The following is a 71439-nucleotide window of genomic DNA, read 5'->3' as shown; positions in this document are numbered from 1 at the left end:
CGTAATGCTATTAAAATTTTCCCATTCGTAGGTAGGTAGGTACACAATTAAACGCCCAATCGGCACTGGTGGATCCAGGGGTGAATGAGTCGGGCTCGGGGCAAATCCCCCCCCCCCCCCGACCCCACAGTGCTCGAAATCGATGAAAATTTGAAGAATTTCCGCGACGCCCATTGCCATTTGTCGACCGTCACAAAACACAAAAGCCCTGGCCTCAGGGCCTGTGTCCGTGAGTCGTGAGAGTTCAATAATCATGTCGCAGCAAACCACGATGGTCGCAGAATCCTGAAATCACACGTTTTGGTCTTGGATTCCAGGCTCAGATTGGGGCTGGACTGAGTACACCATAACCAATAACCATGCAGATGCCGGAGCCGGCATCGCCAGCTAAGACGTCACAAGAGGGGGGTGCCGACAGGCGACAGCCGAACTCCATCACCGCCCGAGTACCTATCACGAGCGTCGAGCCTAGACCGGAAGGACATCCGTCACTCCCTTCCAAGACTCCCAAGACCTCTCAATTAATCCGCGCCCCACTGGGGTCTGCGTATAACACGCCCTACGGGGGGGGGGGGGCTCTTCATTAGAGCACTTCATGGGCCGGATAAATCCGTTATCCACGGATAAATCCGCGGACCGGATAGGATTGGATTCTAAATTTGTTAAAAAAGAACGGATATGGGCGGGCCGGATTTGGGAATTGAAGGTTGAACCCGGATCAAAACGGATCAAAATTTTAACATTCAACATTGAAGTTAAAAATTAACTTATGTGTTAAGCGGCAGCAGAGGTTTGATTAAAGTAATAGGCATCATTTTATGATACTCACTTGTCACAAGACTTGTCTTCAAGTGGATAATGTATGCAATGTATGCATGGTTTTTGGAACCATGATGGTCTATGAGATGTATGGCTGTCTGGTCCCTTAGATTGAATTTGTTAGTCCAGTTTTGGGTGAAACCAGTTATTGGTGAAACGGATTATTACGGATATTTTTTGGAAGTTTGGCTGCAATACGGGCCATGGGTGGGCCGGATTCTGATATTCAAAGAAAGGCGGATAATGGGCGGATCTGGATATGACTTGCCGGATATGGGCCGGGCCGGATCCTAAAAAGCCTATCCGTGAAGTGCTCTACTCTTCATAGCCTCCCCCCTCCTAACTCCGAAACTGCTGGGCCGATTGTCAAAATTCGAACGGCGTCTGATAGCCACGGAACAACTGTTCAGCGAAACCTAATTTCATTGAACTCGAGGTCACCGATGACGTCACAGGTCAGGTCAAAGTAAAAATTATTAGAATTTTGGCTTGTTCACATTTTGGGCTCTGGCCGCCGTCTTACAAGTCAGATCAGGCTCATTTTTGGTTTACACACTCGTGAACAGATGCTCTAGATACCCTGAGGGTACACCAAACTTGTACTCTGATTTTCAGGTCAGGGTCAGGTCATCACAGGTCACGGAAATATTAGGTATATCATGTGTCGGTCACGTGACACATGTTTAATGGTCCATTTAGGCCATAGATTTCTAATTTGATGTCGTCTGTGTCATTCGAAGTCATTTTGAGTCGAATTTAGCTTAGGTCAGGTCACTTTCAGGTCAAAAAAGGTCAAATTTTGAAGTTAAAATTTTTCAACAAAAAGGTGTCTGTTGGATGCAGTTTGAGCTCAGGAACACGATGGTGCCATTTATATTGGTGTACGATGTCAAATACGTACTGAAATTTGATTTGAAAAATCAATAATTGTGAATTTTTTGCAATAATGCGTATAACTTGGCCATTTTTGAAGATCTTTAGCTAAAACTTGCTAGAGTTTGTCATAAGCATGCGTTCTATCACATACCTCCTATATTCCGTTTTTTTTCCGAAAAGTCAAAAACTTTTTGAAAAAATATAAAAATATAAATTTTGAATTATATTATATATAAAAAATCGAAATTTTGAAAATCCGAGATAGCAGTTTGATAGCGCAGTCTATTCTGAGTCTTTTCATGCAAAGCAATTGGATCTAGCTTAAAAACTGAGCTCTTGGGAGCGATTGCCGTGGTTCAATGTTTTGCGTCGAAATCGGCCGAACATGACGTCACTCTGACGTCATTTCCGGCCGACCTATGGTAGCAACGAAGTTCATATTTTGACACAATGTGTCAAATTGATGCAGCCGAAGGTACTGAAAGTTTGGCGTCGATAAGTCAAGCGGTTTGGAAGTTATTGCAGAAAAACGGGAGGGGCTATGAATAGCCCCCCCCCCCCCCAGTGGGCCGCGGGATAAAAAATTACGAGTGCACGCCTCCCTGTCGGAGGACGGAGGCAAGGCCGTATGAGAGGACGGAGGAAGTGGTCAACGACTCGACGCTGAAGCACCCTTTATGTCCAAACTCACCTTTTACGTTATTCCGAACCGCGGGGCCTGGGCCCTGGAAGGTCGCAGGTCGCAGGTCACCAGAGAGAGCAGGAGCCGACCGAGCGCCAACGAGACCACTGCACCGATGCTGACGGTTTTCAAGAACAAGTTTCTTGCTACGAGGCTGAGGCGGGGTGAAAACAACTGCTACGAAGTTTGACGAAGTAAGAAGCAAATCTAAATGATTGTCTTGCCTAAGAATCGAACCCGCGTCGCTGGCAGCGTGACCGTAACAAGCGCCAAGACGAGCTTGCTTTTGAATCAGTTGCGCCACATTCACCACCAGTCAAGCTGGTGATGTGTACAATAGAGCTTTGACACATTACTTTTTTTGATGATGTCATAGATTTTGCCAAATAAAACGATTTGTCGGTTTCAGTTGGTGTCAAGCAGTTAGAAAATAGTAATGATTCCAAATTGATGATACACTGTGCTAGAAGTTCATCAAATTCGGCGTAGCATATTGCATTTGGAAAATTTTGGAAACTGCATAAATTGTCTACTGCTCCTTTCTCTTCTTAATTTTGTGACGTCATAGACATCCTCTTACTTTTTTAATGGTAATCTATTACTGCATCGTGGGCACAGCTCCATGCATATCTATGTTCTCTGATCTCTCTATACATACATTTCTGAGTTTCGTTCCACACAGAGAGGCCCTTCACGGTAATAATATAGCATATTTTACTGATATATTACCTTCCAATGTGCCCATCACCCATGAGTGATTACATTAGATTTCAAATTAGACAGATATCTCCAGTTATTTGAACATACAATAGAGTTCAGTTTGAGTTGGAATTTGGAACTTCTTTAAAGTTACCTAATCTTATTATTCTTGTGTTAGGTAAGATAATTGTTTTTGGATGGATGTTGCTGGGTAAGAAAATGGTGCAGAGGCCAGTTTTACCAACCAAAATAGCCGTCGGCAGGAATTGTTTGCTTAAAGACCGCTTCACATTTGTGGCGTATATTCGATGGGCATGTAAGTGGATAGGGCTTTACATTTACTGTTTACGCTTCTTATGTGAAGTGGTTTTTAGGCAAAAAAATCTGGCAGGCGCCTATTTTCTGTTGGTAAAACTGCCCTCAGTTAATGATTCACCCTGCGTTGCTGCGAATAACTTTTATTAAAACTTGAGAAAGGCTTTTGCCTGTGTGCTGTTGTTAGCAGCACGGTCTGTTTTTAGTTTCAGTTTGGTGCTGTGGCTATTCATTTGTATTGGCTTGTATTTCAATTTATTTGTATTGGTATTCAATACCCAAGGTAATTACTAATTTATATTGATTTGGAAGGTACCCTACCTAGTACCTACCTAATCTTTCTGCGAGAAACCTTTCAAGCTGTGCTGGATTTGGTGGATACTGGTTGGTATAAACAGGGTGCCTGGGGTGATTTGATCAAGGGTCTTGAAATTCACTTGCTTAGAGCACAAGACTATTACTTATTAGCGTGTGAAAGGCAAAGACATGGGAAGAACCTCTTAGTTGTCACATGAATAGATATGCCCTTCAGCACCCTGTTTTCACCATTCACCCTGGATTTCTCTAGTAGCGGAGTGAAATTTGTGATTAGTACGTATAAGAGCTTGGTCCTCTATTGCCATGTTATCAGACAAGCCTCTAATGCCATGTTATCAGACAAGTCAGACACTATTGACATGAGCTAAGTTCAGCTTTCAACACTCTGTCTTTTTGTGATGTTTTGAGATGTTTGCTCTCTTAGGCACTCTTATGTTATTTTGGCAATGTCGGGTTTGGAATAAATTAACGCAGTCTATTGAATTCAAGATAATGATGTGTTTATTGCAACTTGCATGCTAGCTTGTTTCTTCTTTTCATTCTATTGTATAAAATGATATGGCTTGGCTCCTTTCTAAAAGCCTGTCAGATAAATAAAGGTGCAGTCAAAGAGCTCAGGAAAGCATCTGCTTGTTTTGGTGTACAGCTATTTTTACAGAAACAATTGTCCTTTTTTGCATGCTAAGCTAAATAAGAATATAGTGATCTGGTATATGTATGGTTTGAGATAGGTTTTGGTTGTGATTGGCTACCGATTTGAAAGAGAATCCGAAGGCCTTCTGGAGGTATACTAACTCGAGACTTAAAACAAAGACAGGTATAGGGGATCTTCGAAATGGCTCAGGAGATCTGATGAGTGATGATAAGGAGAAGGCTGACATTCTAAATGCGCAGTTTGGCAGTGTTTTTACACAAGAACGGCTCGCAGACATTCCAACCCTTGCCAGCGCCAGCACTACTCCAGAGGTAACCGATATCCGAATCACACCGGAGGCCATTGAACAAAAGTTACAGGTCCTCAACCCGTCCAGTGCTCCTGGACCAGATAACATACACCCAAAGGTGTTACGGGAGGCACACCGCGCTCTGAGCCGACCTCTTTCGCTACTTTTCCGGAGATCTCTGGACTTGGGCATGGTTCCTCGGGACTGGACACTGGGGAGGATAGTACCTATATTTAAGAAAGGGAACAGACAGGACCCTGGCAACTATCGGCCGGTCAGCCTTACCTCTGTTGTCTGTAAAATACTGGAATCCCTCATCAGAGACACAATCTATCAGCACTTCTCAGAGAACCACCTGTGGGCAGACTGCCAGCATGGCTTCCGGCCAAAGCGCTCCTGCAGCACCCAGCTGGTCAAAGTGCTTGATGACTGGAGCAGGGCCCTAGAGAATCATAAGCCTGTCGATGTAATGTACCTGGACTTCCAGAAGGCTTTCGACTCCGTTCCTCACCAACGACTCCTCTATAAACTCAGGAGTCACGGGGTGAGCGGCAAGCTGATCACATGGATCGGGGCTTTCCTGAGAGCCAGGAGACAGCAGGTAGTGATAAATGGTCAGTCATCTGATTGGTCGGAGGTGGTCAGCGGGGTACCCCAAGGCTCGGTCCTGGGTCCACTACTGTTCTTGATTTTCATTAATGACATGCCTGAGGTTGTTGGTTCCTCGCTGACGATGTTCGCGGACGACACGAAGCTGTACTCCACGGTAGCCTCTACTCTCGCTGCGTCTAGCCTCCAGTCTGACCTCGAGGCTCTGGTCAACTGGGCGGACGCCTGGCAACTCCCCTTCAATGAGGCGAAGTGTAAGGTCATGCACCTCGGACGAAACAACCCAGCAAAGCAGTATGTGATGAGAGACTCTGAGATGAGCGTCGTGCGGGTGGAGAAGGATCTGGGCGTGCAAGTCGATGACGAGCTGAAGTTCAGACAACATGCTTCAGCAGCCGTAGCCAAGGCCAACCAGATTCTCGCTGTGATTCGTCGCTCATTCGTGCTGATAAACGAGTGCACGCTGCCGCTGCTTTACAAGTCCCTGGTGCGCCCGCACCTCGAGTACGGCAACCTCGTGTGGGGCCCTTTCAACAGGGCGGACCAGAAGCTGGTGGAGAGGGTACAGCGCAGAGCTACGCGCATGGTGGCCAACCTTCGCCACCTGCCCTACCAAGAGAGGCTCAGGGCTCTGAAACTTCCATCGCTGTACTACCGACGCAAACGGGGCGACATGATATTCACCTACCAGATGTTCCATGGAGGGGTTGATGTTGAAGTCACGGATCTCTTCTGCCCCGCCACGGGTGCCGTTACACGAGGTCACCCACACAAGCTCCGCAAGCCAGAGGCGGTCAGCAGACTGAGGAGAGCTGCATTCGCAGTCAGGGCCGTGAACGACTGGAACGGCCTACCTGCTCAAGTGGTCAGTGCCCCCACCGTGGACTCGTTCAAGGCGAGACTCGATGCCCACTGGGGCCATCACTGGTATCATATACCAGACACGGATTAACAAATGGCAAAAGGGACAGGAGCTCGGTTAGAACGGGACCTCCAGGCCGAGTTGGCCTTTATTATGCCCGAACACCGTAAGGTAAGGTAAGGTAAGGTAAGGTAATGCTGATTTTGTTGAGCTGTTGTGTTCAGAACTCAGAAGTGCTTATGAACCAGAAGCAAAAAAAAAATGATTGCACTCAATTGCACTCACAATTTCCCATCTTACAAACGTACCATATTATTTTTGCTGCTCTTTCTAAACTCAATAAAGCATACACAATGGATAGGTACTGGTTTTCCTGTAGATGTAATTGAAAAGCATCTTGCAATCATTTCAGGCAAATGAATTACAAACAGTCATATGAATGAGTGTATTCTCAAGAAGTAGCAAAGTAGTTAGTGTACATTGCTGGGTCGCTTTGACTCAACAGCAATATCCATTCTTCAAGCAAGTCAGATTTATATCCAGAGCGAGGAAGAAAAGAAAAGGATTTTTGGCAAATGTGAGTTATCTTAATCAGGGAACTATCAAAACTATAGAGCATGAATGCTTGCTTGAATTCATGCATTTGGATATCCCTAGTTAATTGTTCCTTTCTGTCTGTTACAGTGTAACATGTCCTGTCATTCAAAGTCTCCTCACTAATCGCATTGTGTATGACTTAATGCTTCTGCTTTCTTGTATTTTGGACTGAATGTATGCGAAAGTTTCTGCAATAAATTGTGCCCTAACCTCTGCCTCATTTTGATATTCAGCTACCATCGTTTCTCTTCTCCAAAGCTTCACTAACATTTGAATTAATTCAGCTCATTGAAGGGTTTGTTTTCAGAGAACTCTTATGTGATTTTCAGTTTGCATTTCAAAATATCGTACCTGATTGATACTCATATTATCCACATCTTATTTGTACCTTATACACTTAGTTTTCAATCAGAACTTTGTCTAAAGCATCCAGATATTTATAAATAGCATACACAAAAAATGATGCATTTTTTAGTTGTTATTAATGTGATGAATGACTTCTTCATAAGAAAAAAATGATCCAGTTGTTTGAAAACTTCTTAGGGCATCAGTACCTCATGATGTACTGATCCTTCTTGCAGAATAAAAATATAAATGAATGAGAGAGTTGGTGTGTGTCTGACAGACATGGGGCCTAATGGATATTTGATTACTGTGGTTGTACATTCATGCATGCCAGCATAGCATAGCTCAAGATGTGGTGAATGGCCGGTCTATGTATTTTTATGTTGCGTTCCAACTGTGTCCTGTAACTTCCTCTACTACAGTCTTGCAGTCTGGTGTTGTAGGTACTGTTTCTGCTGTAGACTTACAGTTTGCATTGCAATAACTCAGTTTCATTTTTCATAAGTTTGACTAGGAGGTTTCACTTCAGGTCAATAGTTAGCTTTTTAGTGGCATCCTTTGAGGTTTATGATGTAAAATTGTAAAGTGTATTTTAGGTGTGTTGTAAAAATTGGTGTGTATTCACAGATACACGGTCTGTATCTGTGAATTTGAGATGACTGATTTTCTGATAATTCTGTGTTTCACCGGATTTACTGGTGCCTTGGTGTGATTGACAACACTATGAGTTGCCCACTATGCATCCATAAAAGCTGTTGCTTATCACCTCTAAGATTGTCGCTGATACCATTGCTTCAAGAATCTGGCATTTGTTTGTCGTTTTGCCTGGCGTCTGACTGAGCAACTGAAAGTGCCGTGTGTCTCGGACAGATGGCGCGCCGAGAGCAGCCGCAGTGGGCGCCGCCAGAGGGCACTGCCACCCCTCAGCTGCACCTGTTCAACAGCCTGAGCCGGCGCAAGGAACTGTTTGTGCCGCAGGCTGGCCGCCGGGTGCTCTGGTACAGCTGCGGGCCCACCGTCTACGACGCCTCGCACATGGGACACGCCAGGTCAGTACTGGCGCGGGGCGCGCCAGGTCAGTCCGCCAGATGAAGAGGGCATGACAGGTCAGTCCACTAAATAAAGAGGGCACGCCAAGTCAGTCCAGGGCGCGCCAGGTCAGCTCACTGGACTGGGACGTGAGATCGGCTCACTGGTTAGCGGTTACTCGAGCCGTAAGGTTGGTCCACTGGACACTGGCCATGGTAAACATGTCTTAGGACATGGGCCACATGAAATCAGCTCACTGGACTGCACGGTACATAAACAGGCCAGTTGACGGTACGCTGAAAAACCGGAGCCTAGCTAGTCGTTACGAAATATTAATCGTAGGATTGGACACCTACGATTTAATATAGGTATGCGGGGATCGCAGTAAAATATTTTTGATTTGTGTCCGATTATGATAACCATTCAATGATTATACTGCTTGACTCTGTATTTCAAAATTCTAATTGGCACCCAAGTTATGACATTTTGACAAATTGCATACAACAGTGACCTTTTATAGGTAAGACGTTGCTTATACACCATATCTATTCGCGTGTCACATCATTGAATTTGTGTGTATCCCTCCACCCTAGGTCGTACATCTCGTTCGATATCCTGCGTCGCGTCATGACCGACTACTTCGGCTACGACGTCACCTACGTCATGAACGTGACGGATGTGGACGACAAGATCATCCGGCGCGCGCGCCACCAGCACCTGCTGGCCCAGTACGCCGAGCGCACCGGCGACCTCAAACAGATGGTGGACGACTGCTCCGAGGCGCTCAAGGTGGGGAGTGTTGGGGGAGGAATGGAGGTTCAATGCTTAGTCACTAGCTACTATCCAGTGGACATAATCATCTGTGTGGTGTTGAGTGGGCGGGGATCTTAGTGCTGCATAAAATGCTGAATTGTCCAACATGATTACGGAGCGAGCCAAGCGAGCGGAGTCTTGCGTAGAATAACGGATTTTTTTAGTATGAGCGGCCGGCCGTGGTCACGATTTTGCGACGCTTATATCTCAGCAACCACTTGACCGATTTACATGCGGTAATTTTTTAGGGTAGCTTCATTCCTTCTACCAAGTATTAGACTATTCCCGATCCATGTGGGTGACCCCTTATGCACGTGCCACGTGCAAAACGAAGAGGTGTCAGTTTTGTAATAGTTGCAATATCTCGGTGAATACTTGGCCGATTGCACTGAAAGTTGGCATTTAGGTAGGCACCTACTAGGCAATGCATATCTATGTGCTCGAGTTGGGGTGCTGCTGCACGTGCGCACGTGCAGGGGTCGTTTCCAGATCTTGAGAACGGCTGGACCGATGGCGCTCAAATTTGGTAGACGGTTGGGGACCAGTTAGTAGGGTGCCGTGCGTGCACAAATCAGTTGGGACCCATTCTGCACGTGCGCACGTGCAGGGTGCCGCTTCCAGATCTCGAGAACGGCTGGGCCGATTGTGCTCAAATTTGGCACATCGCTAGAGACCGGTTAGTAGGGTGCCATGCACAACTCAGTTGGAGGTACCCCCTCGCAATTTTGCACGTGCAAGGCTCACCCTCTCGCTCGCTCCGTGAGTTGCCCCAAAAGGCGTTATACTGGTTTATCTGTGATTCAGTTATTCAGCTCAAGTGTAGCTCTACCTTTGTTACTTTGGTGCATATATTTTCGTCGGGTTTTTTACCTGTACTTCGGACGAAGAACCTTATTCGGTTGTCTTGGTGCACGTGGAAGTTGCATAGGTACAACGAATAAAGTCCACTCTTTCCACAGTCCATATTGCTATAACTTGCATTTGAATGTTCTGACAGTTTCACACCACCCTTTCTCCCACGCTCAGATATACGCCGAGAAGGCTGCCGCTGAGCGAGACGCCGACAAGCGCGACATGCAGCGCCGCCTGGTGGACAGGCTCACGGCGGCCATCGACAAGGTGGAGGCTGCTGTCAAACAGGGCGGAGACCTGGCTGAGGCGAGACAGGTGAGACGGGGGTCAGTCGCTCGGAATTGTGGGGAAGGCTAGGTGTGGTGGAACACCCTGGAGCAGGATGATTACAACGTACATGACCCGGGCCCGGCTGTGGCAGGGAGTGATATTTTGGCTGTCAAATGATTGCTAAAAGGTGAACTGAAATGATTCATTGGGCTTGACAGCTCGTTACACAATTGTGACAGTTGAATGGTTGGTTGACATTTGTGTGGAGGTTATAATTGGTAGTCCAGTAGGTCAGTCATTGATGGAGCATGTGACGCGGGAGCTGAGTAAGGTACTATGATGAGATACAATATATTCTTCTCATGCCATACCAAGTAACTTGGAAGCTCTTGGTGTTTGTTTCTATGACAGTGGCTGTCCCCGTCTCCGCATCTGCGGCTGAGGCTATGACCTGCCGTTTCTATTATATCCCTTCTCCCCAGCTGCTACTCTCTGAAGCCAGGTGACCCTCTGTTTCTATACTACCTCTTCACGTTCCCCCAGCTGCTGCCCTCTGAGGCCAGTGACTCGCTGTTCCTATGGTAACCGCTGTCCCCGTTCCCCAGCTGCTGCTGTCTGAGACCGATGGTCCGCTGTTTCTATACTACCTCTTCCCATTCCCCCAGCTGCTGCTCTCTGAGGCCAGTGACTCGCTGTTCCTATGGTAACGGTTGCCCCCGTTTTCCCCAGCTGCTGCTCTCGGAGGCCAGTGACCCTCTGGCCGAGTGGCTGGACCGCCGGCTCGGTCACACCGTCACCGACAACTCCATCTTCGCCGATCTGCCGCGCCACTGGGAGGGAGAGTTCCACGCCGACATGGAGGCGCTCAACGTAAGACCGGCAGTAGTGTAACAACCGTGAATGTGGTAAAGGGGTTTCGCTGTTCTGCCCATCTTCTGTGTTAAAAGATGTGAACGTGTTTTGCTACTCTAACAAAAAGTCGGCTATACGAGGCTCAGATGACTACAGTGTCGAATGACGCCTTAAACGTTAAGTTGTCAGCGTAAAATATTATTTATGACTGTTGTATAATAACTGTGTGCGATAAATCATGACACCTACAAGTATTCATCTCAAGTTTAAATCCTGCGTCCTCCTCTGACCACCTCTCCCGTCACCCCCCCCCCCCCCCCATCGCGCCAGGTGCTGCCGGCCAACGTGGTTACCCGTGTCAGCGAGTACGTGCCCGAAATCGTCGACTACATCCAGAAAATCATCGACAACGGAATGGCGTACGAGTCGCAGGGCTCGGTGTACTTTGACGTGGGAAAGTTTGACGCGGCCGAGAACCACCACTACGCCAAACTGGTACCCGAGGCGTACGGAGACAGCGCTGCGCTGCAGGAGGGCGAGGGTACGTACTGGAGGAGCGTCCTAGAGGGCAGGTGACCTGAGCTGACCTCTGATCCCACAGGTGACTTGAGCGTCGTGATTTCTGACTCAAAAGTGACCTGAGCTAACCCGCAGATAATCTTACCTTACCTTTGACCTCAAAGGTGACCAGAGCTGACCCCTGACCCCGCAGGTGACCTGAGTTTTATCCCTGACCTCCCCTCCCCCTCCCCAGGTGACCTGAGCGTCTCGGAGGACCGTCTGAAGGAGAAGCGCTCGCCAAACGACTTTGCGCTGTGGAAGGCGTCCAAGGCGGGCGAACCGAGCTGGCCGTCGCCGTGGGGCGCCGGCCGGCCCGGCTGGCACATCGAGTGCTCCGTCATGGCGTCGGCTATAGTGGGCGCCAGCATGGACATCCACACGGGCGGATACGACCTCAAGTTCCCGCACCACGACAACGAGCTGGCGCAGGCTGAGGTACGGCGTGGGACCGAGAGGGGGCGTGAGTGGTGTACTGGGTTTGACTGGATAGAGAGAAGACTTCGGTGAGAGAACAAAATGTTCAGAATATATTCAGTTCAATAAAATACTCATTCTGTGCGATCGAGTTGTAGCCAGTCTTGCTAGGCGTCTACCAATGATGACTCATGGTTTCAGCGTACCGTAGAATTATTCTGTACTGACCATTTCTTTCAAATTATAAGCTTTCTTAGCTATTACATTTTTGCGCGGCAGTACCTGACGATACTGACCTTTCACAGGCGTACTTCAACAACGACAATTGGGTACGCTACTTCCTACACTCTGGCCACCTCACCATCGCCGGCTGCAAGATGTCCAAGTCGCTGAAGAATTTTGTCACCATCAAGGAGGCGCTGAAGCGACACTCGGCGCGCCAGCTGCGGCTCGTTTTTCTCATGCACGCCTGGAAGGACACGCTCGACTACAGCGAACAGACCATGGACGTCGCCAAAAACTTCGAGAAGGCCGTCAATGTGAGTTGGTCGGAGATAGTTTAGGTGGTTGGAAGTTGAATGTAATGGAGGTCAGGCGAAATGCGTACACCAACGGAAGCTTTAAACTTGTGTTTAATGTTCATGTTTGACGCATTTGTTTACATATGTCTACGACCTTCGCGCATTTGTTGGTTTTTACCTTCTTCTTTATTCAGTTTGGAATTGAGGGCTGCCTCTTATTATTATTATTTATGGTGTCTTTTCTTCGCAGGAGTTTTTCCTGTACGTGAAGTCGGTGCTGCGCACTGCGCCGACCGGGGTGGACTTTTTCCAGAAGTGGGGTGACCGGGAGTTGGCTCTGAACGCTACACTCAGCCAGATCCGCACCGACGTCCACGAGGCGCTGTGCGGTAGGTGGCGCTCGAGAAGCTGCTCACTGGTGTGGGGTTAGCAGATAAATTATTGGGAGATAAGAGCAGTGTCCTGAAATTGATTTTTCGGAGAGTGTGATTGAAGCCGCAAGGATGTCGCTATTTCAAAAGGACGTCGATATCGGTGCGGAGCCTAAGCCACTGAAGATCCCTTACCTAAATGTCTTAAAATTAGCGATTTTCACTGGCAATATTGACTAATAGCACCTCAAGGCACCTCAAATGATCATATATAGACACAAAGTACCTAATGCCAGTTTACCCCTAGTAAAATACAAAATTCAAGCATTCACCACAAACACCAAAACAACACTTTGAAGATGTCTAGTTCTTGTCCATGATCGTACACAACAGTCAACAACAAATATGCTTCAACAAAAATCAGCCCAAAAGCCAGCGGCTATCACTAAATGTAAACATTGACGTCATAAGAGAGATATTATATCGAGCAAGAGGACTGGCGTAAAAAAAACAGACGACCAAACAAAGAGGTGGAAAACAGTTCGGAAAATTAATTTCCATAGCTTCCTGTTATGAAATTCAATTAAGAAAACTCCAAGGTGGACGCTGAATTTTTCTTGGCTGGAAAAAATGTGAAATCATTGTGCACTTTTCAGTTTTGTACCGACGTCGATTAATTGGGAATAACAAGGTCAATCGACGTCCCCAACATTGCGTGTATTTTTAAGCCAAGGACGACATACTTGAATTAATATTGTTGAAATTCGGTAACTTTATTTTAATTCAAACAGATAAACACTTAACTTTTACCCCAACCACTATCAACGTATGCAAAATTAACTACTTTTGAAGGGCATGTCCCAGGAACAGCGCTACCCCGTTACTGTGACCGTCTGAAGGGAAAAATAATTAAATATGTTACAGTAATTGGATACAAAAGGTATGTTGCATGCTTATAGAGAAATGTCGAAGCAATATATTCGCATGATTAATTGTTATCTATACACTGCACAGTTACTAAAACTGAAAAGTGGAAAACGACGTCCTCAGATCCCTCTATTCCGACATCTTTTCTCCTTCATATGGCAGCGATTACCTTCACATGGTAAAGGAAAAAAACTATCCATATCTGACGCACAGAAAACGAAAAAACCGCGTTGTAGGTGGCCAGCGGTGTAGGAAAGGGAAGTTGAGTGTAAGAGTGGGTTTGTGAGGACTTATGATATATTTATTGTCATTCTGCATAGCCGTGTTTTTAGGCTACAGAGGTGATATTTCTTTTTGTTAGCTTGCTTTTGGTGTTCGATATACCTGTCGACTTTTATCTGTCAGGGACGTCGTTTGGCTTTCCGGGACGTCACAAAGAGAATCCGTTAAGGTGTGGGTTTCCACCCAAATTCACGAAAATCAGGACACTGGATAAGAGATGTAGGGAAATCATTTGTTGTACATAGGACGTATTGTTGACGAGGTGTTTGTTGATAAATTGTATAATGTCTCAGCAGCAGTATCCTCTATGTAGTGTCGATGTGTCTCAGTTCCTCCTCGTCACTCCATTCTCGCTCCGCTGTCTCCTTACACCCACCTTGACTCTTCCTACGACCTCCAACAGATAACATCGACACACGCTCCTGCCTGGAGGCCCTGCGTGACCTGGTGTCTGCCTGTAACACGTATGTGGACGAGTCGCGGACGGCCGGCGGCGTGGCCAACCGACAACTGCTCGCCGACGCCGCCCAGTACGTCACGCGCATGCTGAAGGTGTTCGGCGCCATCCCAGCCGGCGGACCGGCCATCGGGTTCCCGCTGGAGGGCGACACCACCACTGATGTGAGTGGGGGAGAGGGAGATAAGGGACTGCGATGAGATCGATGTTTTGTTTCGTTGATGTTTTCGTAAAGCTGTTCGTTTTGCATGATAGCAACGTCTTTCATATAATTGTACTATTGTGCCGTTAGTTCAATTAAACGGGTACATACAGACACATTCCATACCAAAGATATCACACCCGACAACTCCCGCGGCGCTCCGCCGGCCAGGTGAAGTTCCTGTTGATGCCGTACTTGATGACTGTTCCATGTTGATGGTGGCTGGTCTGCAGTAACTGAGCATAGCTTGATTAGTAACTGTAGCAGCTCATATCCGACCGCACCCCAATAATCTGGACGTGGAATCGCTGACCGTACCCCATTGCACCCACCTTCCGCATGGACCATACCCCGGCCCATACTGACCCGAACATGCTCCACTGCCCAGGTGGAGTCGCTGGTGATGCCTTACCTCACCGTGCTGGGCAAGTTCCGCGAGCGGGTGCGTCAGACTGCCCGAGAGCACCAGGTGCCCGCTGTGCTGCAGGAGTGTGACCGGGTGCGGGACGAGGATCTCACAGAACTGGGCGTCAGACTGGAGGACAGAGACGGTGAGAGGGGAGAGGGGGACTTATAGAGCCGGGCGTCAGGCTGGAGGATAGATATGATGAGACTAGGGGAGGGACAGAGGATCTCACCGAACTCGGCGTCAGGCTTGAGGACAGAGACGGTGAGAGAAAGGGGAGAGGAGGGAGAGGGGACCTTACAGAGCTCGGCGTCAGACTGGAGGACAGAGACGGTGAGAGGGGGAGGGGTAGGACCTCACCGAGCTGGGGATCAGGCTGGAGGAAAGGGATGGTGAGAAAGGGGTAAGGGGAGAGGGGGAGGGGTCTTATAGAGCTGGGGTCAGACTGGAGGACAGAGACGGTGAATGGGGGGAGAGGGAGAGGGGACCTCACAGAGCTGAGGGTCAGGCTGGAGGACAGAGATGGTGAGTGAAGGGAGAGGGGAAACGAGGGAGGGGGAGGGGAACTCACGGAGCTCGGGGTCAGGCTGGAGGACAGAGACGGTGAGAGCGGTGAGGGGAAGGAAAACTTACCGAGCTGGGGATCAGGCTGGGCTGGAGGATAGAGACGGTGAGAGGGAGAGGGAAGGAAGAGAAGGATGGTGATGTACAGGTGGAAGGAGATGTGGTGGTAATTGTGGTAGGATTGGTTCATGGTTGAATAACGGTCCACGTAAGAAGAGGAGTGCTGAAAGTAGAGGATCAAAAGAGCTTGACTGAATTCAGCAAGCTTCTGATTGCCACATGTGCCATATGTCTGTTTAATTACTGTGCTGCAATAATAGCTGGTTCTGAGACGAGACAGGAGGCCTCCAGTTTGCCCGCAGCGACTTGGTATGTCACTTGCGGTTTTCAAATTCCTGTAGCCTCCGCCACTTACGCCCCCCCCCCCCTCTCCAGGCGAGGTGGTGCTGAAGTTGGTAGGCCGCGAGGCGCTTCTCAAGGAGCGCGAGGAGAAGGCCCGTCAGGAGCAGCTGAAGCGGCTGGAGAAGGAGCGGCGCCGCCTGGAGCAGATGAGGGTCGAGGCAGAGCGGGAGGCGCAGCGCCGAGTGCCGCCCCACCAGATGTTCAGAAACGACACCGACAAGTACTCTCAGTGGGATGACAAGGTGAGAAGCGAGCGAACTGAAGGGATCTAATGGGCATGGCGTATTTGACGTGATCACTGTACTGCGCTGCATCTGCTCTGTGCATTCTCAGATTTTGTTAAACCGTGTTTTGTTGCTATGGGTCTGGAAATCAGTGTCTTGCGATTGGTGTTACCATCATCCAAGCAATGCGCCGTTACCTGTTGGCTTTTTATATGCGTGACGATGATGAGCTTGATGAGTAATGGCGACCTTTTCGTTACGTCTGCCATGCTGTTGGGGTTCGTCAGGTTTAGATGTCTCAACCTTGGTCTCTTTCCCACAGGGTATGCCGACTCACGACAAGGAGGGAAAGGAAGTCAGCAAAGGTCAGTTGAAGAAGCTCCTGAAGCTCTACCAGGCACAAGAAAAGAAATATAACGAGTTCCTGGCCTCCCAAAACGCAAAAGAATCGTAACCTATAAAATGTGTTGAAGTGTTAGGAAAGTTTGTTTTGGGAACAAAACGTTTTTATGAGGGTGCAGATTTAACTGATCTGAAACTGAAATCTAGGTTGACGATACATTTATTTGGAATTAATTTATAGGCCGTTGCACCGTTTTCCTATTGTGTTGGGTGCTGGTGAAACCCCTACATGTGGGGGCCCACGGTTGTGCGCGCTTCGGTCACATCGCTAGTTGTTACTACCGTTTGCTTTAATTTGAGCGTGACCTCAAATGTCGGGCTGAGCTTCCGTGGGGGTGGGTTGGCAGATCGCCTGTCCGTGCCGATTTGTGGCCGTTGTGACCGTGCATTTCGCATGGTGAAATACACGCCTGCGGAAGTCTACCTGAAGAGTTTGGGTAGTGGCGATGATTAAAGGCAGAGCCAGATGTTACATGGGATGGGCCTCAATGCTTGGAACTGTGGACGCTTATTGCATAGTTCAGGCATGGTTCGCGTCAGTCACCGATATTCCCTTGCCAGCGACGCGCTTTGGGATGCTGAAAAAGGTGGTGGCAGAAAATTATTGTAAGTTCGAGCATACACCACCAGGGGTGGGTTGCCGACTTGCCGTGTTTTCATGCATTGCCTGTGGAATTTAAGCCGGAGCTGGCGCAAAAGATCTGCATTTTGTTGATTGTCTGCCGTCGATCGCTATGGTCTCGTGTGCAGCCACCTGTGATTAAAGTCTCGGTAACAATTAATTTCGGAAATAATTAATTCCGAAAGTGGTCATTCAACTGTATGATTTCAAGACCTGAAAGCAAACATTCCGCTTGGACAATTTGTTATGTAAGTCATGGACTGCGAAATTGACGTAAACTATCTTTTTGAGAGCGTCATGAGACATGAACATTCGAAATTTCAGGTTCGCAAAGAGATAAAAAGCAAAAGCTGAGACTCGTGGTATCCGTGTCGATTGTCGAATGTTTCCGTAGAATGATAACTGCAACTTGATTGCATGCTTTCTGCATTCGAGTTTTGTGTCGTTGATGCTGGCAGATTTTCTTGCTTACTTACTGCGTAAGGAAATAGTAAGGTACAAAGTTGAGTTTCCGAGAACTGCGCCAGGCTTGATGTCATACCTATCACGGCTGAGTGCCTTTGTGATTTAACAATCGGAGATGGTTTAACCCGCGCCCTGATGGGGGGGGGGGCATTTTGGCCCCCTCCCTGTGGTTTTTCTTAATTAGCGAGAATACGGCAGTGCAAATTTTGGGTACCTTCCCGGGCATCAATTTGACACCTTAACACAAAATTTCAAGTCACAGGTCACCTTGGGTCAGGAGTTATTGAGGTCAAACTGAGGTCATGTTCGAGTAAAAATGAGCAAAAAACATGACATCTTGAAACGATCACCAAATCTACAGTTTACAAGAAATTTTAAAGTTATTTATGTGGTTGTGTAGAGAAAAGATGGCGCTACAAAACTATCTCGGATTTTCAGAATTTTGGGATTTTCATCCCTTAAAATGAAAAAAATGATATTTTAGGAAAACTCGAAAATTCCAAAAAAAAATCGAATTTCGAAAAACCGGAATACATGTGATAGTCCCTGCGCTCTTCGATATACATACCAAATTTTAGATCGATACCTCCTTGTTTGGCCAAGTTTTAGTGAAAAAACTTCAAAATTGATGACGTCAAATTTTTGAACCCAATTTTTAGCAATTGTAGACCACGTAGCGCAAAATAAAGACCACCATTGAACTCCCCGTGACGAGCTGCATCGAATCGATACTCATTTTATGCAAAAATGTCAACTTTGAAATTTGACCTAATTTGACCTGACCTTGACCTGACCTTCACCAAAACATAATCTCAACTGACCCCAAGGGCTGCCTCATGCCTGTCCCACATATTCGCATTTGGCATATAACATGGACCATAAAACATGCATCACATGATATTTTTATATTGTGACCCTCAGTGACCTGACCTCTGTGACCTGGCCTGGTATATGCGACCTCAAATAGCAAAATATGTGTTTGACGAACATTTCCCCATCGATGATTTTCAATGAAATGCATTTTACTCGATTTTACAACGCATTTCTTGAAATGCCTGTAAACGGTGAAGATTCCACCTTTGACCTGACCTGTGACGTCATCGGTTAGACCGAGGTCAATGGTCAATGAAATTTGGTCACAAGGTAGTTCCCCGTTGGGGTTATCCAACGCCGTTTGCCGCTTGTCGCTATGTTGCGTGGTTCTCGAGATCTTAGGAGGGGGGGGGGCAAAATGCCCCCCCCCCCCCCATCAGACCGCGCTGCTCGGCAGACCCCTTCAGTGCGCGGGTTAAACTTGGGCTGAGGCTCAGATTGGCTCGATTCACCGCGAATCAGCTGCCTTTCCAAACCGTTTCTATGATGCTATGTATGACATTATTTGAGGGATAGGACGATACAATAGAGCTATAAAATATTTGTCAGTCAAAAGCCAGATACCAGAGATTGCGAGATACCTAAATCGGCCGCCGGGCCCGACCGCTTGGTTCACCCTTGGTCAAAAGCTCACGTGACCCGGTTCAGGTCAAACTGAGGTGGGCATTGGGTTGGGTCGGGGCTGGCTGTCAGTCTGAGTGAGGTCAGTGTAAGGTCGGCTCGGTGGTGTGAAGCGAGTGGCCGCCGAGCGGAGGAAAAGGATTGGAATGGTTGTGCGGGGCGCAGTGTTTCATAGACCCGAGGCTTCTGGTAAGTACCCATAGTGGTTGGAGGCTGGAGCATTCGCGGTGATTATGCACATAATCAAAGACTTCGTTCAGTGGTAGTGGTTTTGAAGCAAACTTACGAAAAAGTGGTGTGTGTCGTATGCCCTTCCGATGCGTCCTGGACCAAGGAAAGAGCATTTTCAAACTTGTTCTAAAACGGGTAGCAGGTAGCATATGTGGTAGGTGTCCGAAGGTTCGCTCATCAGATCCCCTGACAAACCGCTTTTGGCCAGTGGCCATGTTTTCGAACGTAAGTGAATATTCCTTTTCGTGAGATAGGTCGCCTGACCCTTAGTTGTCGAGTCCTGGAAGGCCTACACTTATGGAATTATGAATGAAAATTATGAATGCTTCGTAGCAGCAATTTTAAAAACTTATCATTCGACTAATTTTAATGCCAGAACTATTTGGACAGATATTATCTCCACTCGAAACGCTGTGTTGGCTTCGTCCGTTGTAGTTCCTCTCGCTCTTCCGTCGTTCGTCGTCCGTTCTCCTTCCATCCGCCCCTCTGTCGTTCTCCCACCAAAACGAGTGTCGTCTTGTCTACAAGTTTATTCACTACTCTCACTACTACACGAAGAACACAATAATATGGCTTACTGGCGACGATGCCGCCCAGGAATGACTCTACAACGGGTACAGGCTCCAGCACTGCGCTCAGTCACCTCGTACATTCTCTGACATGCCTGGCGCGCGGCGCCGGCTCGGCGCGCGCTCCCCTGTGACCCCTGACCGGTCACCGGTCATTGGTGACCGGTGACGCGGCCGCTACAGGCCGCCGGCTACTTACGATACCTGAGTTTGGTTCATCTGAGGTAGGTGTGTGTATGTATGCGAGGCGTCCCTCGGGTCGGGCCGGCCGGTCCTGACTTGACAATAAATAGGCTACTGCGGCCCGGCCAGGGGACCCGGGTCGACCTGGGCCGGGGCGGGACTGGCGGCTGGCGCCGGCCGCCCGCCCCAGGCCCTGTCCACGGGTCTCACAAATCACGACGGCATGAACCGTGCCCCGATCAGCGTATGTCATCTCATTCTCATCGATTCCAAACGTGGCCGACCCGTGGACAAACAAAAACAAAGCACGCGAGCGAACAAAACTAAATCAAGACAGCGAAATCACTACGGCGCCGACCGCGCCCCGACGCCGCCGTGACGTCACTAGTCCTCAGTGACGTCACCGTGACCCCGGGTCGCGGTCGGCGGCGGACCGGTTACACCCAGTGGCACGGGCGGTCCTCCGTCGGCCCACCTCGTCGGCAAGATCGCACAGAGTCGGCATACGCCGCCGACGGGCAAAACTCAATACCAAACGGCGGAACGCGTGAAACCGCGCCGGCAGATATCACGCACAAGCCCCGTGGCCCCGTCACTGAATGCACCCGTTCTCGCGAGTAGCGGCGGCGGAAACAAAACAATAATACCCCCACTAAGCGAGGAGCTGGTCCGCGGCGGGTCGGCTCGCAGCTCGGTGTCGTCTCTGTCAGCTCGGTCCGGCAGGGACGGCGGCGGAGGTAGCTCAAGGGTGGTTCCGGCTAATAGATCGCCGGTGTGGATGGGAGGGGCGGGGAGGAAGACTTGAAGAACATGTCAGTGTTGAGTAGATGTCTAGTGAGCCGAGTGTGAACCCCCGTTGACGATCGTTGTTCCCCAATAGTGTCTAGCTCCGCCCGAGTGTCCGCGTGATTAGCGGCGGTGATTACCCCGGGAGCCGAGCGCGCCCGTTGTCATGGCAACGCCCGGCGAATATCGATGAGTGTTCGGCGTGCACTTGCGGTATGGGATGAGTGGGTACGTCCCTTCCCCTCCCCGGCTCCCCTGCCGCGGTGCGCAACGCAGCCACCGAAAATATCCCATCGGTAGTTCGTGCGGTGACCTCAGTGACTGAATTAACTGTCACTGAGGTCATCGCCCGCGGCCACTTCCCTTTAACTCGGACGGCGCCCTTGAACGGGTTATTGATGGCGCTGAGATGATTGGCCGGATGTCGGGGGGGAGGGGAGGGGAGGGGGGCGTCACGCGCCGAGCTGAGGCCGCCGTGACGTCCGGTGTCACGACATGTGACGGGTATGTGACCGTGGAAACCCCGCCGGCACGGGGCTGAGTAACGTAACGGCGCTGAGGTAGGGCGTTTGTGTCACGCGGAAAAGCTCGCTGCTTTTGTACTTTTCTCGACATGAATGCACCAAATGTGCATAAGACAGAACGACTGGACACGATGCAGTGCTAGACATATTTGCTTGTGTGGTGATCTAAGAAAAACGCGGTGAAACGCTTGAAGTCAGATCAATGAGGCATACCAATGGGCGATTCCTACCCGCTAAAATGCGAGGAATATGAGCAATAACCAGTAAATGTCTTTTATAACCACACGCATGGCGATATTGACCCAGAACCAGACACGAAAATGGAACCCACACCTTCGCCTCTCATGTTTTGCACTGGAATATCAACCACAGTCCCACAACCTCGGTTCTGATCCGGTAATCCCGGCTGCGCTCATCCCTCCCTGCGCCCGATATGGACGTCCCCACCCTCCCCGGCGTTAACCCTTTCGCTCTAATTGGTCCCCGTTTCCAGTATGGCGGCGCGGGGCGGGGCCAATCGATGACGTGGGCAGGGGTGCGCCGGCGCTGCCCGGCACAGTTGCTAATTGATGTGGCTGCTGGCGCATAATGGCCACTAATTATATACCGCTAAATGCAGCGACCGTTCGGCACCTCTGCCGTCCCCGGTCGCCCCTCCCCCACCCCACCCCCCACCCGAACGGAAGGAGAGGCGGCGGTTACCGACCCGTCTGCTAAAACAAGAACAGTTTTACACGGGCAACACCCACTTGTGCCCACCGAATCGGGACCAACTAATTTCAACCCCAACCAATTCCAGGCCGATGATGGGAGCCTGATGGAACATTAATTGAACGCAATTATTCACAACGGGTTGGCACATCTGCTCGGTCCCGGAAGGCTGTCATTTGAAGTGACGGTGACCTATGTCTGCCCCGCTCCCCCCCCCCCCGGCACCTCTGCCGACACCTGCGCTGGCGTGGGTGCCGCACAAAGAGTTTGGGGGGGGGGGGGACTGCGGCCGGTCGCGGGGGCGGGGGCGGGGAGGCCGGCCGGCCGATACGGGCCCGGTTGATAAGAGCCGATGGCCTTGGCGAACGGGCTCGGTTGTGGCGATAATTGCGGCTACGCGTTGGACAGAGGCCGGCCGGCCGGTACTGACGAGCTTGAGACGCCCGGTGCATTGGAATTATTCAGAAACGGGAGTGGCTTGTGTTGTCAAAGGTTATAATGGAATGATAAGAAGGACCCTTTTGCTGTTGAACTTATTTGCAGGATAAATGCTAAATATCAGGAATAGCTAAATACAAACCAGTATATGACGCCACTGAACTCAACATTCCCCCTAAAAAAGAATATCGTAACTCATAAGCTGACACTCCTCCCCCCCCCCCCCAGCCCACCCATTCCACGCCTGCAGCTGGTTTCCCGCCGCCCCACCCACTCCCCTGCCCGCCCCTGCCCGGACCCCACCCCAGTGGCCGGGTAATCGGTCCGTTTCTGTCCGTGAATGAGTTTAATTGGCGCAGCTTTCATACGGCTCCGCTGGGAGACGGCAGAAAATCGCTCCCTTCCGCCGCGCCCGGCACCGGAAGAGTTCGTAATAACCGCGGCGCGTCGTCAGTTCAGTCCCAACGATACCAGGTCGGTCTCTTGCCTGATGTGAAATGAACGCCAGAACCCTTCATGGGTCGAAACGATATTCCCTTGGATACTAAATTTTGTTCAAGTGATTTAATGACCCTCGCTTGCAGTAATACTTTCCGAGAAGATAGGATATCTACACTATCTATGACTTCCCGACGACTTCGTATTAAATAAGAACGACTTTGCTTCAATCTTGGTCGTGCAGGTTTTCGGCGCGATTTTGCAGCGCTATCATGCAGGTCTTATTGCAGGATTAGGCATGTTTATCAATCATATCATTGTCACCTGAAAGATGTCCATTAGTAGTCGATTGGCGTCCTGAGTGGTTCAGGCATTCACCGCTAAACCTCAAACTAACCCCGGCACGGAGGGCCGGCGTGCCGGCCGATTGGCTATCGGAGCTGACTTGCGTGCGCGCTGTTTGCTCAGAGTTTGAAATAAAGCGATAAGCGTGCGCAGCGCACACACGGCCGCCTCTATCGACGAGCACTCGTAAAACCCGTTCGGCCGATACGAGTTTATCGGCGCCCACTCGGGCCGCGTGGAGCGCTGCTGTGCCGTGTGCAGAGTGCCCGACGCCGCGGCTCGGCTCGCCAGGCCACCGTCTGTCCGTCTGTCTGTCTGTCTGTTGGTGCTCGCCGTCCGTCGTATGCAGATGCACCGCTGGGGTGAGGGAGGGGTCCGGGCGCCGAGGGGAGCCCAGAAATGAACAATGAACCGGTGCCCCCTCGGGCGCAGCGCGCGCTGCCTCTGACGGATACGGCCGGCCCAATGGCTGATGGCTGGACGATAAATGACGCCCTCGGACGGGCTAGCTGGCCGCTACATCTGTACACGGGCGCAGAGCGGGCGGCGCAATGACTGAGGCGATGGCGGGCCGGGCCGGCCGCGCCGCCGCCGCCGCCGCCGCGCCAGCCCCTGGATAATGGCAGGGGTAATGGATTTCTGGGTGCACGGCAGGCACGTATATGGGATTGGCCAGGCGGGAAATGATCTGCCAAATGCAATGGCGTCCTCGCTCTGATAAGAACCAGCCACCATTGGGGCACCACCGCTTCGGTAGCGTCTGTCTGTCAACTCTGTTTGTGCCGGAACTGAATGAATGCGAATAACTGCGATAGATTTCCCCGAGTTGCGTCTACTCGCTGGCGAATTTCCGGTGCCTTTGTGGTTAGAGTTTTACGGAACGTCTTTTGTCCTTTCAATACCACCCCGAGTAAAATTCCTTTGCGTCGGTTTCAACCAAAAACACGCCTCAAATAAACCCCATGGCGTTAAAGTTAGTAATACAGCTGTCTTCATGGTTTCCCACTGTGAACCACAAAATGCGCCAGCCACCCATCAATATCGCCAATCTGCACCGATCCCTTCACTCCCGAGCGCCGCTCAAAGCTGATTTGACGTCCAGAAACCACCTCCCCGACTGCCGTTTGTTTCGAAGGCCTCCCATTGGCCGACAACCCGTCCGCGGCGGCCCCGCTGAACCTCCGATTGGCGCGTGCCGATCTCAATCAAAGGGTGCGCGCGCCGGTGTAGCCCCCTTTATAGCGGCCGGTTGCGGCGAGCGGTCTGTTTTCCGGTCGGTCTGGCTCCACGTGCCGCCAACCGAGCCCGTCCGCACGGCGCAACGGCTCGCCGAGACTAATTTCGTCCTTTTCAGGCCTGCCCACCCTTTCAGCCGGATGAAATAGGCCGAATTAACCCGACCCCTGACCGAGTGCCCGACAAAGGCGCGCTGTTGTCGGCGACGGGGGAAGGGCCGATAGGGGTGGCGCAGAGGCTCGTGCCGGCCCGCACGCGCCGAGAGGGGACCGCAGCGGCCTTCAGAGGCAGAACGGGCTCCGAGAGGCTCCCGGGACAGACGGGGTGACGTGAGACGGCGACGGCCCGTGAACTGAGTAGTGTACCGGAGATGGGATGGAAATGCATCGGTTAAATAATTACTTTGCTCAATTAATGCCATGGTTTGGAGTAACTTTAACTAAAAACCGCGTGATTGTTATTCTCATAAAAGGTGGGAAGGAGGAAGAAGTTTCATTTTTTGTAACCCGTTTACCACATGATCCGACTACTGCTAAATCTCGGGCTAACGCACCAGTGGCTAACGCTAACTTACGACCGTGTCCCATCAGGAACCGGTCCCAATTGATCGGCGCAACCCCAGCCCAGCCGCGGGTCCCCGAGTGGTGGCCGTCCTGTCACCCGTTCCCAGCCAGCCGAGATAAATCACGTGGCTCGCGCGGCGGCGCGCGCTGTTAATGCCGTTTTGATGTGGCTGGCCGCCGACTGGGCGTGCGAGGTCTATTGGCGGCCGCTTTTTAACGAGGCCCGCAGCCTGTTGATACAGCGGTGAGTGAGAGTGTGAGTTGAGTGCGAGTTGTTTGACACATGTACGATGAACCGGAGGTGAACAGAGAGGGGGAGGGAGATGGGAAGACTGAGATCATCGTAAGCCGTCCACTGCCGAACCTGCTGAGGGAAGAGTCAGAGCGATGAAACAGCGGAGAGAGAGAGAGAGAGAGAGAGAGAGAGAGAGAGAGAGAGAGAGAGAGAGAGAGAGAGAGAGACGACACCGGCTGCTCGCGCTGACCCCGCCGGCATGCCGACAAAACCCGTAATCAGTTAGGTCACACTGGCCTCCGTCTTACCCACACACACCTGCACACACCCACACATACACACAGACCACACGTCACGGCAGCGCGCACAACTATAGTCACATGACGCGACGACACCACGTAACAGCGTACTGCACGAGCTCCAGCCCCGCGCCGGCGCCGGCCGGGGAACACAGAACACCGGGGAACACCTACTAACTAGACAGAGGACGTGGCGCCGCGGCGCCGGAACCCAGCGTCGTCCTTCTCGAGAACCGCGGGGAAGGCGCAACGAAAATGTTACGTGGCTATGAAAATGGATTGTGTTTTGGAAAACAAGAAGGTGTTTGCAGTCAGCCGGTCTGAGCGGGAGGTAGATGCGAAATAACTAAAAGCTGGTGATATCTCAAGAAGTTTTAATATTGCCGTCTTTAAAGTGTGATAATTTGTCACCATTTCACAACTCGACAGGACACAACACTGCAAATGACGTCACGAACAGCTCTAAATACCATTACCCACCCTAACCGCTGGCGGTCTTTTCAACTGCACGCGCACAGCCCGCGGCGAGCGCACTGACTGTTTTTGACTCCACCTCCCTGAGCGGTTGGAATTGGCTGGCACAGCTCCGCCGAGCAGCTCCGTCCCCATTGGAAGCTTCGCTCACACCGCTGAGACTAGGTCTGCTAACTATCTGTATCCAGTGGGAATTTTGTACATAAGAGGGGAGCTGGGAGACGCTACCGCATTTCGATTTTGGCACGTTTTGATGTGGGATTTTACGTTGTTTTCCAATTGAATTATGTGGCTTGAAGTTCTTCAAAGAAATATGACTCAAATGCGCGCCAGGCCCAACTACTTTTTTTTCTCGAAATTTGAAGCCTCCATCGAAAATGCGCCGCAGCTGAACTTTGGCCCGCCACTGAGTCGCTGCTCTCTGTGCTCTGTGCGTGCGCGGCTGACACCTGTGCGTGGCGGCGCCGCCCGACCGGTGGGAGCGGCGTCCCGCGGGGTGCGGCCACCGGCCGACCGGTCGCGCTCCCACGCACACGCGCGTAACACTTCCGCCCGCGCCAGCAACCGGCGCCGAAAATAGCGCGCGCCGGCCGGGTCAGCGGCCGAGGAGCCACGCGGCCACTTTCACCGCCCGCTGCGTGTGCGTGTGCGTGCCAGGATGCGCGCCACCGTCCTCGAGGCCGGGTGAACAACCTCTCGGCCGGGTGAGCACCGCCGCGGGCCGCTGGGGTGGCTCGGTGCGGTCCCGGCGCCGGCCGCGTCATCGGCGGCGCGTCACGGCGACAGCAAGTGCCCAAGTCGTGCGGCGGCGCTGATTATTTATTAACGGGTCAGCCGAGAGCCAGAAAGTGCCCTGGGCCTCCCGGTGCTCTGCGAAAAAGCGGCGCCGGAGGCTGCGGCGGCGGCGGCGGTGGCGGCGGGTCCCCACGGAGCCGCCGCCGCAGCCGCCACCGCTGCGCCGCTGCCCTGCATATAATGCCCGATCGATTAACTGGCAATACCGTCGGACGCAGAGGGACCGGCCGGCCGACGGCGCACCAGAGAGAGAACGAGAACGCGAACGGGCCGTCAGATCGGCGGCGCACGATGAGTAATGGACGACTGATGGCCGGCGGACCTGGGCCGGGCCGCAGCTGGCCGATGGCGGCCAGCGTCTCCCAACTCCCCGGGGCTCAATCGATACAGCTCGGGGGTGCCGCGGCCGACGCCACCGGCGCATAGGGAAACTGGGGCGAAAATGGCGCGCCGAGTGTCCTTCCACCGCGGAGTGACTGCACTCTAATCAGCAGCCCCAGAAAGGGGCTCGTTCGCGGCTCGATCCCGCTCCCAACCCTGCTCGGAAAACCAGGCGTTCTCAGCCCGCGACTGGTGTGTGAGGTAGAATCTAGGAACATGCGCATCTGTCAACAAAATACCCGTGAATGCGGCAGGGCCGCGGCTGGTTGCAACATCTCTGGTGAAGCTCACGTGTGCGCGAGCTGGGCGCCCGTCTCGGAGAACGTGTCCCGGCTGCTGTCGGCCGAGAAGGCCAGCGGGTCAGGGCGCCGCTCCTCCGGCTCCTCGTCGCTGCCGGTGGTGCGGCGCATGCTGAGGTCCTCCGGCTCGGTCTGTTCGGGCGCGCCGCCGACGCTGACGCCCAGCGCGAACGGCGACGTGACGGTGGATGTGAGCGGCGGCGGCCGCACCAGCCGGCGCGTCTCCTTCTGCTTGCGCTCGCGGCGCCGGTGCTCGTCGACCGGCCGGTCGTCGCTGCTGCCGCCCGAGCGCAGCCGCTCGCCGCTGCTCGCTTCCGAGCGAGTCTCCGAGTCGGCCTCGACGTCCAGCTCGTCGCTGGTGAGCGGCGGCGGTGGCGATCGCTCAGAGCTCAGCAGACCCGCGGGCGGCGGCGAGCGCTCAGAGCTCATCAGGCCGAGTGGCAGCATGGGCAGTACAGGTGCCGGCTCTGACTCCTTCGAGCACTTGTGATGCATCAGGTGGTGGCGACGCCGGAACGTGCCGAAGCAGTTCTCGCACTTGAAGGGTTTCTCACCCTTGTGGATCAGCATGTGTGCCTTGAGCTGGTTGCTGTCGGAGAACTTGGAGTCGCACATTTCGCAGGCGTATGGCCGCTCACCTGTGTGAACCCGCAGGTGTCGCCGGAGGTTCGCCACCTGAACGAACTGTCGATCGCAGTGCGCGCAGTGGTAGGGTTTTTCGCCCGTGTGCAACCGCATGTGCGTCTTCAGGTGGTGGTCTCGAGTGAACCGCTTGTGACATTCCTTGCACTCGAACGGCTTTTCGCCGGTATGAGTGCGTTCGTGGTTCTGCAGCACGTGCTTGTAGCCGAAACTGCGGTTACACACCTGGCAGACGAAGACCTTTTCTCGCCCGCCCTCCTTACCGTTTGTCTTCTTCTCTGATGCCCTGGAGGTGCCGTTGCCTGGAGGCGACCCGCTGTTTGGAGACGGCGAGGTTCCTCCGGCCAGCTCCTGAGGTAGAGAGTAGGGTCCCAGCAGGCCGGAGCCGGGCTGCTGGAAGGTGCTGCTGGTCACCGCCGGCTCAGCCTTGGGCGACGTCTGGATACCAGAGTCGTCCAGCTTGGCCGGGTGTGGCAGGCCGGGCGAGCCGCCCAGGAACCTGGCCGCGTTGCTCTGCGCGGCCAGTTTTGACCAGGCCAGCAGCGCCTCCCGCTGCTGGAAGCCCAGCAGCTGCCCGGGGGTGGTGTGTGGCGGTGGCGGCGCTAGGTGCGGTGGCAGCCGTCCCCCGGCCGCCGACGCCGGCCCCAGCAGCGCTTGCTGGTACTGCATGTGGCTGGCCTGCTGGGCGGCGAGGCTGGCCATGAGCGCTGCCTGGAGGGCGGCCGGCGGCAGCAGGCCGCTGTGCTGGCCCAGCAGGCCCAGGTGGGCGGCCGGCAGGTGCTGCAGCAGACCCAGGTCGGGCAGCGGCCCCGGCGGCGGGCTGCTGGCGCCCGGCCGGCCCGACTCTGTCTCCATGGCGGGGGCCTCCTCCTTCATACCGCCACCGGATGGTGTCGGTCCCGAGCTGCCGGCACACAGAAACAGCACAGGGCGTCAGTACTCAGTGGCAGCCAGTCCCGAGCTGCCGGCACACAGAAACATTACACAGAGCGTCAGTGACAGCCAGTCCCCAAGCTGCCGGGCGCCGGCACATAGAAACAGGCAGCACAGGGCGTCTAGGATAGCGCCCTTACCCCGCTGGGACCTGTCCCGAGCTGCGGGCCCACAGGCATATTGCGCCAGCGGTGCCAGCGGTGCCTTAGAACGACATTGCCAGTTCTAAGTATCTTTGCCTCCTGCCTCACATAAGCTGATGCTGCCGGAGATCGTACGCAGAACGAGTCCGGCGCGCAATAATCGAAACTCGATTGTTCCAAAGCAGCTCGTCTTTCTTTCCCGTGTCGCTCTGCTATTGTCTTGCCTTCTGCTAAAGCAGCTTACCGCGGCAGAGCAACCACAATTGATCCCTTGTGCGGCTGCCTATCGGGCTTCCAAAGCTCTGGTTTACGCTATGGGAAGCCCTCGGCGGGTGTCACTGGGGAGCCACCCCAGGGCGAATCAGTACGGCCATCACCCGTCACAATATAGCCGTATAGGTGGTGCATAGAAGCCCGATCGAGGTGGGAGGGGCAAAAACACCAGAAGCCCGACAGAGGCGGGGAGAAGACAATCCGATTATTGGAGAAGGCCGCCAGATCGCGAGTGGTGGTGCGGCAGACAATATTTCGCCCGCTCGTGTGGCCCCGCTGGAAACTGATGCTATGGCCAGAAAAATGGGATTTATGTGAGTGACCGATAGGATTTGGAGTGAGGTAGATGGGCTACCGAATGGAAAATATAGATGTCTCCGGTAGAGAGATATGTAGGCTGTAGTGTTGCGATGCATTAATAATAAACAATCGCCTGGTGTGCGGCTGAATAGGCAGCACCTCGCGATCCCACCGCTTGATTCTAGATGTCTTTATTCATACATTTACTTTTTTATTTATTCATTTGTTTATTTAGTTATTTATTTAATAATTATGCTACCTTAGCCTTCTGCCATAACTGACCCGACAGTTATCCTGGTTCATAGGTCACATAGCGCAATGTAGACCAAGTCCAATGGAAATTTGTGTCCAATTAAACGATGAGTTGTTTGTAGCGACTGCGAGCATGGTCGGTAATAAATGCCAGTAGGTAATGTCTGGTATCCGGTTTGATGTTGGGCAACGGATCCGGGAGGGGTTTTATTGGCTCACAGCTGACACGATTGCTTCTTGGCCGAGCGCTCAGTAACGATGTTCCTTATCCTCTCAACCGACCCGGTTTTTCGTCCGTACAAATATAGCCTCAGATGAGTTGCACGCTGCAAGGCTTCCGAGACAGCGGGATAATGCAATAAAGGTCCATCTTCAACGAAAAATGGAGCTCCAAAGCGACAACACACCATCTGATTTGGAACGATTGACTTGAGATGGAAGTCCTGCAGCCAACAGAAGAACGTAATCAATTCTTTGCAGCTAGAGGGAAGGACTTTTTGCAGGACATTGAAAAATACAGTCCAACTCTCACGTTAACCCTATTAGTGGCAGGCTCCTGGCTACCCCAATTAGGGGCAGGGGGGCTGTTTACGACCCCCCTTGATATCTCGAGATGAAATGGGCCGATTTTCAAAATTCAAACGGCATTCGATTTCGCTCAACGTGATCTACATTTCTAAAAAATAAAAATTAAAAATTGTCAATAGGGGGGGGGGGGGTAGAGGGGGGTAAAAACGGGCAAATTGTAGATACATTTTAGACTGTTTATCACGGCCAGGTTTCTGAACCAATCTTAACGCAACTTTTGCCGATCGATAGAGAATGAACCAGGAATTCACATGGATCCTAAAAATATGCATTTTCAAAAATCATAGGCGGATACAGATCATTGAGATTGGAGGTACACAAAAAGTATAGTGAATAAGGTTTTTGTTGGTACTGTTTCTAAAAAGGGTGGTAATGGTCTTGTTATGTTACAATTTTCTTATGAGAGAACGACTACAATTGTATTGGTCATGCATAGGCGGTGTCAGGGCACCTATGTTGGGAGGTAAAACATAACCCCCCTTTTTGGACGCCTGGATCCGCCTATTATAGCAAAAACGTGTCAAAAGAGGATGCACAATAACTGTATATGTTATCACATGATACCTTTCATTCACTGTTCGTAAAACTGGTGCAGCATCGTGATCTTCGCCCAAATGACTCGCTTCACGAATAGGACCCCCCAATTCCCAGTGTTCTGGAGCCGCCCCTGGTAAAGTTATGAACTTGAAATTTTCAGGGAATGTGCCCAATTTAGTTTTAGGAAAAGTCAGAAAATTTCAGCATCGTAGCTTCAGCGGTTTCGGAGATATTCCCGAAAAACCTGAGGGGTGGATAAAAACAACCCCCCTGCCACTAATAGGGTTAAACTCGCTTCGATAACTGTGTACTCAAGATGATAGAAGCTCATGTTCGGATTCTTAGTTCATAGATGGAGAGAAATTCTTAAACCGCCAGAGCCGAAAACATGTTTATATACAATTCGGATGGGTGACAACTTTAAAGGTCTGCGTTTATGCCATTTTAACTGGCGTATTTTTTACCACACAAATTCATTCCATTTCAATTTCCGCTTGGGTGTCTTTGCATAACACACTGATTATGCTATTTAAATTATCAACGCGCAAATATTTTTTAAAGCAAATCTCGAGCAGCAGATACTGTCTCTGTGACCCACTGGGCTGGCTCCCGTCTCCGGTCGCCCGGGGCTCTATCTCATTCTGCAGTCTCATCACGCTTCTAGCGTCCACCCCTGCTGGTCACCGACCATCCGGCCCCCTCCCCTCCCCCTCCTCCAGCCGGCAGCCATAATTAACTCGCCCTGCCGACCAATCGGCACGGCGCTGCATCCGGCCGGCGCCCGTGATTGGTCCGCCGGGTCTATGCAAATCAGAAGGGGTGACGCTGCCCTCGCAACGCATAACAACGCGCGCTGACAGCCGGCCCCGGGTCGCCGAGGGGGTTAATGGCATTCAAACATGGCTGTGCGCTCGCGCGCGCGCGCGCGGCGTCGGTAATCTGGCGCGCTTTGTCGCCGGCCGTGGAGGTGTGACGCGCGTGATGAAAGGCTCCGGTCGGCGCGGCGCCGGGGGACGCCGGACGACATTTGAATACGGCCGGCCGGCAGCTGAAATGAGTGCCGGCCGGCCCGGTGGGGTCTGTCGACCGATTGGGGAGAGGGACCGGATGGAGCCCGTGGCGTCCGAAGCGGGTCTGGTGATGGTTACCGGTCACCAGCCGGCGCCCGCGCTGGTGACGCCGGCGATTAGATTAATTCGGTGTCATTAGGACACCAGGCAGTTGATTACATTATATTGTGGGGTAAGTTCACACTGAACAGCAGCACAAGACACGCCTAATGACGAGCCCCATGGCAAGAACTAACCCTACTAAATAAGATGCGCTACGAATCACGATCCTCTTCAGCATATGTAGACCTCGCCATCTCCCATTGCACTCCCCATAGAGTCACTGTCCATGGGGCGAGTCAGTGTGACCGTTTAGACGACAGGACACCGTAGCGACGCGCCAGGTGCCCGCCGCCGCCGCCGCCCGCGCAGACCCGGGACCACCACAAAGCATCCCGCGCTGGCCGGCGCGGAGCTCTGAACGCGCTGTATGAATCCGACTGCCGGGGTAGCCGTTGTTCCATGACAGTCCCCGGTCTCAATGACTATTGGCTGTCGCTATTCGGGGCTGTCTATCGATGGAGGCCGTGTTTCGTGGAATTCGGAATCTGTAGACCACACAACAGCTCATGAGCGTCTTATGTACTGTTCCCCTCACTTCGCCAGGGAAAGGTTTGGCTAACTGATTTGGTTAATCATTCAAGTAGCTCGAGTTCTGTGGCGGTTTTCGGTCGCGTGTGATCGGCGTTTGGCGCGCGCCGTGCGCTGCGGCGGTGGCACGCTGGGCAAGGTCAGGCCGCCGTCTCAATACACTGGCCCGCCGTCTCAATACACTGGTCCTCCGTGGTCGCGGGATGGACATTAATCACCTGTGCCAAGACGGTGCCGGCGCAGCTGCCGCGTCACAATCGTCGGCACGCTCTGACGTCAAAATGTGACACATCACATCACACTGGAGACCAAGTTACGAGTGTAGTGCCGGGGTGGGACGGGTAAGGGTGCGGACGAATGACCTCAACTGGAGACCAAGCAACAAAACTAATGGATAGTATAATTTCAATTCATTCAAAGTAAATCAAGATGAATTTAACTTTGAACTAATGCCATAAGATATTTTATTGCTCCAGCCGCTGCAAAAGAATCGTGACTCATTTACCGATTTTTCCAATTTCCTACCAAATAATGCAACAATTGTATCTACAGATGCGATAATATCATGCATAAAATTTCCATTAATCTGAAAAAAAAAATTTCCAACGAAGCGGCACGCCATATTCCTTTCTCTCGGCTCTGTTACATTTCCCAAACGCCGGCGCGGGACGCGGGGCAGCTGCCTGCCACCCGCACCCCATTCCATTAGCCCGCTGCCCAGTATCGGTTTGAATCGAATCCATGTCGACTGTTGGGTAGAAATACATCCATCTTGCCAAACATTAGCACAGTGCCGGCCGCGGAAGCCCGTATGAAAGCGGGGGCGCCGCGGCGTGCGTCCGGCGGCGGCGGCGGTGGTGAAGAGGTCCCACCTGCAGTCGGGCCGGCCGGTCGGCCAGGGGACCGCCTTACCGGCCGCCGGGCAGTGGCCACACCTGGTGCCCGCGCACCGAGGACCCTCCGGGACCCGGGAGATGGGCGCCTGGGGAGACGGCAGGGAGAGAGAGAGAGAGAGAGAGAGAGAGAGAGAGAGAGAGAGAGAGAGAGAGAGAGAGAGAGAGAGAGAGAGAGAGAGAGAGAGAGAGAGAGAGAGAGAGAGAGAGAGAGAGAGAGAGAAATGGGAGGAAGGAAAAGAAGGAGGGAGAACAAACATAAAAGCAGGCTGGAAGAAAAGTACACGGAAGGAACCACCTCAGGTTAGAAAGAAATATGCAGAACGTGCCTGCCAATGATTATACATTTTATTGAGAAGTGCGGTACAGTTCAGCATTTAGCGCAAATAAGAAATGCTTTCTATCGAGAATAAGAATCAGATATGTTGAAAATTAAATTAATTAACTAAGCTAAATATTATTTTTTAGACAGCTTATGAGTACTTTCGAATGTGCGCGTATTGCGTATCCATTCCGACCACATCCCAGGACACATCCCAGATCCCCAGCCATCCCAGGACACCTATCCCAAGAGGTATTGATATTTCCATTTCTGTGTCTGGCGGAATAATTTCGGCTCGCGCCCATGTCCTTTCGGTGGGCGATGGTGGTGCGTTTCCTTCATATCACCGGAGTGGCCGCCATCAGTGTATGCGCGCCACTGCCGCCGCGCCACTATTGTCGGCCATCCGTCATGGCATCGGGGTTCGGTGACGGCCGGCGGGGGTGGCGGCGGGGAGGAGATGGGGGAGGGGGGCGGCGGAGGGAGGCCCAAACGGCAGCAATGGCGACGGCAGGCCAAAGGCATCAGTGAGATGTGGATCCAAGTAGATGGAGGAGCGTATGTAGATTGTAGATACGGCGGCGGCGGCGGCGGCGGCTGGCGGTCGGGCAGTGGGGAGGCTGAGGACCACCAACCCTCCCCGATCCCTCCCCGTTGGGAGGAGGTGGCTGAGGGCCCTCCCCGACCCCTCCCCGTTCGGCAGATGAGCGGCGTAACGACGCGGAAACCCGCCACGGCCGAATCACGGCCGGAAGACAAACGCGGCGCACCGGGTAGTCTGAATGGCGCAGTCGGCCACCGCGCCGCCATCGCACCTCATTAAGCGTGCCCTCTCGCCCCCTCCCGGAGGACCCCTGCTGCAGCCCCCCCCCCCCCGTGGAGTAGGCTGGATCACTTTGGGACGGATGCGTGTGCACGCATTCCGTAATGAATAACGAGGTGATACGTGATGTAAGACATGGTGACGGACGATCAAAGTTGAGCTCAAATGAGTTCAAAATGCGCGACACTGAATGGAATTGTTTTTGATTGATATTTCACGGCTATCTTCAATGGATCTTGAGTTGTAATGCAATGTCAAATCAATATTTGTCGCTGGAGTTAACTTTCGTACATTGTTTCCTTTTTTACATTTTTTATATTTTACACATTTTTATAACCCCGCAGCCCGCACCGTCGCCTCGCAACAGCCCGCCAAAGAGAAGTGACGCGTTACATACGTACAGACGTTTTGATTTTTATATAGGCAAATGTTGCGAACCAATCATATCAAACACAAGTCAATCGAAGATGGGGCAAATCCTATGTATCGCTTGTGGGTGTCGCCCGCCGGTGCCTGCGACGCTGGGTATTCCCTGAGAAGCATTTCTGCGATGATTGACCGGGGGTTCCCGTGTGACGTACCGAGAGGTTGGCAAGCATAAAGAAGTCGCTCGTCTTTGATTACACCCGGTGTTCCCGGATCCACTCGGCTCTGCAGCTCGTTCAAGGGCTTCTGTGTGTATTGATGCGGGCATAAGAAACGTTTTTGCCGGCATTTACCACTGCCCAGTGAGCGAACTTCCATGTCTCTCATCTCCCTAGCAAACATTGGATTTTAAAGAAAAACAAACCATGACACCCATCTGTTCAACACTGTCTCACTTTGATGAGCATGTTACGAGTACATCACTGGTTGTCTCACTGGCTACTGTGCCTCGTCAGTCGGTCCGTGCAGCCCTGGTCGTCCGTTATTTCCAACAATCACCCGGATCGACTGGCTGCGAGGCGAGATACCATTGTGGCGCAGCCATGCGCCGCCGCTCGCCGCCGCTGTGCCCCGAGGGGAGAGGGGTCGCGCGGAGAGTCGGCCGACGTCTCCCTCCTTCCCGAGAGAGGAGCTCGGGACAGAGGGAGAGACTTGGGATCAGATCCGCCAGAGAGCCGCACAGGCAGGAGACGTGTATGGTGAGATGCTGGTCAGTATTGGAGCGGGGGGGGGGGGGCGCTCCCCGGGAGGGAGCTGGCTGGGAGGGACGGCCTGTCGCCGGTCAACCGTCCCCTGCAGGAAGGGCTCACGTTTCTCCCTCTCTGTCCCAGAAGGAGCGCGCAGCCTCTCTGCGCCTCCGATCGATACGTCTTATTACTGTTTAGTGAGGACGCTAGCGGTGGCGGCGGCGGCGGCGGCGGCGGCGGCCGAGTGCCCCAGATGTGGGGTCGATATTGCCCACCCGCCCCCGTCGCCGCCGCCGCCGGGTGGGCGTCGGCAGCGTCGCCCAATCGACGGAGCCGGGAGCACTCCTCTCGCCACAGCTCAATGGCGCTGGAGGGTGGATCGGTCGCAGAGCTGCGATTCAGCCATGACACTTTCTTTGAGAAGGTATTTGGGAGAATTCAATATTACATCGCCTCTTGTGATATTTACTGTAGATGCATTGCTTATTCGCATACAATTGGTATTAACTGCCAAAATTCACTTTCGGGAGCGCATATCTTGAATCACAGTTGAACAATCACAACAATCACGGAAGTGTGACTTTCAGAGACCTGAAACTTCTTTTCATATTTTTGCATTTTCATTTATACATTACAAGCTTTCTAAGGACCTTATTTCATTATGTAGTCAAACACAGAATGCATTGCATAATGGCAATGCTATCATACATTATTCAGATTGATTCGTAATAGATAAATCCGCTCTAGTCATGCGGGTTTGAGTTGGGATAAACCAGCCGCTCTATTACAGTTCTGAACCACTTGGGCCGCCGCCGGCGCGCAGAACACGTGGTTTTTGACGGTCCGGCGAGGCGTGCCCTTGAACTTGGCCGCGCCGCCGGCCGTGCCCGCCAATAAGCGCGCCTTTCGGCCGTACTCCGCGCCGCCGCGCGCCAGCCTCGTGGGTCGTGACGTCACGCGGGGTACGGTGGGAGGCAGAGCGCCGACTCAGCACGGCGGGCGGATGGGGTGGCGGCTGTTGTGGACGGGTGTCCACTGTCCGCCCACCACCGCAGTCCGAGGCTGCGTTACGGAGGACATGGTGACCAGATATAAAAGTGGAAGGTTCTTTTTTGATCGGGGAGAAAATATGAACATGTTAGGATAGTTGAATGGAGATCACAAAATGACTATAGAATGGTAAGTCTGCCGTTTAGTTCTCACCATGTCGTGCAATGGATTTCGCATGGCGGCGAAGCTTCCGATGCGCATTAGACCGGGAGCGCAGTTGGGCGGAGACCGGTCATACCCAGGCCGTCCCGGGTCGGTCCCATCATCCGTCCCTCCCCCACCGATTCCCCTGAAACCTGCTCCGGCTGGGACCGCCCAGCTCTCGGGCCCGTTTCGGAGGCTCTTATGTTGGCGAGCGCCGCCGGTAGGAAGGGGAGTCACTCGGCGGCCACCACTGGACCACGGCGCCGCAAGGTCAGCCCCAAGGTCACGGCTGCCGACCGGCCGCGCACTGGTCCACCCCACCCCGGTCGGCGGGTATGCTGAGTAGAGGTCTGCACCGGCCGGCTGCAGCCGCGGCTGGCTGCAGCCCCACGGCTGTGGGCCGGGGCGGCTGCAAATATCTCCAAGAACACGGCTACGGCTGTGGCCACGGCTGTGAGATTTCAAGCTCAATATTAAGTACTCAAATGTAAAATTTTAAATCCTTAATCTTACATTCTGATAAGCAGTCTAGCCTGTAAAAATCATGCAAAGGATGCCCAGCAACATTGAAAGTGGTGAAGCCTTTGAAAACCTGTAATGGTTTTACCATTTGCTGTAGGGGAGTTTGCACTCTGGTACAGAATACTAATTATAGGTACCAATTGTTCCTTCATCATCAAGAGCTTGACAGTTTCAGAAAATGCAACATGTTGCATTGTCACATCCCTCTCAAATCAATCTCACCTGGTCATTAGGAGAGCACCTTACAGCTATTGAAGACGAACGTTCAATAATTCTTTCAGGTAATAGAAAAAGAAATCACGCCTAGGTAAAGGCAGGTAAAGGCTTCATAAAATATTATCTAAAATAACTCTTAGATGTATTTCTGGATTTTCGGCAAGTCCAATTACATAATACAAAACTGGCGCTTTATGTTCTAACTGGTGTGTGAGTGACCGCTAACAGAAAATGGTGATCAACGAAGCCAATGAAATTAGATTATAAGTGAACATGAACCTTACTTATGGTTAATTCACATGATGGTGAAAACCCTGAACACGTAATTCACATTACAGTGAAAACCATGAACACAATATTTCTTACGCGAGCTGTTGACTTTACTAATAAAATGACGTCTTCTTCTGAAAATGTAAGAATTTGATAATTAATCTTTGTTTGAGAGAAAAATTTTAATTGTATAGCATCATTATTATTATTTATAATTTTTTTGGCTGTTTATAAAGACACAAAACAATTTATTGCCACTTCTTTGCTATTGACGTCATTAAAAAATCAAGTATAATTTTTGATTGAAAGAGGCAATTGTGGCTCGCACGTCCTTGGGGATTTGAGCGAAGATCATTATTTGGAAAAACCAAAATAGATGAATGTTTTTCTTTCTTGGATGCTCAATGCTCACTAGTGTTTTGATGCCTTGCATATCAAATTAGTTTGAGACTTGCTCAGAAGGCTGCTTCAAGCCTGGCATATCACACCCCAGAAAATATGCAAGGTAAGAAAGAAGCAAGAGTTTTGACTAGACAATCACTGTTTGACAGTCCATCAACTTCAGTTTCATTTTCCATACCTAACATTGATAATGAAAAGCATCAGGGTCTGTTGTTCTGTCCCACAACCATGCTTCAGGATTTGGCATTAGATGTCTGCACTGCTAGTGCTTCTATTCTGGTCCGTTGTTTATGTTTTCTGTTGATGTAGGTACCTACCTACCCATCTTTCTTAACCCCTTGCAAGGGCTTGTGGTGTAGGCATGCGATGCGCATCAGGCTTCAGGCCTTCGGCGTAAAGCCAGATACACAACCACTTAACCTATGATGCTTCATGAGCTTGAGAATCTATAGCCCATTGCAATGTGCTTTTGGCTGTATGTTTCAACTAAAAACAACTTAATATAGGTATGCTATTTGGTTGCATTTCATTGAAAGTATCCACGGCCGGCTGACGGCTGGCTGCCCACAGTTTGCCACGGCTGTGGGCGGCTGTGGCTGTGGAGCCACGGCTGCGGGGCGGCTAGGCTGTGGAAAATTGCAGCCGTGCAGAACTCTAATGCTGAGGAGCGCCGACGCAGCTGGGCTAGCTGACCCCGTCCGGCGCATATGTGCCGAGTGTGTGCAGAAGGACACGCACACAGACGCACAATACCACCCGCGGCATGAAAACGCCATATGGCGGACCCACTAGGACCTACACACAGGGATCAGAAACGAGAACCGAAATCTGGCTGACAGAAGTCGGTTGCATAGCGAGGCCCTCAATGAAATGAAAAAATGGATTATTGAAGCGATATGAATCATTCAAAGAATGTCCACTTCCTTGAAAGCTAAAATAATGCTTCATCATCATCCGTGAGAGCATTTTCTGCGATGTCACAACAGTATAACTCTAGCCATGTATGTATCAGAGCTACTTCCGCTCCTCCAACCGAGCACAATCCTGGGCACTGGGGGATTCCGTCCCCACAATCCGCTCCAGCCAATCCAATACGGATGACGGCGGCAGCGGCGGCGGTGGGGAACAGGCGCGGTCGCACAGAGCTCCTCTGTCCCCTCTCTCCGTATCTCTCTCGGGTGCAGGCTCTGTCGGTGTCGGCGCCACCCTCGCCGTGGCTCCGCGAGCAGCCATTGATTGCCGCGAGGGGTGGCGGCCCGGGGTAGGGAGGGGAGGGGTGGGAGGACACTGCCGGGCAGGGGAGGACAGTCACTGAGAGCGGAAACACAGCCCGTGACTGAGCCGTTTCGGTGGGTGCCGGGCCCAGTCTTACGTCTCCCCAATATAATGCCTGGTGATCTGTGGTGGAGTTTGGAAGGGCGTCCACCGAGAGTTTACTTGAAACATTAAAAAGGCAGAACCATACAGTCTATGAACATGACGTCATGTCTAATTAAAAAGCCATACTACACACCAAAAGCGAAAACACAAATGAATGGGGTGAAGCACATTGCAAACCGCTCTACAAGTTAATTCTTCGTTTGATGATACGGCCGACTGTCATCCGATTCTCCCATCCCTCATTCATGCCTTCAACTCTCAGCGGTAAGAAGAGTTCGTACTCTAGACACAGAATTGCACCGATCCGAGAGTTATCCATGGGTTATCCGCTGGCAGCCGAGTCGTGCAGGGTGACTGGCGCCGTGCGCGTCTGTGTGTCCGAGGGTCCTATCTTAGTGGGTCGATTGGGTTGGCTCAGTCATCGGCCGGTGAACGATAAGACGAGTTTCAGTCCACCGAGACAGGTAACACCCGACGGAAGGCGCCAGCCAGCTCCACTTATCATAGCTCAAACAAAGCGCAGCGGTCGGGTGTGGCGCAGTTCAGCACCTTTTGAAAAAGCCCAGTGCCCCGGTGCCGCTTTATCAATGTACCGAGGCCGTCGCTACTAAATCCCAGCTATCTTATGACACATATATCGAAGTTGGAAAGAAAGGCTAATTTACAAGTGGTACATACCCCGTCATTTCAGTCGTTTTTCCAGCAGGGTATTTTCTCAGATATCACCGGCATTTGTTCTTTTGGCATAAATTTCACTTAATGCTTTTTCTAGCATTCAATCTAACACAAGCTGTCAAATGTAATGATACTCGTAAGGCAAAGGATAACGTTCAGCTTCGTGTTTCTGACGTGCTACAGCAAGCTCTTCGATAAATCACTTTGAAATCACACACAGCATGCCGGTATCACAATGGGCCGTCACTGGTCCGGGCAGCCCGCTGAGCCTCCCCACTCGTCCTATCTGCCGGCGTCTTATCCGGGAACCCTCGGCGGCCGCCCCGGCCCAACGCCGGCTTCCTTACCCCGCTCCCATTGGCGGAGACGCCGGCTGAGACCTCCCACCGGCCGGCCGGCGACAGCCAATTGACGCTCAACCCTTTCGCCGCTCGGCCAATGAGCGCGCGCGCCGCCAACCCTTTCACCCGTTGGCTGAGCGGCCGCAGAAGGCGTGGCGGCTGCGCGGGAACATGCGTGAAAGACAAGGGGACGGATCCGCGGCGCGCGCAGGAGCTCGCCACCCCAACGTAATCGATCCGTTCTCCCCTTCGCGCAGCCCCAGTTGTCTGAGCTTAGCCTTCTTGGAGTCACAGCGCCAGGAAGCGCACCTAGCACATCATACCGGCGCCGGCCGAGGCAGAACCCGACCTGGAACCTGTTCGGAACTGGAGCCCCATCGAGCCGGGGCCTGGGCGAGGTACTGGGCGAGTTTCCGACCCCTATTGTCGGCACCGGGCGCGGGGACAGAGGGCAGCCGGCCGTTTGGGCTGGCCAGGAATGCGGCGCCGGCCGGCCGGTCCCCGCTGGTCGCTAACCCCTGTTATAGCCAGCCAGCTCAGCTCTGTGGGCGCGGTGTGCCCCGTCCTCCCCGCGCGCTCACTCCCCGGCCCGCTCCTACGTATGCAAATCAGTCGCGCCGTCCCCGGCATTGTTTCCCCAGCGTCCGTCGTAAACGCGGCTGCTCGGCGCGCCGCGGACCCGGCCGGGCTCATTTGAATACGGAGCCGCCCGTTCGACCCAGCTGCCCTAAACCCTCCGCCGCCGGCGCCGCGGCCGCCGCCGCTGCGCCGCCGTCATAACTCATCCGTTTTTACATAAAATGCCCTCTTTACGCGGTATTCAACAAGGTGCTCTGATTGGGACGCTTTTTACGCGGCATAAAGAGTTTGGTGGGCCGCGTGCGCCTAGCGCCGGTGACGATAATGCGCCCCCGTTGCCGGCGCCCCTGGCTGCTGCTGTCCCCTCACCAGCCACACAACGAACGCAGATTACATGCAAATCCGCACCAATCAGGCCAGCCGGCCGACAGAGGTGCTGGTCCGGTAACGAGTCGATTGGTGACGCCCCGCCGGGCAGTGACGCACGTCCCCCCTTCCCTTCATGCAAACGACCCCCGACTCGCTACCTCGCTTCAAAATGGTGTGCCTCTGCGTGTGTGGTTTAACCCAGCGATTAGATGTACCTAATTGAGTATGAGTAGGCATTTAACTTGTTGAATACTCTCAAATGCCTAGGCTACTTCACTAACAGACATTTTTTTGTTTAATAACTCTGGGATTATTCAATTCAGAAACTGTTTTCAAGTTTAGGTTCTTTCCTTTCCGCTGACAATGGATTGCAATAAAAAATTGTTGCACTTTCCCGAAAACCTAAACAATAGATGCTGGATGACAAGCCGCCATTCTCATGACATAGGTATGCATTTCCATCCCTTTATAAATTTTCCAGTACCACTTTTCAGTTTCTTCGGTTTTCCTGATTACCCGAGCTCCAAAATTCAACAGGACCATCGAGGGCGCCTCGGGCGGCCGATCCGTTTCCGATAACTCCCTCGGCCCTCTGAATGCCTGTTAACCCAGGACACCGAGCACCGTATCATGCGTCCGATGCATTATGCACCGGTTATTCTTCCCTCTTCATGGTACAGTGCGCCTCTGCTCGCCAGTCGAGCTAGCTAGGACGCATTGATGACAGAATTATGTATGCAATCAATGTGACGGCCGGTTCGCTTCCATGCTCATCAGGTCGGTCAGTAAGGAAGTATATTACTGTGGTAATAGCACAACAGGCTTGCTTTGCATAAACAAGCTGGTAAAAACCTAGGCAGCTATGGCTCTTTCACAGATAGATGTTATGGACTGGGTGGTGGTATGTTGTGTAGTGGCTAGACGGGCTTCGTTATTCGCACATTCTAAGCGTACTACTCTCGATAAATCATAGAAGAACATTCAATATATGAAACCCTCGTGTAGGCATGCCCGTTAACGGGTGTGTCCTTTCAGTAAGTGGAAGTTGTTAATGACCTTTTATCAATTGTGCAGTCGTTAATTATTCCGTCGAATTCGGTACCCTAATGTCTGACATTTATTTAGCTGATTCATATCTTTACCTAATTGTGGTTGCATGATGGTGCAAAAGGGGTTAGCCACCCACGCTAATGCATCCTTCACCACGCTGACTTGCCGAAATGAGAAAGCGCTTTAATAGTTTTGACGTCATAGACCGAATGACGATTAACATAAACTATCAGCCATTTAAATGTGCTCATTAAGGAGTCTGCTTTAAATACGTCCCAATAATCAGAGCTTCCATACTGCACATAGGCCGAAACTAATAACCTTTTTTGTTCGTGGAAATAACCAGCTTTAATCACGGCTCGATAGACTGATGCGATTAAGCGGCTGATCGAAGAAGGATTTAATAAAGGCCAATTTTGGGGTTGCCAGTACGGTGGAGTCGCCCGAATTGGCAGCTGGCCGGGCAGCCGATCGCGCCGCCACGCTATTCGGTGGGCCACGGTGCTTTCCGTGCTCCGAACAACGGGTAATCAATCAGACGGGTTCACGATGAATGATTTTAATATTTTCCGCTACCTGATCGAACAGTGAATGGTAGCTGAACAAATCATCCTTTATCTTAACGTCTTACATGCTGAATGAAAAACATCCTTGATTGCGAATCTGTTTTGTAGGTATATAGGTACTGTATCGACCGACATGAAAACGTCTGTCATGAAATGTCATCTGGATCTGTAAAATTGAGCGTCATAGAAACAAGAAAAAAAAATCATCAATTCCTTTTGCGTTCTCCTTTCGCTTAAACTCCTGATGCTTACTTTTCTTATGCGCATGGGTAGCTTGACTGCTCGGAAGGGAGCCACGCTACCACTCAATATCGCGACATCCGTTCTCCTAGCAGGACTGAAGGCACCGATACCGAAGCCGTCAGTCCTGTAGCAGTCTGCGCAGTGCGCTGTGTGGCCTAGGGGTGTCTCCACCCCGGCACGGTTCGTCGGAAGGTCATCTCAGGCTCAAAAGAAACTATATATACCATTCGAAAGCTGACGGTGAGCTGAATCCAAAAATGTAATTTTTATCAAAATCGATCGATGGCCTTTTTTGAAAATTGCGTTTTTGTAAAAACTTTATATTTTTTTATTCAATGGGCTGTCCCGAACATTCTTGAAAACATAAACATGTATTTTTGAGTTCCAGTGAAAGCTGAACGCCAAAAGAACAATATTTAGCGAAGCAATATTTCAAAACATTAATATGCGTCTCCCACAGCCGACAATAAGGCGCAATTACACAGCTCAGTGTCACAATGGACCAAAGTCGGCCACACAGAAGCGCGAAATGACACTTATCGACTCGCAGACCCGGCGCTCTCGGCCCGCCTGACCGGCCACGGAAAGAACGTTCGGCTCTCGTTCTACTAAACAAATGTCATATTTGTCAGTTTAACTGTCCACATCGCTATTAAAATTATTCAGGATACCTGTGACGAAAATGCATTGTTCTGCTTGATTTACAACATGCTTTGATTTACATTTTTCTTACACATGTTTTGTTCCATCCAGCTGCGCTCAGTGCCCGCGCAGGGGAAGTGAGCGGGGTTTCACTGTCAGAGGCTGTACTGGTGACAGCTGCTCGGCCGTGCGACCGGTCAAAGGTTACCCTGCCCCACCGGGCGCTATACCACTCCACCCGAGCTGAGGCCGGTACAACCTCTGACATTTCAGCGCGACCGATTTTCCTAATATGGGCATGATACCAGGCTCAATTGAGCAAAGTAGACATGAACAAATGCAAATTAATGCATGATGTGAAGATGACAGAGCAGTGAATCTTCGACTCATGTATCCTGAATAACTCAAGTACCGACTTTAACCGTTAAACTAACAAATATGACGCCCGTTTGGTAGAACGACAGCCGAACCTCCTTGCCGTGGCCGGTCAGGCGGGCCGAGAGCGCCGGGTCTGCGAGTCGATAAGTGTCATTTCGCGCTTCTGTGTGGCCGACTTTGGTCCATCGTGACACTGAGCTGTGTAATTGCGCCTTATTGTCGGCTAAGGGAGACGCATATTAATGTTTGGAAATATTGCTTCGCTAAATATTGTTCTTTTGGCGTTCAGCTTTCACTGGAACTCAAAAATACATGTATATGTTTTCAAGAATGTCCGGGACAGCCCATTAAATAAAAAATTATAAAGTTTTTACAAAAACGCAATTTTCAAAAAAGGCCATCGATCGATTTTGATAAAAATTACATTTTTGGATTCAGCTCAACGTCAGCTTTCGAATGGTATATATCGTTTCTTTTGAGCCTGAGATGACCTTCCGACGAACCGTGCCGGGGCGCCCTCCGGGCGGGTGACCGGCGCCCCGCGGCGCCCCGGCGCGGCGCCCAACCAGCCCGGATCGATGGCAGCCGGGTAAGCGCGCCGCACCTCACCACACCTCGACACACCGCGCGTCGGACCCATATTCATACCGGTGACGCGGGTCGATAACTCTTTATCGCGATGTCAGCCTTCAGCGACCGCCGCCGCCCCCGCCGCCGCCGCCCCCGCCCTGGGGAGCGCCCGGGGGCACGGGCCGGGCGCGGTGGGGAGGGGACCGGGCGATAAAACACGACTATCGCACACCGGCGGCATGAATAATATATATCCGTGGGGAGCGACCAGTCAGCACGGGAAGGAAGTAATTTCTAACCCTTATGTGATAAAAAACAGTGGTCGATGTGCGGTTACTGGCAATGCTGCGCCCATGGACATAAGCAGAAAAGAAAATGTTGAATAGAAAACCAAAAAGCTTTTTTTATCTACTCATTTGAACTTTGGCTTCTGGCCACTAAATGTATCGGAAAGGTACTACCTAATGAGCGAGCTTATGTGTTTTGCGTTTTATTTCTTAATGTAAAATCAGCAATCATATTTTCATTATCATAGATGCGTCCCAAAGGAGTTGAAAGAGCAAACAATGAGGAAAGGGTTCAAAACCTACGCCTGCCGTCTATCCGTTGGCCCACTTCCCACCCGTCTTGAAGATCCTAACCCTCTCGTTTCATAGTCGCCATCCTTTCTCTTTTCCTCTACCGCCCAAGGTCCCGGCGCGTGCGGGCTGTCACTGGAGGTGGCGCCAACAATAGGCCACCCGGCAGCCGGCGCCAAAGTAGCAGTTTCAATCCATGGACGGCTTCTTTCTTCCCCTTTGATCACACCCCTGACGCGTGGAAAATGCCGTGTTTTTGTGAATTCCTCAACCCGCTCTTTCAAGCCTTCCACTAAGCTCCGTTTTCCCTGGGGATTTTCACGCGCACCCCTTGCATCCCGCACGCGCGTCCAATTTCCTTTCACAACAGTGTGCCAATATTAACCCTCTCGTGTAATCACTGCCATTGAGGACGCTGCGGGCCACCCCACTGAATTTGATATCACGGAAAATTGCCGCTCGGCCCGGCCCCGTTTTGATCGCTCGTGTGCGGCGCGTGCGAGCCTCCCCGCACCTCGGCGCGGCCCGGCACCCCTTCTTCATTCACCTGACGACAGGTAGCGAGGCGCCGGCGAGCCCATTGTGCCGCTTTTGATCGGTTAAGCCTTTGGGAGGCGGCGCGCCGCGTGCGGGCCGGGCGGCGGTGGCGGAACCGCTCCAAGCCAGCCCAGTGACGACCGTGAATACTATCGACCCGATCTCAATCAGGCCAAACAAGTCGGCCTTTTTTGCCGGCCGCGTGAGCTGACGCATGGCGCGGGGGTGGAGGGTATGGATTTTCGGCGGTCCGACACGGTGGGGCCGCGGCGGCAGCGGCGGCGGTGGCGACCAGAACGGGAGGGATCCGACCGGCCGGCGGTGGCGGCTCTACCGTGCATATGCTGTCCTGTGCTATAAGTTTCGAGTAGACAGGAAGTAAAAAGGCGAAAGACTCGATCACGTGAAAGCCCACTATCATTAGAGAGTGAGTTTTAAGAGGTCGATGTCTTAACAATATGTTTTTGATGGATCAGGGATAATCAAAATGGGTTATTGTGAAACGAGGGATGTGTGCTAAGTTTTCTTTTATTATGAGCAAACTGCCATTGAGGCACGCATATTCATAGCAAAATTGGTCATTCGTTAAGTTTTGAACTGCAGTTTTCTGCTGTCTTGTGGGTTCAGAAACTATCTCGAAGTCGAAACGATCTCATAACCAATTTTAATTAAAATTCAGTACCTACCTATCTATCTGTCCAACCAACTAATTTACTGGTAGGTACTGAGATCAGGGCCTGTTGGAAAAAGTACCCGAAAAAAAGCAGAAACACCGTCTTAGGATTTCTCAGCCTCACAGCCGTCGCTAGAGACCAGTTTCTTTTCAAACCATCGCGCCATTATCGGCGGCGCTGGCCCGAGCATCCCAAACTGTGCGGCCGGCCGCTGCCCGAGAGGTGTTGTCAGAGTCTCTCAACAGATGGCAGTGCGCGCGTCGCCGGCGGCGGCCGCGGTTGGGCCAGGCCGGCGGCGACCGGACGTGCCTGCCTGCTTCCTGGGCCCTGAGACCAAACACGCTGGCCGCTGACTGAGCTGGATCTCAGTCCGGAGTCGGCTATAGCCATCCCACCGTACAACACACCGCATAGACACAGCACTCAGCTTTGACAGCATCGACCGAATAAAAGGAGTTACCTATAGTGAACATGAAAGGACAATCGAGAACAGTAAAAGAAACTCATCATTGGATTTTATGGCCACGCCGATATGGCGTTATGCGTTTTGAGCCACAGCAGTGAGGTCATAAATAAAGAAGGTATGATATAAAGGCCCTTTGAATTCAAAAACGGTGACTCAGTAACACACCGAGGATATAAAAGCAGGGTTTGTGAGATGTTAGTATGGCGGCAGTTGCAGTTAGATACTCACCGGTCCGTGTTGAGTTTGATTCAGATGAGTTTCGTCCACCTGAAGAAAATAATAGCCATGGTCAAAGCACATCCAAGAAGCAAGTCACAGACGGTCAGTCACAGACGGTCAGACGCACGTAGCATTTGTACGTCACAGCTTTGTGTTCATATCATGTGAGGCATGCTCATTGATATAACGATTTCTGGATTTTTGCCGTTCTAACAAAGAGTTCCTTCGATATGTATGATTGCTGTTTTCCAGATGGTGGCTTTTATTTGGCGTGGTTGAAACTTGAAAGACAGTTTACCTATTGGTATGGAAGACCAAAGATAAGTGTGCAGATTATAGCCAAAACAATAGTGTCACAGCAAGCCAGCTTTTGCGCCTGCTGGGGAATAACTTTGTCACAGCTATTTTAGTGTTTAATTACCTGTTAATTAATTGATAATGAGCTTAATGCATATTCAAAATGTGTATTATTGTTCATTGTTATAATCGACTTTATCCAAATAATTCCCAAACAGTTCAGTAGCACGTATCATGTTCCATTAGTCGTCAACAAACAGTCAATATATCACCCATTCATCTGCTAGCCTACCCGTTACCCTACCGCATTCCTCAGCCCCTACTATCCATTCAACCCTCTCTACAACCCGTCCGGCCGTACCCATTTAAAGCCTAACCGGTTCACGCGCGCGCGCGCCCCGCCGCCAGTCGAGGTCGGTTTCACTCTCGTCGCGTAACCTTGCCCGGTGCCATTCACCCTTTGTTTACGCTCTCGCGCGGCCAACCCTTCCGTCCTTCACCCGTCCGGGCCGGGCGCTCTGCTGACCCATATCTACACCGCTTCCGCGCCGCCCCCGCCCCCGCCCCGGCGAACGGGTTGAAACCGAGAGTCGGCCGTTCTCTCTGGCGCGTGCCCGGGGGGCTGGGAGGGCCGGCGGCGGTACCAAAGGGCTGCCGTGTATGCAGAGCGGGGTGAGAGGACGGCGGTGACCACGCCGCCCGAGCGGCGACGAAGGCCGGCCTTCGGAGCGGCCGGCCGAGCGGGCGACGGCCGCGCGGCGAGCGGCGGCCGGCCGGTGGGGCGGGGGAACGGGGGAGGGACGGCGAAGGGTGAGCGGGACGGGTTCAGCGACGCCATCCCTTCCGCAGCCTTTTGGAGTCCGCTGCCCAGAGGGTCTCTGAACCGGTTATTTTGGGTTCGGATGCCGGGGAATACAATGAACCCGCTCGGTCGGGCCGCTGGCCCCGCGCGCTCCTCCGTTTGAATATGCGGCCGAGACGCCGCCGGCCCGGAGCGAAAGGAGCGCAGAACTGGAGCAAGGGTGCCATGAAGGGGTGCGCCCGGTAAACAACAACAATGCGCGCGCGACGACCGCCTAACGGACGCGCATCTGCTCGCGGGGGAAGGGGAGAAGAGGGAGGGGAGGGGAGGAGGGGACGGGAAGACGACGGCCGAGGGGAGGAGGCCGCGATAAAGGGATTTCCGCGGTCTGAAGCGGGCTGGGAGGAGAGGGAAATCAATATCGATACGGGAACACCGGGCCCATGGCGAACGCAACCAGTAGGCATGACGACATCAGACATGTGCTGAAGTGAAGAGGACGCAGGATAAGGTTGACTTTGCAATTGCAACTATTGCATAATGCGTATTTTGGGGAAATAAGTTCAATAAGAATGTTAATGACTATTAAATTATAATCTAAACATCTATTAATTACGTTTTCAAATAAATCCACCATTCATTGTTGAGAATAAAATACATGAAATATACCTATGTAAATGTAAGGGCAGGAGTATTCTAATGCGTTAAATCAACATTGTAGTTCGGAATATGTGAGGAATGTAGCCGTGTTTAATACCATTTTCAATTTCTGCGTTTCATGGAATTGATCTATGCATAGACCAGGACACGGCCTGTCCATAATTCAAAATGGGTTAGCAGCGGCGCCCATTGTACGCACCCCGTTGCATTCTGACACAGTTCCTATTGTTTGATGGAACAAAGCCTGCTCCTGCACACACCCCTACCGCTCCCCGTGGCCTCGCCAGCGCACTGCGCCGGCATAGTGCAGTAACTGTGAGCTTCTGCAGACTAAGGGGTAGGTGGAATTATGGCAGGCGTCTGTGTGTGCGTGCCACTAAGCACACAAGTACAGTGCATTGTTAATTGGAGTAAGACCTGTAGGTGCCATGGTGTGCATGATCGCCTAAGCGGGCCCACAATGTTACAATGCATTGTTACACAATACGCATGCATTTATATCCTTTATTTTGTGACCCATTTAATTCCATGGGTGTCATTCATTTAAATTCTCGGCTCGAACGACGAAAACATTGTCCTGTTTTCACCCGTACCCAGCACGCCTGCACCATTCAAATCTCCCCACACGTGGGCTCCCTACTCTCCCCGGTCCTACCCACCGTACCCCTCCCCGCGGCCGGCCCGCACGGTAACCCGTTCACGGCTGAAGTGCCAGGCACGCGGCCGGCAGACCACTGACGATAATCACCCCAGCTATGTCGCATTGCGGCACTGACGGCGCATTGCGGCTTCCGCGGCGCGCCTCGTCCGCGTCTCCGGTTCCGCACGGCTCGTTCCGCCGCTTTGTCTCGATCCGCGCCGCTCATGACGCATTTAAATTTCGTCCGCTCGCCACCGTCGATCGGTCGGCCGTTAGACGGTGTTTACCACTCAAGACGGTGTTTGTCGCTCGGTCGTGTCAAAGGGTTTAATACGCCGCTCCATCAAGATGTGCGACCGTTGCGCCGTCTCTGAAACGGCTCCCGTGCCGGCGGCGGCGGTAGTAACGGCAGTATGGAAAGGGAAGGAGAGCGGACCGATTTCCCCGTTCGCCCCCCCCCCCCTCCCGTTGTTTACTCCCCTGGCCGACACCACCGGGTGCCCGGAAGAGGCGTCTGATCAGACGCAGCTGCTCGTGAGGCGGCTGGGCGGCTGGTGAGTTAGCGGCTCCTGGGCGGCTACTAGGCGGCGGCGGCGGCGACTGCAGCTCGCCAGGGCGGCTCCCCTTTGATGCCCGCCCCGCGCCGACCGAGGTAAAACACGACTGATGGATGGGGGCTGATTCAGAGAGGGTGAGATTGAGAAAAGACACGGCCCGAGATTCAGCCGGTCTGTGCCAGAGACGAGGCTGAGAACTCCACAAAAAACGGACTGCGTATTTTGGCACACATTATAATCGAGTTATGGGAGTTGTAATCGGTGTTTTTGCATCGGAAACATATGAGGTTTCCGGCTGTGAACGGGTCGAACATGGGTGAGATCAAAGTTGGTGGACCGAGTGACCGCGTCTCAGCCTGGTCTGGAGCCGGTCAGTGTTGTTCTCCCTCCGCTCGGCCTAGATTCGCGCAGTGCCCCGGGCGCGAGCGCCACTCTCCCGCCATGGGCGCCGTCAGCTGGCGCCTCTGCCGCCGCGCGCTATTTCCGTCACTGCACACGCGCAGGTCAACACCCTTTTATCGGTGGACCAGCGCTAACCCAAATAGTGGCGGTGGGGCCGGCGCGGCGTGGCGGTGGGGCCACGCGGACACCGGAGCAGCTCTGCCGCCAGCCGGTGGTCGCACAGGCTGCCGAACGTTCACCGAACTAGACCACCGGACGCAACCTCGAACGCAGTCCAACAGCAGCCCCCCCCCCCCCCTAAGTGGAGATGTGAAGATACACAAACCCCTCGCCTCATCACAGCCTACCGGAACTCAGGAACACTGTGTGCAATTTTATGTAACTGGGGCAAGTGACAATGTAACCAGAGCACCCGGAAACCAGCCTCTGAATTTCCTGATGAAATTCATAGAAAATTGATAGCCATGCACGGGACCTGAAATGTTCACAACTAGCGGAACCGTGCAGCCTGCACACCCCATCATGTTGCAGATATAATTCCAAATGCTCTGCATACGCACACACCTGCACCAGTCGGCCCCGCTATGCGTACCGTTCCGTTCCCGTTCGGTCCCGTTTGGTCCCGTTTCGGGGTGCGCGGGAGGGTGTAAACAGGTGGCGGCCGCCCCCGCCCGCTGACGTCACCGCCGCCGCCGCCGCATTTAGAAGGGTTGGCGCCGGGTGGCGGCCGGCAGCGGCACTGGTTCAGTGCTGTCAAGGTTCGGGGAGGCCCGGCCGGGCGGCGCCGGGCGCCGCGCGCCGGCGTGGGTGTTTATTTAGGGACCGAACGGTGCGTGCGACGCAGCAGGGCTGACGCTGCGACACTGGGGTACTGGAGCAACGAGCCGACCGCGGCGATGGGGAAGATGGAACAGAGCTCTGTAAGCCCTGCACCAGTAGCTGGATGAACCATGGCATGAACAGTGAGGAGTATGCATTTCGCAATGTCGTATCGTGTCACGTGTCGTGCATTTTGCAATGCACCACGTATACCTATACCTTGGTGTTAACTTGGGAACTATGTAGATTTGCATTTTTCGGGCTTCTTTTTTAATGTCGATTTTTTTACCTTCCATATAGAATGTGGTAAAATTTCGTAAAGACGAGCTCGGCTCTCGAGTTTATTACGCGCAATACATTTTGCAAAAGCTATCTCCATTGTAGTTGATATCTGATTGCGCCTGTCACCCAGCAATAAAACAAATCTATAACGAGACGTCACCAAAGTTTTCCAAATCATTCTAAAGTTTGCGCCAATTTTCCCCATCATAGCCCGCGGGGCTCAGCTGTCGTCCCCCCTGTGTGGACCCATCTCCGGGTGGGTCCCCGTGAGAGGACCCATCTCTGGGCATCCCCGGCGGACGGGCGGTCCTCTGAGCCCGGCCGCGGCGCCGTCCGGGGGCTCCCGGGACGCGCAGACGCAGGTCGCCGTCGGAGCCGACGCTGACGGCGGCGGGGCGTGGTCGCCGACATCGACCCGGCGCCGACGCTCGACTGACCTACCCCAGCAGAGGATCCGTTGGCCGACGACGCCAGCGACGGGGTAGAGGTGGAGCCGCGAAGGAGTGGCACGGAAAGAGCGGGCTCTTGGAGCAGAGCGCTGGTTGACGCGAGGCGTTGTTTCCTCACTTGAAAATGATAATAAGTGCCATTTATGAGCTCTTGCATTCTGTTTAAGTGTATGCGTTTCTTGAGCATGATATCGGGCACAATGACGCGTTACAACGTGATATTAGCAACTTGAAACATGTGAAATGCTTGACACGTCAACTGCAGGGAAGTCCTGTCTTCTTTGCAGCCTAGTGAATGATGATGCTACCTTAGATAACCAGTCACCTGCTTACGCATTCCAAACCGGCCCTTAAGCGCCACAAAATAAGCGAAGAGGTGAGAAGACAACCCATTTTTCTCGCGCCAGATTTCAGCGTTCGCTTTTTGTGAGCTGTTCGGAAGCTCGCATAAAAAGACTTTTCGCGCGCGCATATTTCGCCCCGGCGCGTGTTTTGCCGGCCGGTGGCGACGAAAAAGTGGCGCGGCTCGGCGCGGCGCGGCGCTGCTCGGTTTGTTTTGCTGTATGACGTCATTGGCCGATAGTTCAGCCTGGCCGAGCCGTCCAGCTCAACAGAGCAGCGTCAGGCCGCGAGCTAGCTCCGAGTGTCAGTAAAGGCACAGCGCCGGGCAACACGGGGTGTGAGCGGCTCCGGTCACCTCTCTGGGACTGCTCGCTGCCCAGCGCCACCCGGTGATTGGAGTAGCCCTTGTCGTCCTCCCGGAGATTGTGTGAGATGCGTCACCGCGCCGGCCGAGCTCAGCATGATGAGGTCGGCGTCGTGCAATAACCGTGCACGGTGCAAAGGGCGGCACTAGCCCAGCTTTGCGGACACTGTCAACTGAACCAACCAGGCGTGTGTGAGGAGTGCGTCGTTTGACGCCGCATGGCGCCGTGCCACTCCCGTTCAGCCACCGACGTGCCGCCCCTGGCAGTCAAACTCAGTGCGTCGCAGCTCCACCTCCCCCCCCCCCCTCGTCCCATGCACGCCGTGACCGGCGCCGGCGCCGCCGAACCGCTGCGTAACCAGGCTCGTAAGCGGGCCATGTTAATCCGCCCGAGTAACCAGAGCCGGAATTTGATCTGCGCTCGGCCTTGACTGCCGGCGTCCGCCGTTGCGCTGCAGCGTTCTGTTTGCCCTGCGTGCGCCGGGGTCGGCGGCCGGGGCACTTGCAGCCGGACGGAGCGCGGCTATGCGTGCAGTATGACTGCAGCCGGCCGACGGCAGGGCACTGGCGAAGGGGCACGGCAGGGTGGCCGGCCGGCCGGCGCGAGGGGGTCGGGTTTGTGTAGCCTTGGGCGGCGGGGCTCTGGAGCGGGGGATCGCCGGCCAGGCCCGATGGCCGCGTAGCTATGCGTGAGCGGGTGCAGGGACGGTTCGAGATGTCGTTAGGTTTATTTCCATGCAACCGACTGAGAGGATGATATGTGACAGCTGAGCAGTTCCCTGAACAGCGAGCGGCGTCCAGGGCTACCGACTGGGTGTCGCCTCGGGTCAGGTCTCCAATCAAATGCGCTTTCAAACAAGGCAGACGGGTATCCCGCTGATCATACCAATATTGCAGTTTTGCTTCCTCATTAGGGCTGCCTTAGTTACATACATGACCAATGACCAATCTGTGTAATACAGCAGCATATAGAAACTGGACATACCTACTTGTTGCTAAAATGCATGACCAATGACCATATTGGAACGGCAGCAACGTTAAAACTAGTTGCCACAATGCCATCATAAGTCCAGTTTTGACTCAGTCCTTCAGCGTCCCAGATTTTCAAAATCTGACCTTAGAGGGACACGGTGACCGAACGGGACGCGTTCCATGAAGCCCCGGCGCGCGTTCCTGGCCAGTTGGCCGCTTCCGCCGTCCACCAGCCGGCCTTGGTTTCCCTGACGACTGACGCACAAAACGGCCGAAAGGCACCCATAATACGGCGGCAGCGTCACGTCAGCCGCGAACGCGAGTTGTTCGCTTTCGCTAACGGACGCCTCGAAGCCGCTGAAACTGCTAACTGCTGCTGGCTTCCACGCTAGCCAAGGTTTTGACAACCGGTCTCTAAACAACAACATGCAGTGGAGATACATCAAGTACCAAACAAGAATCCTGATCGGTGCTCACAGAGATCTAGGGGAGATTGAAGTAGCAAATACATACATATCTATCTGACCATACCCAGCAAGAAGTCCGTCACCAGCCCGCGTCTGTGCCGCACAGGGGTCCTTCGCGGTTCCTTCACGGTTCAACTGATCGGTTCTCACAGAGACGGATGTGAGTCACGGTCACCCCGTGGGCCTTACCGGCCACGGACGGCGGAAGGGGTGAGGAAGTGGGTGAGGAAGGGGTGGACGGAAGAGCGATAGGTGCATTGTGCAACCGAGCTTCCAGGAAGGGAACCACTTGGAAGGAAACAGTCTCGAGATTTGAAACTCATTCATTTTCTGCAAACTCATTCATCATTCTAGTTTGAAATTCTGCAGTCCGTTTCACAGAACGCATGGGTTCATGCTCGGTTCCGACTTTCTCGGATCTGTTTAAAAGCTATGCAGCATCGATTAGCGCTTGGAAGCAATGCATGTGCTGTCTAATGTCTATTGCTGTTTGTAGGGCCCGAGTCTATGCACTGAGCTCCACTACGGCCGTTTTCATAGTAGTATGCTGTCAGCGGGGCCTTTAGCCCTTACCTTCAGCAAAGACGTCTGCTGGTGAACTGGATTGTATTGGCGTCAGATACAGGACTTTATATACGATGAAACACACGTGTACGAAACTGGGACGCTGACCGACACGCGTGAATGTAGGACGCAGGGCGGCCGGCTGGGCACTGCAAAGCGCAGCGTCAATCAACTTTATTATTGTACATGCGTGCGGGCCGGGCCGCCCGTCCGTCACACGATGAGCGTAACGAATAGGATTTTGCAAGGTTTCAATTAGTGTAAACTGTGAGGGTGCAGGATGGAGCAAGGCTGTGCGACATTATCTCACCCTCCCCGGGAGCCGACAATAGGAGGCGTCAACGAACACTTGCAACAAGACATGATAGTATGATGCACAGGTATGCATTGTTGGAGATCGACATCGAAAGCAGCATCAGGTAGAGATCCCATCGGTTCGCCAGGCATCATGGTGTGCAGCAGAAATATTCTCGGACGCCGTAGAATGTAGATGGACCGTAGGTACTCGTATGTGCGCCTCTGGAGTGGCCAGCGCTTGGTGCTGGAGTACAGCGGCGGCCGGCTGGTATCCTGATATCGCCCGAGATGGTGATAGTGAGGTCACCAGAGAGGTGACGGCGACGTCAGGTGATGTTGTAGCCGGATGCCTGCAGGAAGGCGCTGCCACGAGTGTGGTGACGTGGCGCAGAGAGTTCAGTCCACCGGTACACCGTGCCGTGTTGATGAGGCGGGTGTGTAGACGGCGTCGGCGTTAGAAGACTGCTGCTTGATGTGGCTGGAGAACCAACAGGGGAATCTCGATGGCAGGAACAGACGGATGTCGACCAGTGCAGGTCTTCGCGGCTGGACTGGGCCCTTGTCCAGATGGATACGCGAAGATGGAAACCTGTGACCATAACTGACACATCGTTGTGCAAAGCGGCTGACAACCTATATTGTGACTCGAGAGGTGTTGAGATAAATGGTTAGGTAGTGAAATGTTGGGAACTTGGAAGAAGTGGTAATGCCTGTATCCGACTTTTTACGTTTGGACAAATCTACAAACTATAGTGAAGCAAAATATACAAGAACAATTGGCCAGCGATACAAGTACATACTATTTACAAGTAATACAAGGATACACATTTGACAAGCAAGACAAGTACATACCATCATATTTGCATATAGGTATGTGGACGGCACTTGGCCGTGTCTTTTTTATGAACCATGGTGTGTGACGTTCAAGTGACAATAAGCATCATGTGACACAAGCAACCAAAATGTACAATCAAAAACGTGAGGCTTAGCAGAGAGCAAAAAATTTTGGCCTCACCATGTTGCACTTCCGCTTACATGATAATGTGAAGATCCTCGAAGTTGTAGATGTATCGGGGCGCCGGCCGGGCGTGGCACGGTCGCACTGTGGTACATTGTATATAATCAGGCTTGAAGAGCCTGGCGGAAGCGAAACATGATAACGGGGAAGTTTGAAAAAGTGAACGTTTAAAAAGAGTTATTACGAAAGAGAGGGTAAAAATACCAGCCAGAATGGCTAAAAACGAGATAACGTAGTTTTTAATAGATGTGCCAATGGAGGTTGTGGTCATAGAAATAGAGTCGAAAAGACCACGGGAGTGTGTAAGAGCTGTGTGTTGAACAGAGGTTTCATTACGTTGCGTACGGTTCAAGATGGGAGCATCTAAACAAAAGGAAATAGGTTCACAGCTTTTTATTGAACGATGAGAAGACAAATTCTCTCTTTGTGGCATTGTTGGGAAGTAATAAATTCGATGGTAATGAGGGAGTCTTCAGTAGAGTAACGGCTCTAGTGGATAGCGGGATAGCGTTGAAGGAAACGGATGCGGATCCTGACGAACAAAGGGATTTGGCACGTAGGACGATTTTTGCAGCCAACGGACATGAGTGACATCCGTCGACCGATACTACGGATTCTATCCTAGGACATATTTTGGATGTGGAGAGGGATAGGTACGTATCGTTGGTGGTGAAAGGGGCGCTATGCAAATAATTTTGATTTACTTACTCGGTTACCTTTCTGTTGGCGGGTACAATCAGAGGCAGCGTCCGATGTCGTTCTCTTTGGTGCCACAAGAATGAGCAGCACGTATTTGTGATCAAAAGTATGAATTGGGTGGGAGGGGGGAATACGAGTATAACGTTTCCTACCGACTACCGAGCCATTATCGTTATCGTTCGGGTATGTAGCAGTTAAGTATAATAACAAGGCGTATGCTTTCGGCGGAGTCCGGTAGGTAGTTGTTTGGTTTTATGTATGTTCATTGATCCAAAATCAGACGAGGTGCATAATTGTACCCACAATCTCGAAGATTGGTATCTGTGGACAGAACAAGGCTGAAGTGTCAAGTAACGCCATAAGAAGCTAATTTTTTCCAAATGTCAAAATGATGTCACAAAAAATGCGAAGAACATTGTCACACAAAACACCATATTCAATACATTGCATGTCATTTCATGTCATTTCATCTCATTTCATTGCATGTCTTTGCATTGCAATGCTTAACTATACTTATAACTAAAGGGATATATACAAAAGGGAAGCGCTTCCATATATACAGGTACCTACAACAATCTTTGTCCTTGGCTATTCTTGAGCTCTATCTGAGACTTTCTCTCTTTCTCTCTTACGGTACCGGAGCTCTATAATATATTCTTTCTCAATTCTCACTTTTTTCAGCACAAGGACGAGAGCTCTTTTTCGATGTAACTGGCAGTTACTTTACTGTCCATATCTTGGAGGTGCCCGTAAGTTGGCTCTTGGCCTTAAATTATAATGCGGTGGAGCTTGTTCCATCGCTGGTCCTTGGGCATTGTAAATTTCCTCCATTTCTGCCAATTCAAACCGTCGCTGCGGCGGCATTCTATCTCGGACCTCTCTCTGTTCCTGTGGTCTTTCGGGTTGAGGGTCTGCATGGGTCCCTGGGTCGGCCAGCAGCGTAATGGGAGGGTTCTCGCCAGTATTGCTGTCTGGGGTAGCTTCGCCTACGGAACGTGTAGCAGTTTCACCACTGTGAGCCACAGGAGGTTTCTGAGCTTTGAAGGGGTTGTCCTCGGTGAATTTTTTTAATCGGTTGACGTGCACGAGTTGCACGTCACCGGGATTTTCCAGATGCTGGATGCGTGCATTGACGGGACTAGTCAACGCAGCACTCTGTATGGACCTTTGTTTAACTTTTGAAGCTTGCGGGTGAGTCCAGGTTTGAATTGAGGATTGTGAAGGTACACCAGCATGCCTTCATGGATGGACGGAGGATTGGATTGGGTTGGATGGGATCGTTCTTGCGCCAAGATGGCGGCCTCATTGTTGTCGCGCACCACTTCATGAAGTGCCGACAAATGTTTATGGAGCAAGTCACGGTAGGAATCAATGGAAGCAAAAGGATCAAAGGGCAGTTGAGCATCGACGTCCAATGGAAGAAGTACATCACGACCAGTGAATATCTGAGCGGGAGTTTCACCGGTAGAACGGTTGATGGAAGACCGAATGGCTAAAAGAGCCATGGGCAGAACTTCGTCCCAATTCTTTTGGGATGGATCGACGAAATGAGATAAGATATTTGCTATAGTAGCATGCAGTCGTTCCACACGGCCGTTGGCCTGTGGATGACGAGGAGATGAAAGGATGCGTTTGACACCCAGAAGCTTACAAATGGATTGCATGAGTTTTGAAGTGAAATTGGATCCACGATCACTAAGAAGAATTTTACTGATGCCGTACCTTGAAATGATGTTTTCAACAATGCTTTTGCGACAGCTTCGGTCGTGGTTTCGGCTAAGGAATGGCTTCCGGAAATCGACTAAAATGATCAATCCAGCTAAGGTAATGGGTGTTTCCACGATAGGAAGTTTTGAGGGGACCTACAATGTCAAAAGACGAAATATGCATTGGATATGCTGGTGTGAGCGTTCGTTGTAGTGGTGCTTTTTTGATGGTTTTGTGAGCGTTGCGTTCCATACACTGCTGACATGAGTTGACGTATTTCTGTACGTCTGTGTACATGTGTTTCCAGAAGAACAACAAACGAATTTTTTGAACAGTTTTGTCTAACTTGAGGTGACCAGACCAAGAGTATCATGATATTGTTGTACGATTGTCTTTTTCATTGGTTCTGGTACTACAAGTTGATCGACGAAAGGACGGGTCTTGCTATTTTGAGATGAGACATGATAAAGCAAGCCGTCTGAGCTGAGGAAGTAATTTGACAATGGCTCATGAAGCTGTAAATCCATGCGAGCAGTTGAATGGCCAGATAACTGGTTGATAATGGGAATGAGGTTGGGGTCTTTTCGTTGCTCGGCTTTTATCTTTTCTCTTGTCCAACCTTCATGTTCAAACGAAGTGGCAGAAACAAACCCTAGGAAAGTATCCTTTGACTGGGAATCAATTTTAACGCGAGACAGAACGTCAGGTTTCACGTTCAGACGACCAGGTAAGTAAGTAACATCAAAGTCATAACCGGAAAGTTTGAGTGACCATCTGGTCAGACGGCCACCTGGATTGGTAGCTTTGAACACACCTCGTAGAGGGAGGTGGTCGGTGATGACATGTGTAAAATGACCTACAAGGTAACAACGAAGGCTGTCAAATGCCCAATAGATGGCTAAACATTCTTTTTCAGTAGTTGAATAATTTCGTTCTGCTTTGTTCAGCTGTCGGCTGATGAATGCTACGGGATGAAGTTCTTCACCGTGCTGTTGTTCCAAAACAGCGGAGATCGCAAAATCACTAGCATCAGTAGACAAGTAGAAATCTTTTGTAAAATCTGGAAACCTAAGAACTGGGTAATGAACTAACGCATCTTTGATGGATTGGAATCCATTTTCACATTCTTCAGACCATATAAATTCAACATCTTTCTTTGTCAGAGCGATCAGGGGCGCAGCTAATTGAGACATTCGCGGGATGTGACGGCGGTAGTAGTTCGCGAATCCTATAAATGAACGAATTTCTTTGACTGAACTTGGTCTGGGGAAGTCTCGAATCGCTTGAATTTTGGATGGGTCTGGACGTACGCCATGCTCATCCACAATGTGACCGAGATATTTAATTGACGTTGCAAAAACGAACACTTAGATGGACGTAGGACGAATCTAGTTTCTTCTAGTCGGGTGAGAACTCTATCAAGCTTTTCTAAATGGTCATCGTAATTCTACTAGCAATCAGAATGTCATCGACGTAAAGAAATGCATCGATACCTTGTAAACCAGAGAGAGCAATTTGCAACGCACGATTCAGTGCGGCGGAAGCTGATTTCAATCCAAAAGGTACAGAGGCATATTGGAAATGCTGGTTGTTAGCTGTGAATGCGGTATATGGTCTCGACGACTTCGAGAGAGGGACTTGGTGAAATGAGCTAAGCAAATCCAGTGTCGAGAAAACAGTACAACCAGAAAGTTGATCAATCGCATCCGAAGCAAATGAGTTGGGATACCTATCATCTTTGATCTTTTCGTTGAGAACACGGAGATCAGAAACAAGGCGGTAACCACCTGATGACTTTTGACTAAAATGATGGGTGCATTGTACGGTGAAACAGCGGGTTCTATGATACCACTAGCAAGTAGTTTGTCGATTTCAGACTTAACTATATCGCGATGGGCAAACGGGAGTCGATACGGGTTTTTGTACGCAGGGGTTGGATCTGAGAGTTCAATGTGATGTTCATACACATTTGTGATTTTGATATCATCTAACGTATTACCAAACGTACCGACATGTTTCATGAGCATATCGCGCAGTTGCGATCGGTATGGCTCTGGGATGTGATCGAGCTGAAAGTCGTTTGGAGACACTTTGTCACTTTGTCAGGTTGAGTGGATGCTGAATAAGTTTGTCCTGACGAGTTTTCATCGTTCCTGTCAGTTTCTGATTTGGGAGCAGCAGGGTTGAGCTGCGCTATGCGCAAGTTCTTCCGAAGTAGAATTGGACGAGCCGTAACGTTTGCTACACGAACTAAAACGTACGACTTGGTCAAGAACGCTATTGAGCGAGCGACCTGTATACCTGCCGTTGATTGATCGACGTGACCCTGGATGAAGTATGGGGCCTCAGAGGGTACCAAGTAGCGCGGTAATTTCATTTGAACGAACATTTCTGAAAAGGCTGGAATTTCGACTGATCTGGACAAAAATAAAGGGTGATTTTTCCCTTCATCGATGGAAAGCATCGTTTTCGTCGTAAGAGATCAACGGGTTATCAATGTCGCGCGGTGAGTCAGTGGTGCCAAGTAAGAAGCGGACACGTTTTCGTCGCCTCGGGCTGAGCCGTTGCGGCGTCTGTCGCTGGGTGGATGTTGCGGCGCTAGGCTGCAGGAAGGACACACTTTTTGTGTCCGGATTGAACAGTAGCTGGTGGCGGATGATGAAATCTATGCCGAGAATGATGTCGCAACCGAAGGAAAGTGACTTATCGGTCACATAAACAGTATGCTGAATAGTACGGTCAGACACGTGGATGGGTATTTGACAATGACCTAAAATCTGAATTGGGGTACCGGTAACTCCTAAAATAGATAATGACGACTTCTCCAGAGGACTGGAAATGCTGCACGACTGGAAAAACTTGTGACTGGTTAGACAAATGCTGGATCCGGTGTCGTACAAGGCTGAACCAGGTTGGTCCTTAACAGAGATTTCCAGGATTGGTGGACGAGGGCGTGTACCTGAATTATCAGCTGCCACGCTCGCGAACGCTGTAGTCCCATTTAGCGTCGCGAGCGGTTGCCGTTTGGGGATGGACTCCGTCGGGAGTGACTCGATCCCCTCCGATCCGGAGATCGGGATTGCGACCTTGAATAAGATCGGTACCGTCGGTCCCGAGAGTGAGACCTTGATGAGCGGCGATAACGATCATAGCGTCCCTCGATGAGTGACAGTGATCTGAACAGCATTGTTGGTGCTGTGAATACGAGGGAGGACGATAGGAAGAATGACTTTGGCGAGCTGGGTATGCGTTTCGCTGGTGAGTATATGACGGTGGCGTTGAATAGCCACGGCCACGATTGGGAAACGACCCACGTTGGCGAAAGTTTCGCCGGAAGGGCTGTCGTCCTCTCCCACGCTGAGGGTTTTGGGAGTCGGCGAGCTCGAGGCTGGCCACACGGTGCTGCAACTGCTGAACCACGTCCGAGTTTAACTCCGCAGCCGACACAGAATGTGTAGCAGATGTGTCCGAAGATGGAAGGAACACGCAATTTAATTCTTGGGTTCTTGCCAAAGCTATGGCGGCATCAAAATCGGATGGGTTTTGTGGCAACACCAGCTGGCGTAGGCTTGGTTTTAAGCCTTTGACGAAAGCTGCTGCTGCGGTTCGGTTTTTGAGCTGTTTGGTTTCGGGGGTAGCGTCCCATTCGGTCAAACATTTGGTTTTGTTTCTGAGTCGGAATGCATACGCATCGACTGACTCTTGCGGATGTTGTGTGCAAGTCATTAGATCTTGTAAACGGGATGATACGGGGCGATCAGAGTTGATCGCGGATGTCAGGCGAGTAGCGAATTCTTCAAAGGTGGGAGCATGATTCAAGTCATGACGGTTTCGGACCAGTTCGGCCACTTTACTGTCCAGTTTTGTTTTAGCTACTTTGAGGGTGACGCTGTCGGGCCAGGAACCCATGGTTTGAGCGTCACGGACTTCTTGCAAAAAATCTTGAATCGGGAATGAACCGTCATAAATTGGTATGAATGTCGAAATTTGGTGAATGTTAAGGCTAGAAACCGCTGGGGTACGATCGACCGACATGGTGGAACCAGAGAGAGATCCTTTAAGTATTAAACCAAATGAGAAGAGAGATTTCTATACGACAAAAATAACAGAGTTTAAGACCTTTCTACCTAGAATTTAACTGCATACACAACGGGACATGGGTCCGGGTTGGGGGAGGGGGTAATAGATACCCAGCCACGCTGCCACCAAATGTCAGCGGGGCCTTTAGCCCTTACCTTCAGCAAAGACGTCTGCTGGTGAACTGGATTGTATTGGCGTCAGATACAGGACTTTATATACGATGAAACACACGTGTACGAAACTGGGACGCTGACCGACACGCGTGAATGTAGGACGCAGGGCGGCCGGCTGGGCACTGCAAAGCGCAGCGTCAATCAACTTTATTATTGTACATGCGTGCGGCCGGGCCGCCCGTCCGTCACACGATGAGCGTAACGAATAGGATTTTGCAAGGTTTCAATTAGTGTAAACTGTGAGGGTGCAGGATGGAGCAAGGCTGTGCGACAATGCATATTTATCTGAAAACATACACATCTACGTTCCTCTGGCAACAGTGTCGTTAAATCTGCCACGGTACTGCGCTGCTCGTGACAGCACATCCATTATATTTTTTTGTGGTGTTCTCTTCATTTCACCCTTTCCACCTCCAACATCTTGGGCCTTTACCTTTTCCTGGATCTTTTCTGTTCATACGACATTACCGCCCTCGCGTCCGTAGCTCCTGAATAAGCCTTTGAACACTCGTCTCAGAAGCTCCTGCTCAGTCTAACCCTTCCACCGCTGCCCCGTCTTTTCATCATCCCACGCGCGACCAAGGTCGGCTTTTCTCGGAAAGAAGTCAGCGTCTCGGCTTTTGTGGGGTCAACCCTTCTGGTGCGTTGGCGAGCTATAAATCAGAGCGACAAATGTAAGTCGGCGCCATTAGGCGGCTCAGAGGTGCCCCCAGCTGCTGCCGAGTTGGCTGGACGGCTGTATGGTTCCGAGCCATTCTCCGCCCGCAGTCCCGCTGTCCACCGGGCAAGCCTTCAGCTGCCGTGCGCCCGTATCACCAGCGTCGTGAAGGGCAAGCCGGAGTGAAGGAGGTAGGAAAACCGACGGCCGATCGTACGATCGCCAAAAACGGGTTGAAGAGCCACAAAGCCGGGCACGGATCGGAGGGCGATTGGTCGTCCCGGACCGGCAGGGGGCCAGCACAAAGAGTTTGAGGATCGTCCGAGCGGCAGATGGTCAGTACCCCGGTGAAAAATCGACAGAGGACGAGAGTCAGACACCTCGGCGCCGAAATGACTGATGAGACGGAAGGGGTTTGGAAATGTCTGGAAGAGATCAAAGTAGCGCCTGTCTGTCTCTGACGAGTGACGAGGGACCTCGAAATGATCCAAGGATCACGATTCTGTGATAACAATATCTTAGGGCGGCGTGAGAACTCAGGCCTGACGAGACTCGTCCGGCTAGTTACATATGAGGAGTATGCTAGAAGAATAACCGTGTCGACGGACCCAACACGTTTGGCCTGTACTCACCAGCTTACTCGTATACTCCTTGATACTCCTCGAGAATTCCTTGACCCGGTAGTCGCCACTGAACAACGATGGGTCTTCGCAGCGCAGAGATCCTCTCAGGACAACCCTCGGACTGCAACAACCACTCCGCCTTGCTATCACGGCCTTTCAACCCACTGACGAGCGTCAAAGGACTGGCTGATAGCCCCCTGTGAATCAGGATCCAGTGATCGGAAAGCCCGTGACCCCGTCGCCATCTGCGAACTGTGGTGTGACACAATCGTCCGGGTCCCGCGCCGGCACCGGACGCCACCACAGACGACCGCCAGGAAACCGGAGCGGAAGTGCGTTTCTTACGCGCAGCCACAGATCGAATTTCAAAAACCGACTTGCGGTTGAGGAAGAGGAAACACTGCGGAGGAAGAGGTGACCTGAACGGATGTCAGTCGGCGGGATAAGAAATCCCACACGAGGGCGCCGAAGATTTTTCCCGGTTTGTCCAGCTCGTGATGGTGAATTGTCCACTTTTCCGACTGCGCGGGGGAACACTGAGGATTACTATGAGCTACTGATCTGATGTTGTGAAATAGCTGACGAAGGCTCTGGCATCACTTCCCACTCAGGAGTGTTAGATTCTGTGCTGGGTCCGATGTAACAGACACCATATAACTTTGGCATTGGTTGGATCGTAAAACCCCGAAGACGCGAGGGTAGCTGACCCTATCCTTCAACCCCAATGCCAGGGCCTGAGATACAAGGGCATTAGAAGACCTTCCGACACACCCATTCGATGCACCACTCAAAACCCTGCTTAGAAACAGTCAAATGCCTATAATGCATGAACGGTTTTGAATTTTAATGGAATGAAAAAGGGCTTTAACATTTCCGTGGTAAACTAAACGAATTACCCCAGGCTGACGAACAGACGGTTGGCTAATGAAACCTGTCCTCCCTGGGGTCTCTGATTTCCTGCAAGACGCCGCCCGCGTCACATACGCTGCCGTCAGGTACACAGTGTAGCAGCCGGCAGCCATGGCGCGATACCGCGCCGAGTTCGCACACGCAGCGCCGTTATCGGGGGCCGCGCCGATCCGAGTCTCGGTTCGCAGAGTGTTCCGGGAAGATGTGACGCGGTGTCGGCCCTCAACCCGCTATCGGCAGCCGTCGTCACAGACGAGCCACGAGCCGTGAGCCAGCGCCGGCTGCGGCGGTTCCGGTCCGCCGAATTTACCGCCTCCCACTGCACCCCTCTGCCCCCTGTCCCCTCCCCGACCCATGTCATCCGGTCCCTGGCCGGATTCGTCTCTGACAGCGCGGCGAAACCGGCGCAGCGTGGCGAGGAGTGGCGCACTGGTGCGCCGATAGTGTCGCCCTTGTTTACCTTGCGCACTTCTGGCCGGCCGCTGCGGTGGACCCACCGAACTGCTGTTCTGTGCGTCCTACACCGGTTGTCCCAAATTCATGGCTGGCTATCTGTGCGCTCGTTCGGCAACGCCGGCCGGCCGCAGAACAGCGCATATTGTTAAAAGTAGCGGGATAAACGTGGTTAGGTTACAAAACGTGCGAGGCAGTCTGAGGCGACCGAGCTGGTTAGGTGGTTTGATTAATCATGGAAGCTGCAGCTGAGGCAATGTGACTCGGAGTTCCAACGAATGCAGCTGTGACAGTTATGCAGTCATGCAGCTGCAGCCGTGGGGTTCAGGCGGTGCAGCCGCAGCCGCGGTGGCAGCGGCGGTGACAGGGGTAGCGCGGTGCCCGTGGTGCTCTGCACCCATTGCATCGCTCCTGTTCCCATCCGGCTGGCTACTTCCGGCCGGCCCTGGCTCCGAATTCTCTCCCGGTGACCGGAGTGGTGTGGCGGAGCGTCCGGTCACTGTCAGTCCCGGCCGTCAGAGACGGGAGCGGCGGCAGCGGCGGCGGCGGCCCTGGCTGCAGCCGGCGGCACCGCGCGCCCGCGGCCGGCCGACAGCTGGCCCCGCCGGCGGGCAGAGCAGCGGAGCGGCCGGCAGAGCGCCGGAGCGGCGCCCAGTTCACGCACACGCACAGCCCGCCTCTCGGCGTGACCCAAATTCCGTCCATTAACTCGCTGCGTGGCGAGGACTTTCGCCCCGTCTCTGTGCGCTGCGCCGGCCTGGTGTCTCCCATGTGGCCCATGGCCCGGCCGCCGGGCCCGCCGGCGTCCCAGCGAGGTCGTCCGCCGCGCCACACCGCCGCAATGAAAGGGGAAGTGGACGGCGTACACAGAGAAACCCGACAGAGAGTGCAAACAGCACCGAGAGAGAGTGAACGGCGAGGTCCGACGAACGGGGTGGGGAAGGAGGACGAGAGAAGCAGCGGGGGAGCAAGCACGCCTGATAAAGGAAAGGGATTCGAAAAACAGAAGCTTTGTGTAATTTAAGATCACGGAAATTTCATTAAAGCATGGAAGTGAAGATACTATTTTTGACGGACGAATGTAATGTCGTTACCCCTGGCAATTCGAGCAAAATCAGTACAAATGGATGCGAACTTTGAGTCTTTCGATGCATTATATAATAATGATTCACGATGAAGTTTGACCAGAGTGAGCGTGAGAAGTGTATGTCACTTATATAGAAAATTAGTTGACATAAAAAAGAGCCCAAGAGTATGCCATGATACGCATGATTGAATACGTTTTTACAACACTCAGCTTCTACGATGCAATATAACGCATGTAACTCATGTTTTAATGTAGGCCTTAGTTACTTGTCATGGTAATTGACACCCAAAGTAACTACAAAGTTACTTACTTACAAATTACGTGTATATGCAAACAATTGATTGATATAAAATTAGTGTATATAGATTGCAGAATACGGTTTATAAGTAATATACGTCACTGTCACTACCTACTTGAAATCCTCCTAAAAATAAAGAGATATCAGTTTTTTTTAATTTGGTTGTTTACTTTAGTTTGTTTGATCCTGACTTGTAAAATGCATCAGCGAAACCATGAGCATTGAGCAGCTAAGACATTGTTAGATCATCATGAAAATACTCAGCTACATGAAACATAAAACATGTTTACACAAGGTGTATGCTTGACAATTAAGCAAAAAAAAAAAGTTTAATTAAGTACCTATATCTTAAAGTCTTAACAATTTATGTTTACTTATATCAATTAATCACGAATATTTCCGCTTAACCATTTGATTGATTGCACTTCTGTCTCCTTACAATTTACATTGTAAAGACGACAAGCCTTGCAAAAAGAAAAAGAAATGATAGCAGTTCCTTCAGTCACGCCACAGCGGCATGCGGTAAAATATTTTGGCACAAGCCACAGCTTGCTCGTGCGAAAACAAGAATTACAAGCCTGCAACAGTTTTTCGTCTTTAGAGCTAAAACAGTGAGTTCAATTTCAGGAGAAATCATGACATACTCTGGCTGGGGCATCGGTGGTGTTCAAACTTCAAAGTATGCTGCAACGTTTTGCATGATCACACAAAACACCAAACGGAACTTAGCGCTAAAATTATGTCATCTCCAACCAGATCTCCAACAACCCATAAAAGCGTGCCAGTATCTCTAATTTAAATCAGTCGCACGACTCCGACTTTAAAGCATTGCTAGTTTTTGGATAGGTACAGAAAATCAAGGATTCGTCCCCATTACAATAATTGAAAATACGAAAACAGAAGGCGCCATACATCATCGTAGGTGGCATTGCAGTCTTACATGTACGCAACTTCATACATTCTGCACAGATGCATAAAATAAACAAACAAAATAATAAAATTTATGCGGAATTAAGTGGTGTTAGCCTTATAACTGATACCATTTTAAGAGTTTTCAGGTTTTAGATGACCTGGGATCTGTCACGAAAAAAAAATTGCTCGAATATGTTTTGGTTTCCATCAACCTTGTGTATCTAAGGAGTGAGAATCTTTTATTTTATTAAGCCCAATTCAGCTTGTGTAACAAGATGGAACCATGCACCATGAAAGGCCCCAAATAGGCCAGTTATGTGAATATTTCCACATTCATCTTCAGTTACCCATTCTGAAGATAATATCCTTAACATTGCAATAATGGGAGCACCGCTGATTGCAATTACATAGAACGCTTTCACAGTTTGCAAATAAGTGCAACTATGCATAATCATAAACTATGCATAATCATAATCATATGTTGTAGTAATCTTGATGAACTAATACAATCATATGCGGCGCAGTGAGTAGTGCCATTTAGCCGCGAGTCGCCGGGTCCAAAGGGCGGCCGTGAGTATCTGCTTGGTCCTGAATCACGGCAAAGGCATGCATGACTCTGAGTGTGACAGGGTGAATCAGAATCAGGCCATGTTCTGACAAACAGGAGACATCTGCACACCGCCCACTTAAGAGAATCATTTGTGACATGTCAGGATGTGGTGAAGGCTACAATCGCTCGCTTAATTTTCGGGGTAATGATGAGTTATTTGAGAATGAATAATACATGATAAGGTTATAGTAGCACATGATCGTGACACACATGCAGCTTTGTAGGCACATCACTGCACATAAATCTTCCTTGCACATTGCAAGCCCCATTCGCTCTCACATAACCCACTATCACTCATCCAGTTTTGCACTGGTGCCACTCTCTCAATCTCGAAATGTCACAAACGTGCACGGCCACCATCACTCGGCGGATGTAGTATCGGGCGTACTCACATAGCTGACGTAGGCCGTGTGCCGTGCTCTGGCGTGCCGGTTGCCGTGCTGGGCGGCAGCGGCGCGGCGGCGCTGGTGTGCGGCCACCGGCGGACGCGGCGCCTTCCCAACTGATTGGGTGTGTGTGCCGGGTGGCGCCGCACCGCCGCCGCCGCAGCCAACCCGGCCGCCGCCGCCGCCGCCGCCGCCGCCGCCGCCGCCGAGCCGCAGCCAGGGGGCGGTGGCGGCAGCGGCGAGCACGGGTCACGGGTCGGGTCACGGAGGGGTCGGGAAGGGGAGGTGCAAGCTGCTGGTGGGGGTGAGAGGGTTAAACGGAAATGAGTTGGAGGTAATAAAAGAGAGATGCAAATTTTGAGAACCAGGATACATTATCGGGCCTGGAGCCGAGAAATAGAGAAAATATAAAAAGTGAATTATCATCTTCTAAGTCAGTTGGGTTAGTTGTGCGTTCCTTTGTGCAGTCAATCCTCGAATTTTAGTCATAGCTCCTACACTGCCGCATTGGACGGATGTCCGTCGTAGCCCTGCAGCGTAGTACGGCCGGCCGTAGTGAGTTCCCGTCTCAGCCGCGGGGCGGCGCTGTCTATCAGGGACCCACGGTGGCGTGGGATCCACCGTCCCCCGACCCCCGTCCCACCCCCGACTCCACCCGCGCCCGTGCGAGCCCGTTGAGGCGAATCGAGCTGATAGGAGCACGATAGGGCTGAGGTGTCCTACTGAAATGGCCCCTATCAGTAATCAGCATGGCCGCGGCGCGGCGCCGACATTTTGCTAGTCAATTGAACCTGAGTCCATATCGCTTTGTGTGTACCTTCTTGTCCCTCAAACATGCGGACGCTGTGCAGCACGGAGCGTGTATTTCAGTCAATCTCACTAATGTGCTCACATATGTAACTGACGTGCACCAGTCAATCCTTTCCCTAACTACAAACATGAAGCTTACGGGTAGACGAAATATACCGAATTAGGTATCCAATGCATACTATATTGACCTTTATGATACTGGTCTTAAAACATTTATTAAGGCTATGATGATCTATAAATATAGATATAGTCTATTGAATGAGGTAAAGACCGACGCACGCGGCGAATCGCCATCGCGACGCAACTTTCAGTGCCCTGTGGGTACTTGATCAATTTTACGAGTACCATAAAAATTCAATAACTATGATCCAAATTACCTTTGACCTGTGACCTATCAATCGACACCAGGCCAGGCGAGAATAGCGATCCGGCGTATATGTCAGCGTGAGTAAGTACATTATTCGTGCATTTCCAGACTTTTTGTCATTAGAAACGTGTCAATATGTGAAACGATGTTATGATGGGTATCGAAAGGTTTGGTGAAGCCATAAAGCTTTGATGACCTTAGATGAACTTAACTATCTTTTTTACAACGTTAAGGGTAGTTTTGCTTTCGAATTCTAGCATGTGTTTGAACATTTGAAATAATTTTGGTGCCCATGCAACATGTTGCAAAGCTGTCAGTGGTGGTAATTGATTAGTGGTTACCTTCCATGGATAGCCGTCGGAACGCCTGATGATTGATCTGACCTGACTTGAAGTCACCTTTCTAAAATGCATAAATACATTATTCTTAAACAAAACAACTACGATTTTGAAAATCAGGACCCTGAAAAAGCCTCATTTCAAGAAGTTCTAGCAGGTCCCGATTTTTCTGACTTTTTGTTCACTGACCTGACCTGGAAGGTCAACTTATGACTTGAATCCTGAACTAGGGTATAATCTGCCTTCTCTCGTTACGGATAAAACGCTCGTTTTTTTCGACGAAGCTCTAGGTCGATCACGGTCGA

General features: G+C 51.7%; 2 protein-coding genes across 4 annotated transcripts; one reads left to right on the top strand and one right to left on the bottom strand.

Annotated features, from left to right (window-relative positions):
* The first annotated feature begins 2812 nt into the window (after positions 1-2812).
* LOC122364031 (cysteine--tRNA ligase, cytoplasmic-like) lies at positions 2813-17038 on the top strand. Of its 3 annotated transcripts, XM_043334032.1 has the most exons (14): positions 2813-3073; positions 6537-6701; positions 7937-8115; positions 8689-8884; positions 9935-10075; positions 10760-10900; positions 11213-11423; positions 11637-11878; positions 12163-12396; positions 12629-12767; positions 14362-14579; positions 15006-15168; positions 16023-16231; positions 16536-17038. In XM_043334032.1, exons 2-14 carry the CDS (start codon positions 6564-6566, stop codon positions 16665-16667), a joined length of 2343 nt encoding a protein of 780 aa, XP_043189967.1. In that variant the 5' UTR covers positions 2813-3073; positions 6537-6563; the 3' UTR covers positions 16668-17038. The 3 variants fall into 3 exon arrangements, with proteins under 3 accessions (XP_043189967.1, XP_043189968.1, XP_043189970.1); XM_043334033.1 differs by lacking the exon at positions 6537-6701 and having other exon boundaries at positions 2975-3073; XM_043334035.1 differs by lacking the exons at positions 2813-3073; positions 6537-6701 and adding an exon at positions 3665-3674.
* Positions 17039-26265: 9227 nt separating this feature from the next.
* LOC122364030 (protein krueppel-like) lies at positions 26266-69737 on the bottom strand. Its single transcript, XM_043334031.1, has 3 exons — positions 69626-69737; positions 48102-48140; positions 26266-29249 (listed from the first exon to the last, which is right to left on the bottom strand). Exon 3 carries the CDS (start codon positions 29219-29221, stop codon positions 27692-27694), a length of 1530 nt encoding a protein of 509 aa, XP_043189966.1. The 5' UTR covers positions 29222-29249; positions 48102-48140; positions 69626-69737; the 3' UTR covers positions 26266-27691.
* Between the last annotated feature and the right edge of the window lie 1702 nt (positions 69738-71439).

The sequence above is a fragment of the Amphibalanus amphitrite genome, unplaced genomic scaffold (genome assembly GCF_019059575.1).
Source record: "Amphibalanus amphitrite isolate SeventyFive unplaced genomic scaffold, NRLGWU_Aamphi_draft 000652F_arrow, whole genome shotgun sequence".
Classification (NCBI taxonomy): Eukaryota; Metazoa; Arthropoda; class Thecostraca; order Balanomorpha; family Balanidae; genus Amphibalanus; species Amphibalanus amphitrite.
The sequence above is the reverse complement of the archived record's forward strand: the minus strand, read 5'-3'. Positions and strand labels throughout refer to the sequence as shown.

Coding starts and splice junctions, on each gene's coding strand:
- LOC122364031 (XM_043334032.1), top strand. CDS start 6,564: ATGAGTGTATTCTCAAGAAGTAGCAAAGTAGTTAGTGTACATTGCTGG. Junction 14,580..15,005: donor AGGGCGACACCACCACTGAT/GTGAGTGGGGGA, acceptor TCCACTGCCCAG/GTGGAGTCGCTGGTGATGCC. Junction 15,169..16,022: donor CAGACTGGAGGACAGAGACG/GTGAGAGGGGAG, acceptor CCCCCTCTCCAG/GCGAGGTGGTGCTGAAGTTG.
- LOC122364030 (XM_043334031.1), bottom strand. CDS start 29,221: ATGAAGGAGGAGGCCCCCGCCATGGAGACAGAGTCGGGCCGGCCGGGC.